Genomic DNA, 72,089 nt, shown 5'->3' with positions numbered 1-72,089 from the left:
TGCAGGGCTCCCAGTTCAGGGAAGTGAATAGGGTACAAGCTGGTGGAGTAGATGCCCTTGTCGGGGCAACAATGGGAACCAGGCACAGTTGTATACCCTGTACATGAGTGAGATGAGAGGCTGGCAGTTTTAGAGGGATTACAAGATTCAAACCACAGGTGAAGTCTAACCAGGGACACTAAAAAAAAAAAAAAACAAAAAACACCACTACCATGACTGAGTGGATAAGATGGAAAGGGAAGGCAGACCAAGATGTTCTGGGAAGACAAAGAGCTATCAAAAACAGGAGGCCACTACTAGGATACATGTCCTGATTCGGTGAAAAGGAGGAAAAGACATTTCAGAACTTAGCTTGGTCAACCTAAAAGGAAGAAACTGAAGCAAAGTTGATGTAAGTAGTGAGTTTATTTGGGCCAAGTTTGAGAATTATAATGTCAGAGTATCAATTTAAGTTGTCCTAAATATATATTCCAATTGACAGTTACAAGTATTTTTTAAAAGAGAGATCCCGAATTATTTATTTAAAAAATTACATTAAAAGAGCATAAACTATCAATTAGCTATACATTATTTGTATTATAAATTTTAAAAACATAAAAATAATGAGTAAGACAACTTGTCAAAAACAAAATGACTTTAAATAATTGCCCACAGACATGGATAAAGAGGATATGATTAAAGTCCCATACTTATGTGTCTCTGGAACTATACACCTCACATGGTTCAGACTGCTAGATATTTTTGCTTTCTCAGCATCCTGGAATGGAATGCTCTGATGAATGATGAGACAATGTGTGTGAACATGTGTGAGAAAAGCGAATCCTAGTGAAGATGTTGGATCTCAGATGTTTCTGAGGGCTTTCGGAGGATACCAAAAGCCATATGAAGAGATTTTCTATTATAGTGTGGGGGAAGGAAGGCTGCTGTTTGCTCAGTTCCTTCTCTTAGGCCTTTCAGTAGCCATACTGTCCTTAAGCCTCCTGCATAGTTCTTGCCTCACTCACTCTCACAGGAAAGATTTTCTCTTCTCAACTTTAAAACTAAATTATTCTCCTGTGGTTTGAATACCAGCCTCTCCCATCTCCTCAGGGAGTTCAATCCATTCATAGCTCTCCATTCTCTTCTCTGTTTCAGCCTCTTCTCCTTCATTGGCTCCTTCCCCATCACAGTATGATCATGTTCAAATTTGTTTCCCCACCCCCCGCCCCCACCCAATAATGCAACTTTCTTCTAACTTTACCTTTCTGTAACTTTTGACTCTTTTAACTGATACCTTTTTGAAATTCAGTCCCCTCTTCTTCTGTGACACCAAACTCTGCTGATTTTCTTCCTTTCTATCTGCTCCTTCTTAGTTTCTGTATGCTGCTTGCTGTGCTTTCATTCACACTTTAAATATTGGTGTCTTCCTGAGTTTTGTCCTAAGACCCCTCAGACCTTAGACTACCTCTCTTATTCCAGAGATTCTGTCTGTGGGATCTCATCTATTCTCTTGTTATAAACTATCATCATTAATTGCTAAAAGTTTCCAAAACTTTATGTCTAGTTGTGCTTTTCCCCTCAAACTTGACTTACCTAACCAACATCCTACAAACTTTCACATGGATCTTGCATAAGAACCTTATTCTCCACAAATCCTAAACTCATCAATGCTACTTTGGACAAATGGCTTGTCAAGTTTCTTAACATTTCTGAGGATCTACTTCCTTAAAGAGTTGTTGCAAAGATGAAATAAGAACATATATGTAAATACCATTTTTGTGATTTCCCATATATTAAATAAAGTGAGACTTAAGCTGGAATTTGAACAACGGGTAGGATTTAGGTGAGGACGGAGAGAAGGAAAATGAACCAGAAATTGATAAAAGATGTTTTCTATTATTTACCTATAGGCTGCCTGGCCAAGATTTGTACCAGGTCACCCTGTTCTGCCATATCCAGCTGAATTGTATTGCTCAATTCATAGGAAAGCTGCCTCTTGTGGTTTCATTCCATTATTATTTTAGAAGCTGTTATCTGGTCCCCCACCTACCTGCCTTCTACTTTTCAGCTATTTCCATGGATGCTCTTTGCTAGAGGAACACATCTGCTACCATCAAGGAGACACCATGTGTGTGCTGGCGCTTGTGATATTTCCAGGTTCTATGTTGCCTTCTGGGTGCTAAAGGCTTCATCTGTCTCTGATTAGAAATGAAACATAATTTCTATTTTGGAATATACAGAAATATGAAAACATATTAGGAAGATATAATTAGGATAAATGATTTTGTATATAATATTTTCTTAGTTTCGTAATGGAAAAATCTAATGTGACTCAGAAATATGTTTAAAAACTAATGTATTTATCATTCTATATAGATAAACAGATAACAGCTTTCCCTGAAAATAATATTTTCATACTTGGATGGTTCAACTTGCCAAGTGTTGAATAAATAGAAGGAGCAGCACTGTTTTGCTGGACATATAAAAAGGTGCTCAGGTGTAAGAGTAGCAGTTATCAATATTGCCAGCTCTAATTTCCAAATTGACACTAATCATTTTTGCATATTAAGTGAAGGTAGAAATGATTTCCTATAAACTAATGCTAAAGTTGCTCACTGATTATCTTTTCTATAGTCTTTTGCATATTCATCTTATAAACAATAATAATGGTGCTAATAAAAAGTTTTTCTTCTGAGCTTTTTATACAGTAATAAATAATGAATAACTTCTTAGCATTTACAATGTGCTAGGCCCTGTGGATATTTTGTGTGCATTATCTAATGCAATCATCACTGCAACAATGTGAAGTAACAGTATTACTTCCATTTTTTAAATAAGTAAATTGGGGCTTAAGAGAGTGAAATAATATTTGTAAGGAGCCACAGTTAGTGTGTGGGGAAGCCAGAATTAATACCTTGATTGGCCTAAGTACAAAATCCATGATCTTAACATTAAATTCTACAGCCAGAATGACACTTTTCCCCATAACTCTGAGATTCAAGCTAACAGAATCAACATACTGTAGATGTGATAATACATGTGCAAAACTTATACTGAACAAAAATGTCTTTTAATCTAAACCCAAGAAGAACAAAACTTGCCTATAACCTATTAGGTAGCCTAAGTGTATCTAAAAAAATGAGTCAAATGATGAGGCGTGATCAATTTGAAACACAGAAAACAGGAATCAGAGAGTACAAATTGAAACTGGTATTACAAGCCTGTCCAACATAAAAGATGTTCTAGCCAATGGATATGAACATTCCAGTCCCCTAGCCAGATCTATCTCTGTAGTGATAGACGCATTAAGCCACAAAAGTGCCATGACAAAAATCTATGAAAATCACTCAAACAAAATCCCAGTTTTTCTCATTACGTGTTGACACGTCTCCTCATAATTATATGATCCAGTATAACTCATAATTATGGAGGAAACTCAGTAATCATTATCCTATGTGCTGCAGTCTTTTTGATGGTTATGATTATTGAAAAAAAAAAGCTAACACTCGGATTTATACATTGATTCCTTTTGCATTAAACTGCTATAAGCTACTCTCTGAGAGATTGGTATCATTTAAGTATCTGACCAAATTGAGTATCTTACATATGGAACTGAGGAGCATACCCTGGTATCCACACTAAGGTACATCTACCCTAGGAGACAACTCTGTGTCATGATTCACAAAGTCACAGGTTTACTTTCTTGATCTAGACTGGTCAAGATAATCATTATAATTTCATAGAGGATCAGCTATGTGATGTTATTTGTAACAGTTCTCATTTGTTGAAGGCCTTTCAAAATAGGTGAAATTACAAATAGAGGTATACCTCAGAGATATTGTGGGTATGGTTCCAGACCACCAAAATAAAGTGAATATCACAATAACGCAAATTACACAATTTTTTGTTGCCTTATGCATATAAAAGTTATGTTTATCATATGCTATAGTCTATTAAGTGTGCAATAGCATTGTATAAAGCAATGTATATGGCTTAATAAAAATGCTTATTGCTAAAAGAAACGCCAACAATCATCTGAGCCTTCAGTGAGTAATACCCTTTTTGCCAGTGGATGATATTGCCTCAGCATTGATGATGGCTAACTGATCAGGGTGATGGTTGCTGAAGGATGGGGTGCCTGGGGAAATTTCTTAAAATAAGACAATAATAAAGTTTGCCACATGAATTGACTTTGCCCTTCATCAAACATTTCTCTGTAACATACAATACTTTTTGATGGCATTTTATCCACAGTAGAACTTCTTTCAAAATCGGAGTCAATCCTCTAAACTTGCTGCTGCTTTATCAACTAAGTTTGTATAATATTCTAAATCCCTTGTTGTCATTTCAACAATGTTCACAGCATCTTCACAAGGAGTAGTTTCTATGTCAAGAAACCACTTCTTTGCTCGTGCATAAGAAACAACTATTCATCCTCCATTAACGTTTTATGAAATTGCAGCAATTCAGTCACATCTTTAGGCTCTACCTCTAATTCTAGTTCTCTTCTATTTTTACATCTACAGTTACTTCCTCTACTGAGTTCTTGAACCCCATAAATTTATCTGTAAGTGTTGCAACAATTCCTTCCAAACTCCTGATAATGTTGGTATTTTTACCTCCTCCCATAAATAACAAATGTAATTCTAGAATTGTGAATACTTTCCAAAAGGTTTTCAATTGACTTAGATCTGATTCATCAGAGGAATCACTATCTATGGCAGCTATAGCTTTACAATATGTATTTCTTAAATAAGATGTACGAGTCAGAATTACTCCTTGATCAATGGACTGCAGAATGAATGTTGTGTTAGTGGGCATGAAAACAACATTCATTTCCTTGTGCACCTCCGTCAGGATCCTTGGGTAATCTGGTGCATTGTCAAGGAGCAGTAATATTTTGAAACGAATCTATTTTTTTCTGAGAAGTAGGTCTCAACAGTGGGCTTAAAATATTTGTTAAAGCATGCTGTAAACAGATGTGCTGCCATTCAAGCTTTGTTGTTTTATTTATAGAGCATAGGCAAAGTAGATTTGGCATAATTCTTAAGGAACCTAGGATTTTCAGAATGGTAAATGAGCATTGGATTCAATTCGAAGTCACCAGCTGCATGAGACCCTAACAGGAAAGTTGGCCTGTCCTTTGAAACTTCAAGCCAGGCAGTAACTGCTCCTCTCCAGCTATGGAAGTACTAGATGGCATCTTTTTCCAATATAAGACTTTGTCTACATTGAAAATCTGTTTATTGTAGCCATGTTCATCAATGATCTTACCTAGATCTTCCGGCTAACTTGCTATAGCTTCTACATCAGCACTTACTGCTTCACCTTGTACTTTTATGTTGTGGAGATGACTTCTTTCCATAAACTCATGAACCAACCTCTGCTAGCTTCAAATATTTCTTCTGCAGCTCTTTTGCCTTTCTCAGACTTCATGGAATTGAATAAAGTTAGGGCCTTGCTCTGGATTAGGCTGTGGCTGAGGGGAGTGCTGTGGCTTGTTTAATCTTCTATCCAGGCCACTAAAACTTTCTCCAGATCAATAATGAGGCTGTTTTGCTTTCTTATCATTCATGTGCTCACTGGAGTAACACTTTTAATTTCCTTCAAGAACTTTTCCTTTCTATTCTCAACTTGACTATCTATCTGTTTGTTGCATAAGGCCTGGATTTCAGCCTATCTCAGTTTTCAGCACACCTTCCTCACTAAGCTTAATCATTTCTGGCTTTTGATTTAAAGTGAGAGACGTGCAAATATTCCTTTCACTAAAACACCTAGAGACCATTATTATTTATTAACTGGTGTCTCTATTAGGGAATAGAGATACCTCCAGAGAGAAAGAAGGAGGAATGGCCAGTGGGTGGCACAGTCAGAATCCACATGTCCTTTATCAATTATGTTTGCCTTCTCATATGGGTACAGTTTATGATGTCTTAAAGCAATCATGATAGTAACAACAAAGATCACTGATCACCGTAACACATATAATAATGAGAACTTTTGAAATATTGTGAAAATTACCAAAACGTGACAGAGACACAAAATGAACTTATGCTGTTTGAAAAATAACACTGATAGACTTGCTTGATGCAGAGTTGCCACAAATCCTGAATTTTTTTTAAAAAAAAAAAAAAAAAAAAAACAAACCACAGTGTCTGTGAAGTATGATAAAGCAAAGTGCAATAAAACAAGGTATACCTGTGGTAGCAAGTGTACAAAAAATAAAAGTTTGGTTACTTGCTATAGTACTACCAACATTCTACTAAAGAAATACGCCTCCATGATGTTCTGCCACAAGAACTGACCTTGTATATTTAATGAGCATTAATTTAATTAATTTTAAGTTAATTAATTTTAAACCACCACAATATAATACTATTGCTTTTGAACCACCTATTTCAGTTATCATTGTTAATATTTGTAGTGGCAAGCTTGTTGTATTGTATTTTCCAGAAGAGCTATTTTTTTTATTCCACCCCTTCTGTTGTTCTGTTGTTTTTCTCTCATTATTCATTGTCAGAGAGCTAGAAATATTGGATTACTCTTCTCAGATTGTGTTTTAATTTGGAAAAATATTAAGATGCATATAGAGTCATATGTTCCCATCCCTGCCCCTGTAGTTGTATGTCAGTAGGGCAAATTATGAGTGATATTAATCCATTTGGCATCAACACAGACCACATTACAAATGGTCCTATCGGTATACATTATGATAAAAACATAAAAAATTCCTTTTCTGTCTATCCATTTCACAAGTTAATAATGTTCCCACAAGTAACTTTTTTTCATTAACAAATATTGTAGATCTGCAACTCACAAAATTATCTAAAAATGAGTATTTTCAATTTGTATCATGTTTTAGAAGTTACAAATTCTTGTGCTCCTCTGTCTGATGTTTCTAAAAGAAAGGGAGAGAATATTCTTCTATTTATCCTCAATATTATTCTCTTAGTATCCCACTCAATACTCAATTTCCTGGATTCTGGATCCTATACACATTGCTGTACCGTGTTGGATCTCACTAAGGTTGTAAACTGCTTCCTAATTTAAGATGCAAGGAAGATTATTTTCAATCTGGACCTCCTGATTGAATATGGTACTGATAATCACTGTCTTTTAAACTTCTTCACTTTTGAACTCTAAGAAATCAAACTCCTCTAGTTAATATAGCATATCTCCAACCATTCTTTTTCTGTTTCTTTTGTGAGCTCCTGTTCTTGTATTTGCTCAATAAATATTGATGTTCCCAGAGTCAGTGTTGTTCCTCTGATCTTCTTACTTTACATCTTTTTATAGGTAATTGAATTTATGCTCAGATTCTTGAATGTTACCTATATGCTGATAATTCCTGCACCTATATCTCTAACTTATGTGTCTCATTCAGGCCTAAGGCTTGTACAAAACTATATGCTGAATTCCTCAGATGTCTCACAAGAACCTTAATGCCACAACAGAATTCATCTTTACATCCTATATCACATCCTATCCTGTTCCTGTAATTATGGGTTGTCTGTTGCCATCATCTATTCAATTGCCAAAACTAGAAATTTTAAAGTCATATAGACTCCTCTCTCTCTTTCCCTGTCCCTATATCCAATTAGTGGCAATGTCCTCCTTTATATTTCTTATTTTTTTTCATTACTTTAATATCCATACTACCACCATCCAAAGAAACTATCATCATTTCCCTAGACTAGTACAACACCCTTAATGTGTTATTTAATCTCCTTACAATTTTCCCTGTTGGCCTTGCCAATCTAATTTTTATCCACTCCCTTATCATATGCTACATTCAAACAATGCTGAATTGCTTATAATCCCTCATACGTGTCTTTTTGTTTCTCATACATTTGGCCTTGTTTCTGCTGTCTTCTCTGCCTGGTTTCAAACACTCTTCACCTGGTTAATTTCTAATAATTAATATTCAGTGTAGGTGTCACTTATCTAGAAAGCATTCCTGACATCCACACATAAGGCTGTTTCCTACTATTCTATAAACTATTCTATCTTGTTCATTTTTGTATCTCTAGGATTTAGCATAGTACCTGTTACACAATGCATGTTTTTTGAATGCAGGAACATGAAAGGCAACCCCTAGTTATTACAATCAGATTTGATGAAAAACCCTAAACTCACCTTATCCTTTTTCTAACGTCTAGCCTTCCATTTCCATCTTCTCAAATGTAATAATCCTCCTTTTTTTTTTTTTTGATGGAGTCTCACTCACGGCCCAGAGTGGGGTGCAGTGGCACCATCTCGGCTCACTGCAACCTCCACCTCCCTGCTTCAAGCAGTTCTCCTGCCTCAGCCTCCTGAGTAACTGGGACTACAGGTGCATGCCACCATGCCCGGCTATTTTTTTGTATTTTTAGTAGAGATGGGGTTTCACCATGTTACCCAGGATGGTCTCGAGCTCCTGACATTGTAATCTGCCTGCCTTGGCCTCCCAAAATGCTAGGATTACAGGCATGAGCCACTGTGCCTAGCCAATCCTAATCTTTATATTCTACTCTTAAAAATCTTCTGCCTTAATTATCCTCATTACTTGTTACTTAAGTTTAGATCTTCTCCAGTTCAAACACATCTTCTAGATATGCAGGCAAATCCCTTAATTTTGTATACAAAGTAGAATACTGTATTTTCTAATTAATATACACCACAATTATGCTCATTATTTTCATGACCTTTTGACCACAGTAGCATGCTAAGTTGATATCTTTAGAACAATTAGAAACTCACTAAATATTTAATAAATATTAAATAATATAATACATCAAACGAAGGTAATCAAAAACATGGCCCCTCCTCTCATGGAGTTTGCCTCTTATTTTAAAGGTAGAAGAGGTGGACACAGATAACAAAAAGCATACAGCATGAATGGCAAATGCTATAAAGAAAATAAAACAAGTGGCTGTAATACATAGTATTTGGGTGCCCAGAGAGGCTAATTTAGACAGACTCATGGCTCCTCTCTATATATGTAAGCTAGATAAACTGATAAACTAGAAACCTATTAGCCTATGAATATAATTTAGATTATTTTCCTCAAATGCATGCTGTATCCTACTCTAAATCTTACGAATTTCCTGCCCAATCACCTTTAAAAACCTACATTCTTGTATCAGTACGATGCATCTTCCAATTCATTTGAGGCAGGGAAATGTTAAAAGTAGTCCCACAGAGTCCCACAAAGGGATGATTGAATTTATCCCTTTGTATTACAGAAAGTTAGAAATCTCACAGAGAATGACTTTTCCTCTGTTTTACCACTTTCAAGTTAACATTTCACTCCTTTAAAGACTATGGTGTTAACTCCCAACTTGGCAGATGTAGACTCATTTTTCCATCTAGTTTCAGTCAGCATAAATTTAGCAAACACTATGTTATAGATTTATGAAAAATAAGATGAGTCTCAGCATTTATACCTGTGAGATGCCCATTTTTGAACTTGTCTACTCAGAGAAGTACATGCCTAGCATCAGTGGGTCTTCATAGTTCCCGTTTCCTCCTGTGCTTAGGACCTCCCTCAGAAGTCATAAAATTTCTGGGTTTTTGTGTGTGTGTGTGTGTGTGTGTGTGTGTGGAAAAAAAATTACCCCAACGATCCAACTACCAGTTCTTGTGAATGCAATGAAAAGAAAGTGGAAAAATGCCAGAAGGTGATGGTTTTTAGCCAGCAAAATAGAACTTGTACACGGGAAACTATAGTGATTGTAGTAGTATTTGTAATATTGAGAATATCCAAGTCTCTAGATATGTGTTTTGTGACTTTTAAGAGTCTATAGTAGTATTTCCCAAAATTGCCTAATCATGAAAATCTCCTAAGACACATTAAAAAAATATAGATTATCAGTCTCTTCCCTTTGGAAACTATCATTCAGGAAAGAGGTTGAGGGCAGAGAATCTGCATTTTTAACAATTGTCCCAGGTGATATAAAGACCCAACAGGTTTGGAAAACACTGGCTTATATAACTTTACTCATAGAATGTAGTACATGTGAAAATGGATTATAAACATTTTCACAGATAATAAGTATTCAATAAACATTTTTTATCCCTTTCCTCCTTGTTTTTATGGCTCTTTTATGAAATTGTAGTATCTAAAGAGGTTTATGTATCTCATTGATAAAGCTCTGTTTCCTATATGAAAGAGGAATCAAAATTTTACCTATTCTTATGGTCTTCTCCCTCAAATTTGCCATATAATAACAAAACTTGTGCTCTTCCAAGTGCCATATTATGTCAAACATTCCTGGCAGCTGAATTTTATTTAGGCATTTGTCTTTAGGCCAATCATCAGTGTTATTTTACATTTATCATTTTTGTCCATTTAATTGCCTTGTATATCTCAATATTTTTCTTGGGCTTAGAGTAATGGTGATTTTGTGCAATTTGTTATGCCTTGGGAAAAAATAGATTGGTATTACTAGAACAGCATTTTAATCAGGAGAATCATAGAACTAATTAGGGGCAGGAGTAAAATTAAAAGAAAAGATTAATTATTAGTCCGATATGCTTTCAACCACTCTACACTGCCTCTTAGCTTGCATAAATGTAAACAATTATAAATGCTTATTTTAGAAGAGTGAACAAATTGTTAGGTATTACATATTCTAGAACATATTTGTTCTGCTGAATCTATAAATCTTTTGTGCTCAAACTGAGTAATGTTTGGAATAAATGTTAATTCTTCAATTTTCAAATAAAATTTGTGGCACCGTTATTCATTTCTAACCCTTTTACCCTTTAACATAGCAGAACTAGATATGTCAGGTTTAACTATCCATTCTAAAATGCATTCATTTCTGTTGACTTGACTTTCTCAGAAATGACATCATCAGGGAAACTTCCAGTAACACGCTGATTTTTTAATAAAGTTCATAACTTAATATAACGCAATAGAAAGTTTATAGACTAATCGCAAGTTGTGTTTGAACTTACATTATCTCTTATATTATTAGTTTCCCATCCGTATGTTCTCTATTCCCAAAGTAAATGGTCAGCTCCTAGAGAGCATAAACTATACATTAAATCTCTTTGTATTTTACCGAGCACCTAGTAAATTGTCATTAAATGCATGTTATTTGGTTGATCACCTTCTCAGAGAACCACAAGGCACAACAGGATTTCATAGGAGCACCTAACTTGTTCAGACTCCTTCCTAAAACCAAGTGAATGAATAAACCACAGGTTGAGGAAACTGGCAGCCCTCAATGTGAATCTAGCCTTTATATAATAGTAGTTAAGCCACCAAATTTTTAAAAGAAATTATCTCTTATTACAATCTGGTCATGTTAAAAAGAAAATAAATAAACAAACAAATAAATAAACAAATAAATAAATAAATCTCAATAGCCCTAGAGCCATACCTCTCTGACATTTGTTAAGTTGTTATCTATCTGTGGTAATGCAACCACTATCATTCTCCTTGTGAAAATCTCTGGAGATAAAGATTTTAAATATATGACTTATCCTGATGATCAAGAGAGTTTGCTTGGTAACCAGCTTAAAATTCTCCATTTTTGTCATTCTCTTTCCTCTTTTTTTTTTTCTTTTTTGGTGATCAGAGACTAGAAAAAAATCTTTCATATTGTAAACTTTATGTTGGAAAACTGTGACTAAGTCACCCCTTAGCCATTCATTCTCCAGAAGAAATGAACCTAGTTATTTCACTTACCTTCACAAATTTTCTTTATCTTTATTTCTACCTCCCTGCCTTTGGTTTTACCCACTCCAAACCATAACACCAGCGATTTGAGCCAAATGAAAGGAAGCATGTTAATTCTACTACCTTAACCCTATCCCTGCCTCCACATTGACTTTAGGATACAGTTGAATCTCATTTGTAAGTCATGCAAGGCCCTGACAACATAATGTCTACCAAATTTTTTCTTTTTTTTTTTTTTTGAGATGGAGTTTCGCCCTTGTTACCCAGGCTGGAGTGCAATGGCGCAATCTCAGCTCACCGCAACCTCCGCCTCCTGGGTTCAGGCAATTCTCCTGCCTCAGCCTCCTGAGTAGCTGGGACTACAGACAAGCGCCACTATGCCCAGCTAATTTTTTGTAGTTTTAGTAGAGACGGGGTTTCACCATGTTGGCCAGGATGGTCTCGATCTCTTGACCTTGTGATCCACCCGCCTCGGCCTCCCAAAGTGCTGGGATTACAGGCTTGAGCCACCGCAAATTTTTTCATCTAAATTCGTGCTACTTCCTGTCTTGCAACTTATGCTCTGGCAACTTTACTTGTGTTTTCCCACCATTAATACAAATACCTTTGCTCAAGAGGCCCTCCTTGCTTGGAATACCCCATGCCAAGCTGTCTCCACCATTTGGCTACTTGACCTTTAAGATTCCAAGGTCTCATTTTTATTCCTAATCTCCACTGATTTTCATAGAAAGGTGTTCACTTCCCCATTAAAGTTATAGACTCCAGGTGTGTGAACCTACATATATAGTAAAATAGTATAAAACTTACTCATACAGGCACACACACAAAGACACATGCATATAAGTATAAAACTGGAGAAACCTGAATAGGAATAGTAAATTACACAAATGTTAATGTCAAGGCTATGATATTGTACTATAGTTTTGCAAGATATTACTATTAGGATAAACTGAGTAAAGGGTACACAGGACTTCAGTGTATCTTACAACTCCATGTGAATCTACAATTATCTTGGCAAAATTTAAATTTTTTTTCAGTTACAAAAATTTATATTCCATGTTAAGAATCCCTGCACTACCAAAATCTTAATGTAATGTTTTCCAAAGCGTTCTTCAAGATGTGTTTCAAAGCCTATTAAAAGGTTTGGGATGTCAAGAAACAAACAAATAAAAAAACCTTCTAAATTCAGACTTTTCCAAGAGTTTTTGCCCCCCAAAAAACCTCACTTATTTTTTTTGTGGAATGCTTATTAATATTTAAGGAGTTACATTCCACAGAATCTACTTTAAAAGTCCTGACTTGCTCATCACACGATCAGGTTTGCCGTTATCACAACAGCCATAAAAAACATTCGAGATAGATTTGAGTTAGAATAATTCAGCAGACTGTTACCATTCTTCTTTCATCATTGTTTTTGGGCACCATGGTTTACTTTGGGGTGATGCCTGTTTGGAAGGATAAGGCAACCAGGTGGGAGGGCTACGTGGGCATACTGGAACACTTTCACGCTAGGTATTTTCCTCTGCAATTCAGTGAGCTGTACTAAATTGAAAATAAATCTGTCAATAGCCAAAGCAAAAAAAAAAAATGAAAATATTCTTAAGAGGAGTCAACTTAAGGAAACATAGCAAAAAATAAATAAATTAATTAAAATATATTCACCATGAAATATGTGCAGAAACTCTCTTCACAAACTTTTGCACATAAACACATTTGGAAAAACTGAGGTATGCTCTTTTAGGTATTCTCAGTGAAAGTACTTCTAGCTTGAGTTTTGTTCGTAATATCAGGTCTTTTCAATCTTTCTTTCCCAGCATTCTGAGGGGGTATTACCTTTGAAAATATAAATTGTATTCATCTTGATGCAGTACAATGTGGTGAAAAGAGCAATGGGCTTGGAAACATAAAATAAGGATTCCAATCTCAATTACGCCACACACTGTGTGACCTTAAGCAAGTCATTTTACCTCCCTTGGTCTTCAGCTTCTTTATAAGCTATCTGCAGTTGGTTGCCTGCATTCCTAATTGAAAGAAAAAAAAAGTGTAAACATTATTACTAATATAAAAAGTAAAAGACAGAAATGTATAAAAAGAAGAAAGTAAAGAAAGTTTAGACTAGCTGGTGTCAAATGAAACTTTTAGTTGTATCGAGGGGTGGTTGTCCTTAAAATACCAAAATATTCATTATGCTCAAATTGAATGTATAATTGCTAACAGATATTGAGTATCCACATTGCAAAAACTTTTTTTGTGTGTTTTATATATATATTATTTATTGAATTCTTACTAAAACCCTATGAAGTAAATATTACTATTATCCCTATTTTATAGATGAAAAACATGAGACATAGAAAAGCCAAATAATTTGACCAGTTATGCAACTAATGAATAGAAGACCAGGAATTCGAACCTAGACAGTCTGGCTACAGAGGATCTGGGATTAACCATTAAGGTATGAATTAAACTAAAGAAATAAATACCCTTGCAAGAAGAAAAGATGGTACAATAAAAGGGAAAAAGCAAAACACTAAAACTATCCAATTTCAGCAGTTGCATATTCCATAGGTATGGCAAGACCTTGAGTGGTATTACAAACATGGAACGATGTGAAGCACACAGGGAGCTATTTTGCTGTTCTAAAAGTTATCCAATAAAACAAGGACACTAATACAGAATAATGCTTTAGTGGCCTAAATTGTTATTTCTTGACCTGAAATCAAGAAAGTAGATCAAAATATTCTTGCAATCATATATGAATAAAATGTCCTCTTGGTGTACTCTGTTTAAAATATATAAAATAAAGTGTGTGCTCCAGAGATAAAGAATATTAGCCTTGTACACACATAAGAAATCTTAATACTTTCCAATTTGTCAATGATAGTTGTAGTATAATGAAGAATTTGGCTGACCTTTGTGCTCAGTTCTTGGAAGGTAGCTTCTAAATTCTTGCAATTTCTGAAGGATAAGTATGTCTTTATTTTTCATGATGAGCCTTAGTAGTTATGTTAATGAGGTGAACTCACTGTGGGCTCCTAGATAGTTTAAGCAAGAAGATAATGCTGGACAGGAGTTGACCTTGCCAGAAAGACCATCAATGTGATTAGACAATTAGAGCTTTGGTCCATGTGACCTCTAGGGAGGGAACAGAGTTGGAGAATGTATTATGTCACCATGTGGCCAATAATTCAATCAACCATGCCTGTATAATGAAACTCCAAGAAAAAGTCTGGACACTGAAGCTCAGGTGCACTTCCCTGGTTAACCATGCTTTGTACATTTTGTTACACATCAATATGTCCTGACATACTGGGAGAGGACACTGGGAGCTTCACAGTTGGGACCTTCTCAGACCTCAATATATGCTGCTCTTCTTTTAGATGGTCTTAGTTGATCTTGATTTGTATTCTTTTTGCTATTATAAAACTGTAATTATGAGTACAGTGTTTTTCTGAGTTCTTTGAGTCATTCTAGTGAATTATTTAACTGAGGGAATAGTAGAAAACCATGAATTTGTAGCCCATTGGTTAGAAGTGTGAGGGGGCTTGGGAATCTCTGAGCTGGTGACTGATACGTGACATAAGAGCAGTCTTGTTGACAATTATCTCCTTAACTGATGAGGTTTTGCTTAACTCCAGATAGTTAGCATCAAAATTCATTGCATTAATCTAGTGAGAAGTGACTTAAGGTATAACAATGAGAATATTTAAGAGAAATTGGTCACTGTAAATTTGCATAATGAATCAGAATTGTACAAATAGCTCCTTACCTAATATATTTCTAAATTTTTGAAAAGCGTAACTCATAACAATGTTGAAGTCTGCAATACCAATTTTATGGTCAGTCATTAAACCAAACTAATAATCTATGTAATTACACATTTCAGTGCACAAAGCTGAATTTCTTGGTGTTAACTAAGACCTTCACTATTTTCTTTCCTTCATGAAAATCAAAGCCTTTCAACCAGGATAAACTGATTCCGTCCATCAGCCTTATGTCAGCGTTAAATAGGTAATTTTCAAACAAAACTTTACTTTTATTGAGTCTAAATCCAAACTTTAATCTCCTATCTTGATTTTTAAACCTAACTCACAGTGACATCAACATGGTTTTTTAAAAGTCTTAAGTGTGTTATATGCACATTATAGTGTTGAGTTTTCAGTAGCAATTCAGTTCTACAACTATGTCCAGGGATACTGAAATCTGTTATCAAAATGAAAGAAAGCAGTATTTTTTTTGTCTGTAATGATTTTTCTGTTTCAATTTCAAAGAAAATATATATCCTGTTTAGTAAAATGAGGCCGGGGTGACATAAACAAGCTAGTAACTAAGGAACAAGTTGAACTCACTCCTATCATTTACAGAGTAAGTCAATTTGTTGAGTGTTTCTGAAGAAGTTGATTTTCCAAGAAAGTGATGGATAATTGGCCACTGATGCTTAGTTCACCTTTGCCATCTTCGTCACAAAAAGCACTTTTAAATCCAGTGCTTCAGTTATCTTTCCAACAAATGTTACTGATTACTCATTAGATACCCAGCACTATGTTTGGCACTAAGGAAACAGACGAGAAAATGCACTTCCTGCCTCAAGGAGCTCTTATCTAATAAGACATACAATAAAATAACTGGACAATTAAAACACAATTTGATAAATTCAGTAAAATGATACCCAGAATGTTGTAATGGAGCAGAGAAGAAAAAGCACTTGCCCCTACTTGGAAGTGTCAGAAACATTTTCATGGAGGAGAATGACTTGTTAAGCCACACCTTCATGGCAGAGTTTGAAAAGAAGTTAAAACAAAGAAGGGGATTTTCAAGCTTAGAATGAAGATGTGGAGGTAGGGTGACCACTCCTCCTGCTTTTCCTGGAACTAATGGAGTTCCTGGGGCTCAGGACTTAATGGTACTAAAATCAAGAAAATCCGAGGCAAACCAGAATCGGTTGGCCATCTTTTAAAAAAGAAATTATATTCCTTTAGTGGGTAAGGACCAGCATTTTTTAAAAACAAAAGTGCATGTCACACAGTAAGTTTCAGTATTCTTTCACATTTTTTTTTTCAGGTAGGCAGAGAGAGAGAGAGAGAGAGACAGAGAGAGAGTGAGTGAGTATGTGTGTGTATACCTGTGGCTATACATGCTTGTATAAGTCAAAATCAAATCAAGGATTTTTCATGTCTGATTTCAACATTTATTAAGCACTTTGGAGAAACTACCAGTTCTTCAGAAAATAAACAGGAACCAGTTTTTCCATGTGAGCATGTCTCACATGCAAGATAGGCTTTATGGGTGTTAAACTAAATTTAAATGGAGATGAGGCCTGAAGAATCATTGAGTAGACAAAGCAAGCTGGGCTTCATAAGTGACTTTAACCTTGCTAGATTTGAAAACATGAGAAAAACGTAACTTGAGATCTGTATTGAAAATACTTATATTAAACAAAAACTTAAGCTCAACCAATCAGAAGCAACGAATAAATTTGTAATTATATAACTTGGGACTTCCCAATATGATAAACCAAATACAACAACTGTATAACTGTGAACCTATCAAATGTTTTCTTTGCTTTACAACTATTCCCATCCTATGACAGCTTCCCCATTGTGTTCTCTCAGTGGAGCTCCTGAACCGCTTCTAGTTTGAAGCTGCCCAATTCGTAAATTGTTTGCTCAGATAAACTCTTTAAAATTTTATTGTGATGTAGTTTCCCTTTTTAAAATGGGCATGAGACCTGTATAGAAAACAGGGCCTGATCTTGGAAGGGGCCCCACATTTAATTTCATATTCTGCTTTCACCATCATGAAATTCTTAATAATTTGGCCTTTCATCTTGTGTTTTGTAAGTGAAATCCAATAGAACAGTAAAATATGCACATAAGCAGAGAAGATAGGTCTTGTGGCAGCATACACACCACAAGTTCCGGCACAGGAGCATAGCGAGTGCTGAGCAGTTAGCTTGGCTGCCTCAGACACACACACACTGGCTGGGGCAGGTTAGGGCTCTGCAGGGACCAACGGTAGTAATCCAGGCTATGACCTGAGCCGAGGTGGGAGCTATGATGGTTGAAACAGCAGGAAAAATACCAGTGGTGGTAGGAATAGCCGCATCCTAGGAAAAAGGAGGAGTTCCATGTAAGGAAAATGCTGAGACTCAAGATGGGAGATAAGCTTGCCTGTTTTGGCATCCCATCCCTTCAGCATGTGTATAAATACTAACTCTGGGAAGGAATTATCGGAGCTTAGTCAGTAAACTTTGTCAGTGAATTATTATAAAACAAAAATAAATACATGAACATTGCAATAAAACATATCAACATATTATTAGAATTCTTTAAAGTGTGTAGAATTTCTAAATTTGAAAACTGCTGCAACATTACAGAGCAAATATCCACGGACTTAGTAATAGCAATTAAATTTAAGAAACATAATTTTTATTAGTGGTTTTACATTACTTATTAATGAGGAAGAAAAATTTTAAATGGTTTTTCCTTGTAATTGAATACATAGCAATAGAATGCATAAACAGGTGTTTTGAATTGGATATAAATCATGAAGCCACTTTCAGTTTCTTCTACCACCTTCCCAAATTACAGAAAATGTCAGAGAAAACATTAAAATTCTGTCATATAAATTTACATTTATAATTAAATTTAGACTTAAATGAAACTGATTTGAACAAAGAGATAAATCTTTTTAGAAAAATTGTTCTGCAAGAAATATAAATTCTAGAAGTACTAAAACTTATATTTAGACCTAATTTATCAGAAATCATCTCAATATTATCATACCCTGTGTAATACTCTTAACAGTCATATCAGCAGAAAGATCCTTCTCAAAACTTAAAAATTATCAAGAAGTATTTGCAATCTTGTATTTGCCAAGAGCAACTGATACCACTTTCAATTATAGCAATTGAAAACTAAGTAGCTAAAAGTGTATATTTTGATGACTTAATAAATAAATTTACAGAAAAGTGAGCCAGAAAAATCTTAAGATGGATCAAGGTGTCAAAGAAAAATCTTATGATGGATCAAGATCGCATTAATAAAGTACAATCAGCCTGGCGTAATGGCTCACATCTTTAATCCCACTACTTTGGGAGGCCAAGGCTGGCTGATTGCTTGAGTCCAGGAGTTTGAGATCAGCCTGTACAACACGATGAACTCCTATCTCTAGAAAAAATTTAAAAAGTAGCTCAGCATGCTAGCACACACCTATAGTCTAGCTACTTGAGGGGCTGAGGTATGAGGATCACTTAAGCCTGGGAGGCAGAGGTTGTAGGAAGCTCATATCAGACCACTGCACCCCAGCCTGGGTGACACAGCAAAACTCTGTCTCAATAAATAAATAAATAAGATCGTTTATTATATTATATAAAATTATTACACCAAAATATTATTTTCTTTGCATTAAATTCATCTTGTTATTCATGTATCTACCCCGTTGTTTATAAGTAATGAAATACTTTTAAACCAAAGATTATATTTTAATACCCTAAACTATACTTTTTTTTTCTTCTTTTTGAACAAGAAGTCCCATATTTTCATGTTTCACTAGGCCTTGAAAATTTTGTAGCCCACCCAACTTGTAAGTATTACCATGAAATAAGAGAAGCAGAAAGGATCTTTGTTATCCTATCAATAAACTTGTATTTTAATAGATGTAGCATTAAGCAAATGAAGCTATGGTATTGTGGTTGTTACTGTTTTTGTCATGCTCAGGGTATTCTCCCAGCCCCATATCTTATAAAAAGAAGTGAGACTGTGACCTAGGCTGAGACCATCATAGCCACCCAACTGTATGATACCAGTGATTGGCCCAGTTATAAACAAGCCAGACTGATCAGAGATCTTCCTCAGGATTAATCAGCTGAATGTGGTAGGGAAGTGTCTCTCTTCCCTAGTGATGAAACTGTAGGAATGTCAAGGAACTATAAGGATATGACTTTATGGGTGCCAGAGGCCATTTTCTCCACAACGTGGAGAAGCCCGAAAGGAAGAAACTGACACTCAAAGCAGCCAATAGTGGGTAGAAGAGGGAGAAAGAGAAGGAGAAAAAGACAAACAGACCCATGGGATTTAAATCATACTTTGCATATTTGAGATTCCTATAGCTGCCCTGTCCTTATTGCTTTTATTTCTTCCTTTCTTGATTAAGAGAGCTACTCTACATGCATTTAATATATTTCCTTCTCCCTTTAAGCTAGTGAAAGTTGGATTTCTCTTGCAAACAATATAACCCAGACTAATAGATAGATGACAACGACTTTATATTTATGAGCATTTCATAACATATCATAGAAACGCTGAATATCCAACAGCAATAATTCAAGAATAATTGAGATAGAATTATCATACATGATCAAAATTAAAATGCTAATTTTTGTAGCGAATTTTATAATGTACAATATACGTACAGTATGTCATTTGACCTTCACATCAATTCTGTGAGCAAGACAGGGTAAGTATTATTATGTTTCTGTCTTCCACACATTAGATGGCAAGCTTCATAACAGAAAAAAAAAATATATATATATATATATATACATAAATACATATATATATATTTTCAGATTTTACAATTACCTAGCAGAAAATCATATTTTAGAACTAATAAAACAGGATATGTTAGCCTAAGGCTACACAAATGGTAATTGACTGATCAGAGACTGGTTCCCCTGGACATCTGGCATTTTCTGCTTTGTGTTAGGCCTTGTATTTGACATTACAGATACAAAGGTGAGGAACATCCTAGTTCTCCTTCTCTTAAAGAATTCACAGTCTAGTTCGCAAAGGACTTCTCAGGTATTTCTGATATATCCCATTCTGTCCTGTTGAAATCACTCACCTGGTGATAAGTTTGAGGTAAAACACTTTATATTACTGACTTATGTTTACAAAAGGGTCTTGAAATATTCTGTGTTTATATATTTCATCATATTTTAACTTTTACTGAATGGTAAAATAATTTTCTCAAAAAAAAAAAATGATACAGGCTGGATGCAGTGGCTCACACCTGTAATCCCAGCACTTTGGGAGGCTGAGGCAGGAGGATCACTTGAGGCCAGGAGTTCAAGATCAGCCTGAGCAGCATAGCAAGACCCCATTTCTATTAAAAAGAAAAAAAATTAATACAAGTAACAATAATAAAATTCAAAAAGTAGCCACCGCAGTGGGCTATGTTCATGCCACTGTACTCCAGTCTGGGTGGCACAAGGAGACTCTGTCAAAAAAAAAATTATTTCATGGAAAAACTGCTATATCCAATGTGGGACTAAAACCTGGCATGTACTAGACACTTACAACTTAATAAGTTGTATTGTTGCACTTCCAGCCCTACCTCTAATAGTTTTCTTCAGAAATGATATATTAGGGTAGTTAAGTGATTGGGCTCTCAAATTATATAGAATTGGGTCAAGTCCTAGTTCTGACATTTATGAACTCCGTTACTGTTACAAAGTTTAATGGGTGCTTTCCCTTTCTTCCCTGTAGCATGAGAATAATAATAATACTCATAAGATTTGTTGTGAAAACAAAATATAATATTGCAATATAAAGCAATTGGCCTCTATGTTGCAATGTAGTACATTTTAACTTTTGTTTCATCTTAATTCTAAGTCAAAATAATGTTCGGGGTGATGGATATGCTAATTACCCAGATTTGATCATTACACAGTGTATACATATATTGAAATCTAACATTGTACCCTACGAATATGTATAATTATGTATCAATTAAAAATAAAATTTAAAGAAAAGGGAAAGTGATTAAATAATCAAAACAGTGTAACCTATGGTAAATAAAAGGCTCATCATGTTCATGATTAAACATGATTAAGTAAACATAAAAATGCTATATAGACACCTCACCTCATCTTTTATAGACTTCTTAATCTTAAAAATTGTTTCATTATTTAGTTTATAATGCACGTAGTACTTTCTTGTAACTTTACTAAATATCACTATTTGGTTCCACTTTGACTATTGATTTCCAAAACACATTATTTGCAAGCATCTAGTTTATGAAATGTGCATGATTCATAGATAATTAAAGTTAAAATGCATTACAAAGTAAGTTGTTAAAACATCTATAGTTGAGCTTCACAAGCCACACCCATTGCAATATCCTTTTTCCCTGATTTACTTCTCTATTGAGAATAACACTATCCAGACTTCTTTTAGAGGGCTAATATTATTTAAGTCTAAACATGAATGTGGAAGTATTCAATGAATTTATTTAAGTATCTTGTTAATTTGTAGCAATTATCTTAATTTTTTCTATTCTAGTTTTCAGGAGATTTGAATTAAAAAGTAGCAGGCATTGATTAAAATTTGAAGTTGACAAAGGCTATTAAATTAGGAAGCATAAATTTTATACACCTAAAAAGACTTATTTATTTCAGTGTAGGATAATCTGGTATGGTGATCAAGAAGCATACAGATCATATACCAGCCTCAGCTCTATAATATTTTTCTTTAGGGCAAAATGAAGAGCTGTCTTCAGAAGCTGCAATTTCAGGCATTCTGTATAAACACTATGAATAGTTGCTCAAGTCCAGTTAATGTATTTAATATTGACAACTATCGTGACTATTTGGATTGCAAAAGACTTTTGTTTTATAACAGTTTCTTAGTCTAAATCAGTGGTCCTTAGACTGCAGTCCATGGGTCAAATCCAGTCTGTGAACTGATTTTTAAATAAAGTTCTATTGGAACACATTCTCCCATGCTCTTTCACTTATGTCTTGGCTACTTTCTTGGCTTTATGATGGCAGAGTTGAGTAGTTGTGACAGAGACAGAAGGGGACTTGACAGAAAAAAAATTTGCTGAACTCTGGTTTAAATCATTTGGACCATTACATCATTTCTCTACTACCTTGAATATCTCCAGTCCAATGGAAGCTTCAGTAAGCCAAATTTGATTTAGGGGATTCTTTCAACTATGATAATATATTTTCATTTTCTTTTCTCAGTTAAACTCTTTTAGATTTAATATAGACCCATTGGCCACATTTAATAACCAAAGAGCCACTCCATGCCTGTTTCTTTGAAGTTTCCTAAACTTCCTTTAAACAAATTTAGCAGTCTCCTTTTAATCATTATTCTAAACCTTTCATGCATGACAATTATGATCACCCTACCAATAAAGAAGTTCTCTCTCATTTCTTGGCTCTAAATTATAATAATGTCCTGTTTTTCTCTTATTTTTCTATAGTCTCCTCTAGCTCATCTTCTTCCTTTCACTTTCTGTGTATATTCTCCTAGGCCATTTTATATTCTCATGCTATGTGTACTCATAAAAAAAAGTAATTTAATTTCAGAGCTTTAACTATCACATCTAGGACTGCTGACCCCTAAAAAGACCACCAAAATATCTTATTGATCTGACAAAGTCGAATGTATTACATGTTGTATTAACAGAAAACACCACCTTGCCAGTCTTGTAGTAGTGTCTTGGAAGGGGAAGGCAGAGGGCAGGTCTTTATACAGTTTAGGGTTTGTCTTAAGGAAGGTATTTCGAAGAAGGGCTCTGCCTGGAATTAGACAAAAGTTGTAACACAGGGTTTTAGATTGGTGAATGCAACAAAGCAAGAGTTTTGAAGTGTCTTGATGAGTAATCACTTGATAAGCAAGCAGTTTGCCCATTGAGTGATCTATCATCCTGTGAATGGAGATATTTACCCTGATGGGTAACTTCTTGTCTTGAGAAGGACAGCTAAGTGAGCAGCTTATTGTTTAGATGAAAACCTTTTTACAACTTTATTTTCCTAGTCAATAATTTTCTGAAATAGTAATGTTAATATTGACAGCCTCAGCTCTTGATCCCATTAAGCAGTATGTTTGCAGGAAGTTTGTTCTCACTTCTAGTCCAAAAACTTGCGAATAATATCTATAAGATACAGCCTCACTTACTCTAGATGCCTGATATGCCAGCTCCTATTTCCAGTTTCCTTTTTATTAATGGTGCTAATATGCTCCAGGAATCCTAAGCTTGGAACCTAGGCACTATATTTAACTGCTCTTTCAAAATGACTCCCAATATTCAACTAGTCATCAAGTGTTGTCTATTTATAATCTCTTTGATAATATCCTCCTAAAAGTGATGAGACTAGCCTAAGGAGGAAGTAATGAGCAGCCAGGGTTATTCCTCAGATAGACTGAAGAAAAAGGTAAATTCCTGAATGAAATAATTGTTAAGTATGTTAAAGCAGTGTCACAATTACTCATTAGCCTGAATCTAGGGTTATACAACTTCCAGAACTGTTATATAAAAAGAAAAGGTTACATTGCAAAAGAAATGATAGGAGAGAGAAATTTGAAAACCACTAGTAAAACTGAATGCAATGCAATGAAATGTCTCAATTAAGATCCACAACCAATTAAAAGTTAGAGGCCTGGTATGGTTTAAATGTTTTCACCAAACTTCATATGTTGGAACTTAATCCCCAAAGTAACAGTGGTGGGAGTGGGAACTAATAAGAGGTGATTAGATCATAAGGGCTCCACCCTCATAAATGTATGATTGTTATTATCACAGAAATGAGTTTCTTATCTCTAGAATGGGCTTGTGAGCTTAGCTCCCTATTACTGTTTTGCTCTCATGCTCTCTTGCCCTTCCACCTTCTACCATGGGATGATGCAGCAGGAAGGCCCTCACCAGATGTTGCTGCCGTGCTCTTGAACTCCCCAGCCGTCAGAACCACGAATCAAATAAACTTTTATCATTTACAAATTACATGCCTTGGTGCAGTTAGCTCATGCCTATAATTCAATACTTTGGGAGTCTGAGGCAGGAAGATAGCTTAAGGCCAGGAGTCCAAGACCAGCCTGGGCAACATTGTGAGGCCCTGTCTCCATCAAAATTTTTTAAAAATATTTTGATTGATTAAAGAATACCGAATTTGAGGTATTCTGTTATAGCAACACAAAATGGACTAAGACAGGGGTCCCTATAAAGTCAATTTCAGTATATCATCAAGGTTGAATAATGTTTAGGTTACTGACCAAATAGCCCAGGTCAGAGAAAAGAATAAGTATTGGCTGATTGAAATAGTGAACCCTTATATCTTTTTGAAGCATTCAGAAATAAAGGCAAAGTATTGTTGCTGTGTTCTACTTCCTCTAGAGGATAGAAACCATATGCCCATTAGCTGACTAATCTTCCTTAAGAACATAAATTCCTTCCTTCCCACTGACTACCAACATTCTGATCATGGATAGTTTGACATTTGGGGAATTGTGGGCTCTGGTTCCCTGTTGGCAATTAATTCTTCACCACACAAGCAGACTTGAGCTATTTTTTGTGATCCTGTGGATATCATATCTTTCTGATAAAAATTAATATTCAGCAGTACCTAAAAAACAAATAGCAGCTACCTGTCCTTAGCCCTGAAAACCTGGCTACTAGAAGAAAACAATCCTCAGACCAACTTTCAACAATTGTACTGACATTTCTTCACCACCTCTTTATAGATAAAAGAAGCCCCTCTTTCTATCCTTAAGTCTACCTTGCATAAAAAGCTTACTCTAAAACAAATGCAGTTACATTCTTCCACCTAAATGGCAGAATGTGGAAGCTTGTAGCCCTATCAAGGGGTAAGATTTTCAATGAAGAGGAGATGCAAGACAAATACGTTTCAATCCTAGAATATTCTACCTATGTATGACGTAAGACTTCTGTCTGGGCTTGCAGATTTCCAACACCTTATTCATACTAATGAGGCTGGTCCTCTTGTACTATTCACAGACAATCACATAACTAAAATACTGTTTTTTTTTTTCAATCAAAAAATATTTTTAACATTCCTGTGCAAATAGGCCATCAACCCTAAGTTGATGCCTTCATTTAAGATACCTCACCTGCTAGTTAGCTAGCCCCAAGTGTTGCTTCGGATAAGGACATTTCATATGTTAATTAGTTACCCATAGGATTTTAATTAGAATTAACTTTTTTTTTTTTTGCATTAATTATTTTTATTTACAGAAACAGTTATTTACATTTAACCCAGTTTCGTGGCAAGTTCTTTAGCCTTTGCCTTTTCTAGCTTGGCAATGCGAGCCACAGACTTGGGACCCAGGACATTGCCTCCCCAGTGACGCCGGATCTCATCGTATCTGTCATTGTAGTTGGTGCGAATAGCTTCCACCAGCTTAGCCAAAGCACCTTTGTCTTCCGGATTAACGTGTGTGAAGGCGACAGTGGTGCAGGTCTTCCTATGAACTAGACGTCCCAGTCTTGCCTTACCCTTGATGATGCAGTAAGGGACTCCCATTTTACGACAGAGGGCAGGCAAGAAGACAACCAGCTCAATGGGATCCACATCGTGTGCAATCACCACCAGCTGAGCTTTCTTGTTCTCCACCAAGGTGGTGACGCTGTTAACTCCTGCTCGGAGGACAGGTGGTCTCTTACTGGGGACGTCCCCTTTGCCAGCCGCTTTCTTCTCGGCCCGGGCCAACAGCCTCTGCTTCTTTTCTTGCTTCGTCTCTGGTCTGTACTTGTGGGCCAGCTTAAGCAGCTGGGTAGCTGTTTGGCGGTCCAGGGCTTGGGTGAATTGGTTAATTGCAGGAGGCACTTTCAGCCGCTTATAGAGGATGGCTCTCTGCCGCCGCAACCTGATATAGCGGGGCCATTTCACAAAGCGGGTGAGGTCTCTTTTGGGCTGGATATCTTGTCCAATGCCAAAATTTTTAGGCCTTTTCTCAAATAGTGGATTTACCACTTTCTTGGCCTCCTGCTTCTTAACGACAGCAGGGGCCGGAGCCACCTTCTTCCCCTTGGCCTTCTTTCCTTTTGGCATCTTGGGCGGCGGGAAGAGCAGAATTAACTTTTTTATGTTATTAATCACACTGTTTATACACCATGATGTATTTTAAATTCCACTCAGACAATATAACTCAATAAATGCTGCAGGCCCATATATGTACAAACATCATGAAAGCCTGCCCCACACTCCATAGCCTGGCTGACAGAACATAGAAGAGCTACCTTTCAGACAAGTGGGACAAGCCCAGCCTGTCAGCTCTGCCTCTTAATGTATAATTGCACTTTCTAAAATTTCAAATAAGTAGCATTATCTTCTTCTCTGAATTCTCAGAGCACTTTCGGATCTCTTATAAGATCCATAAGGGAAGGATCCAATTTGTTTTGATCACAGCTCTGTTTGTGGCTTGCAGGATGGTTTCTGATAAAAGAATGTATCAATGAATAAATACATGGATGAGTAAGCTCAGTGATCCCAGGCTGTGATTGAGTCTCTCTGAGCCTCTGAAGTTTCCTTATATATAAAATAGGAATAGTAATAATACTTACTTTATATTACTAATGTGATATTCTTAATTCAAGTGCACTTTATATGGTGCTACTACATTAATTTTCTTGAAACACTATTTTATACAACCCTGTCACTGCACTTACCGTATTGTGTAATTATCTGTTTCTGTGTCTGATTTTCCCACTGGACTGTGAATTTGTTGAGGGCTGACACATGATATTTTATGTTGTTTCCCCAGATCTAGCACTGTGAAAAGCACATATTAGGTCTCAATTAATGCTTGTCGAATGCATAAATCTGCCTAAGTCATTGCCGTGGTTAAAATGAATATAACCATAATTTCTATCAAGTATTTGAGTACCAAATTTAATTTTATCCTTATTTTCAAAGCTTGCCCACTGTGAAGATTTCTACTTTATTATTAAATTGCACCATGCTAAAAAGTTAGTTTTTCAAAGGAAATTAATTCCTCAGAATACGTTAACTGAGCCAGTTGATTTGTGGCTATGTGTACAAAGGCAAATGAAATAGAAAGTTGAGTAATTGCTCTGTCAATTTAGTCAATATTGACAGCCACTCTGTAGCACACAGTTTACTTTTTACTTAAATAGTACAGATAATTGTCTCAAATCTAAAAAGAAATAATGACCCTGCATTTGTTCTCCATATGACATGAAACTGGTTACTGTGAAATGGAAAATTGGAGCTTATAAAAACATTCTAGTATGAGGGTTCTAGTTCCTTAGGCATCAGAAATACTTATAAAGTTCTTTTCCCTGTAAGATAGCTACATGGTATGACCCTTAGGGAAACACCTCTGAGGACTCCATAGTTTTCTAGGAAATGCACCAAAAAATTGAAATACATTTCCACCCTAAACACATTATTGAAAATTCCATATCAACAAACAAGCTTAACCCTTCTTTAGACACATTTGTCCGCTAGTAAAAAAAAATAAAATTACTAGAATCATGGCATTCCTAGTTATTTTGGAATAACTCTAAAATAAGCAGAGACCTTTTAATTCCAAATGCTGAATTTTTAAATATGAGCAAAAGCACTTGAAAATAAACATTTGTATTTTCATGTATAATTCTTCCAAATTCTAATTATATTTTCCCCATTATTATCTGCATATTATTTTCACTTAAAACCTAGATGATTGGTTGATAGCTGTAGCAAATCACCATGGCACATGCATACCTGTATAACAAACCTACATGTTCTGCACATGTATCCCAGAACTTAAAGTAAACACAAAATCTGAAATTATTAAAAGATAATATATTCTTACTTTAAATTAATTTGTATTAATTGATAGTATTACCACTCATTAAAATTATATAAACTGACTTAAAACATATGTAAAAATCAAATGCCATTTTTTAGCAAAAATTGGATTTTCCTAAGAGTTTAGAGTTGATTTAGTTGCAATTGAGTCCTAAATTAAGTGCTAATCTTCTTGGACTCAAAGGTAAATTGAAAACATTATGGGATTTTATATTTCCTATTGTCTAACAATGGGAACCAAAAATACTTGTCTACAGAGATAAATTTTACCAGAATTTAATTATTGTATGAATGCTTGAGGAGCATGGCATAGACTTTGAGAAATATGACAGGAATGACCCTCTTTTTGGTTTTGTCTTGCTCTGTTTTGTACTGCTATAACAGAATTCCACAGCCTGGGTAATTTATAAACATTAGAAGTTTATACCAGGCATGGTCATTCATGCCTGTAAATCCCAGCATTTTAGAAGGCCAAGGCAAGGGGATCACTTCAAGCCAGGAGTTTAAGAGACTAGCCTGAGAAGCAAAGCAAGACCCCATCTGTACAAAAAAAATTAAAAATATATAAATTAGCCAGGCATGGTGGTATGTGCCCATAGTCTCAGTTACTCAGGCGGTTTTGACCTAGAAGGATTGTTTGAGCCCAGGAGTTCAAGGCTACAGTGAGCTATGATCATGTCACTGCACTCCAGCCTGTGCAACAGCGAGGTTGTCTTTAAAAAAAAGATAATAAAAAGAAGTTTATTTGGCTCATGGTTCTGGAGACTGGGAAGTCCAAGGGCATGGTACTGACATCTGGTGAAGGCCTTCATGCTGTATCATCTCATGGCAAAAGGTGGGAGAGCAAGAATAAAAATTTAAGATAGGGCAAAACTCACTTTTATAACTGCCCACTCACAATAACAAATTCATTCCCTCATGACCTAATTACCTCTTGAATGTCCTACTTCCTAAAACTATTGCATTGGTGATTAAGTTTCCAACACATCAACATTGGGAGATCCAGTCAGACCATAACATTCTATCTCTGGCCCCTAAAGTGCATACCTTTCTCATATGCAAAATGCATTAACTTCACCCCAATATCCCTAGAGCCTTAACTCATTCCAGCATCAACTCAAAAGTCCAAAGTCCAGTGTCTCATCTAAATCAGATATGCATGAACACAAGGTGTGATTCATAATGAGGCAAACTTCTCTCTAGCTGTGACCTTATGAAATCAAAACAAATTATCTGCCTCTAATACACAATGGTGGGACAGTCATAGGCTAGACATTCCCATTCCAAAAGAGAGAAATAAGCAAGAAGAAAACAGTAACTGGTCCCGAGTAAGTCCAAAACCCAACAGAGAAAACAACATTAGGTCTTAAAGCAGGAGAATAATTTTATCTTATTCCATGTTCAACATCTTCGTCACACTGGGGTGGAGATTGGGCCCCCAAAGGCCTCTGGCAGCCCTGCCCCAACAGCTTTACTGGACTCAGTCCATGCTTCAGATCCCTTGGGTTGGAGTTGCATGCCTACAGCTCTCTCAAGCTATCATTGCAATCTGGTAACTCTATAGTTCTGGGGTCTTGATGGTGGTCTTACTTCAACAGCTGTACTAGGCATTACTCTAGTAGGGCTTTCTGTAGTGGCCTCAATTTCAGACCTCTACTAGGCACTGGCTTAGTGGGGGTTCTCTGTAGTGGCACTGCCCTGTGACAAGTTTCTTCCTGGTTCCCCATGCTGCCCAATATATCTTTTGAAATCTAGGTGAAGGTCACCATGGCCTCACAGCCATAGGTATTCTGTGTCTCCAGAGTCAGCACCACATAAACACTGCCAAGGCTGACACTATCATGGGATCCTTGGGGTATTGCTTTTCTAGCTGGAAACCTCTGTGGCCAGTAGTGCCATTGCCTGAGTTTAACTCTGGCATGCTGGGCACATTCCTCCCACTCAGCCTGCCAGGCCACTCTCAACTCATGATACTGGCCTGGATCCCACACTTATCAAGGGTGAGCAAACATCAAAGAGTGTGTGAGTGAGTGAGCGTAGGGTTCAGCCACTTCTCACAGCAAAACATACCAGTTGCAGTGGAGTGGGAAATTTCAGGTGCTGGCACAGGCACCAGCTCATGCAGAGAAGTGGAGGGTAAGCAAGGTGAAGAGGTGCTTTATTAAGTGACAAAACAGCTTAGTGGAGACCTGCAATGGGTAGCTCCTCTCTCCAGGCAGGTCATCCTGAAGAATGTTCTGCTCTCAGCAGATAGGAGACCCATGGAGAGTCGGTAGCTCCTCTCCATAAGCAGCTCATCCAGATATTTGTTCAGCTCAGCAGAGAGAAAACCCACAGTGGATAGCTCATCTCTGCAGGCAGGTTGTTCCATCATCTGTTCAGCTCTCAGCAGAGAGGAGACCCACAGTGGGCAGTGGGTAGCTCTTCTCCATAGGCAGGTCATCCTGTCATCTGCCTTAGTCTGTCTGAGTCCAGGGTTTCTATGGACTTCAAAGAGGAAGAAGTATGTGCTGATTGGTCCGTGAATGGCCATGGGCTGGCCAGAAAAAGCACCATAAGTTCTCGCTCCAGTGCTCAGAACTGGCAGCCTGCCCCTGCAGGCATTAAGATTTCCAAGACCTGAAGATGGGGTTTCACCAGGGACCCACCCCTTTCTGCCCAGAAGCTTGCCTCCTGCCACCATTAACCTGCTGTCCATGGTGCACACAGTGCCCAGGTTGTTCATGCCAAGGGTTGCCTGCAGGCTTGCCCAGAGATACCTTTATCAACCCCACTATCCTCCCACCTGTGCTCATTGGCACCCAAAGTCCAGAAAGGACCAAGGCAGCAGGATGCTAACATGTCAGCACTGCCCCAAGTGGGCACACACCTGGCTGGGTGGTGACAGCACCCAGTCTTGGCCACAACTTTGCTCTGAAATCAAAGCAGGTGCCAGGAGTGTGGAGAGGCCATGCAGCGGGAGCAGGCACTTTTGAGCCTGCACAGGCAGGGGGTCTTTGTGGGCCCCCAACAGTGCAGAGATGCCTGAGTACCCAGCTGCTGCTGTGTGGCTGCAGCTGCACCAGGGATGGTAGAGCTCCTTCCTCTCCAACTTGAAAGGGGGCTGGGCTTGTGCCTGTCCCTGGCTCCCGCCAGCTCCATGGAGTTTGCAGTCCCTGTTGTGCTTCCCCCACTGCAGCCAGCATCATGGCAGTGGCCACTCCAGATGGGCTGCTGCTGCCATCAACACCACTTGCACCCTCTAGAGCAGCCACATGAGGTGGACTTGGGCCTGCTTGAGTCACAAGTGAGGTGACCAAGAAGCAGTGTGCCAGAATGTGGGAAGCAGTATCATGAGGTGGCCTTCCAAGCGCATGCTAAAGTCCCATGGGCCCCTTTCTGGATATCTTGTCCTGACTCAAGGCCCTGTTCTGAAACTATAATGGGAGGAGCAGCCTACTCAAAGATCTCTAAAATGCCTTCAGGGTCTTTCTACTATTGTTTTGATGAATAGCACCTCGCTCTCTTCTACCTTTAGTAGTCTCTTTAGCAAAGGGTTGCTTGGCCACACCCTGGGTTTGTTCTTCTAAATGTGCCTTCTCACTTCTTACACCAGGCTGAGAACTTTCTAAATCTTTTCATTTTGGTTCTCTTTCCATTATAAATTTTGACTTTAAGTAATTTCTCTCTATTCATAGCTTCCTATATGTGGTTAAAATGGCCACACATCTTTTTAAATATTTTGCTTCAAAATTTCTTCTGCTAGATATCCTAGTTGTTTACTCTTAAATTCCACTTTTTATAAAGCCCTTGGGCAAGGACACAGTTTAGCCAAGTTATTCATGACCTTATAACAAGAATGGCCTTTCCTCCAGTTTCCAATACCTTGTTCCTCATTTCTACTTGCCCATATTTCTACCAGTATTCTGATAATTATGACTTAGTAATCTCCAAGAGATTTAACCCTTTCCTACAATGCTCTCTCTTCTGAGCTCTTACCAGAATTGCCCTTAGCACTCCATTCACAGCAACCAGTGCTCTTTCTAGCTTGTTCCTCCAAATTCATCCTCTGTTCATGACCCATTTCCAAAGCCGCTTCCACATTTACAAGTATTTATTATAACAGAAGCTCGAATTCTCAATACCGACTTTTGTCTTGGTTCATTTTATGCTGCTATAGCAAAATACCATAGACTGATATAAGCAGTAAAAGCTCATTCATGATTCTGGAGGCTGGGAGGTACGAGAACTTGGTGCCAGAATTAAGTGAAGACCTTCTTGCTGAATCATCCTATTACAGAAGGTGGAAGGGCAAGAAAAATTGAAAGCAAGAGTAGGCTAAATATACTTTTAAAATAACCCGCTTAGTAACTATCAACCCCTGAAAACTAACCCACACTTGCAATAATGGCAGTAAAATTTGTAACAAGAAGTACCTATTTTGTCTCTGATAAATTTGATGGAGATATTCTGCTTTGTTGCTTAGAAGCAAATGTCAGATATAAAAATGGTATGTATCCAGGACTTCTAGTTTCCTGTCTGACATGTAAGAAACTTGGAAGTCTTCACTCCATTTTACCAAGTAAAAAGTTAAACAGTGTCTTAGGCCTGTAATCCCAGCAGTTTGGGAGGCCAAGGCAGGTGGATCACTTGAGGTCAGGTGTTCAAGATTAGCCTGTTCAACATGGTGAAATCCCATCTCTACCAAAAATATAAAAATTAGCTGGGCATGGTGGCGGGCACCTGTAGTCCCAGCTACTCAGGAGGCTGAGGCAGGAGAATTGCTTGAACCAAAGAGGCAGAGGTTGCAGTGAGCCAAGATCACGCCACTGCACTCCAGCCTGGTGACAGTGAGACTCAATCTCAAAAAAAAAAAACTGAAAAATTAATATGTCTTCTTAAATCTGTCAAAGAACTTACAAAAATTGGAGACACTGACAAGTACCAAGAATCACAACTTACTGAGAAGAAACCCAGCAGCAGAATCTTCTACGGGCTAGAAAACTCTAAACCATTATGGATAACATTGCTGGAGGCTTGGGTAAACAAGCCTAAAAGATAAAAACTTCATCAGCATCCAGTCATGGGGGGTCCTCACACTTTGGTTAGTTTCACCTCCAGGGGCTCTACGAGGTCTTCATGGTGTATCTCAAATAAAAGTCTTTTCCTACATCCAGCAGGTAGAGGGAAATACATTAGGTTCTTCTTAATAAAGCCTGCCCTCAGGAGAAATTATTTAAACAGGGGCTAGCCTGCTGGACGCTAACAAACCCGGGAGAAGGGAAACACCAAACTCTAGCCCCCTCTAGCTTTCCACCTAGGGAAAGGAAATATACAACTCTAGCCCCCTCCCGCCATCCTATCCCACCTAAGAAAGGAAAAACTGAGACACACTGGTGAAGTTCACAGCCCAGGGCCACAGGAACATTGGAACAGTAAGACCTAAAAAAAGGACTATAAAACCCTTTTCCTCCCCTCACATCTTACTAATACATTACAAAAGGCCTATTTATAGAATTCCCTATTACCCATTACATCATGTCCACCTTTTAACAAAAAATTAAAAGGCATATTGATATGGTTTGGCTATGTCTCATCTTGAATTGCAGCTCTCATAATTCCGTCATGTTGTGGGAGGGACCCAGTAGGAGAGAATTGAATCATGGGGGCAGTTTCCATTATACTGTTCTCATGGTAGTAGGTAAGTCTCAGGCGATCTGATAAGTTTTATAAGGGAAAACCCTTTTCACTTGGCTGTCATTCTTCTCTTGATTGCCACAATGTGAGACATGCCTTTCACTTTCTGCCATGACTGTGAGGTCTCCCTAGCCATGTGGAGCTGTGAATTCATTAATCCTCTTTCTTTTGTAAATTGCCCAGTCTCAGGTTTGTCTTTATTAGCTGCATGAAAACAAAAACAGTTTGAAGAGACAGAGTCAGTAACAGAATCTGATTGGTAGAGAAGTTGCAATTATCAGACCAGAATTTTTTAAAAATTATAATTAATATATGCTGATGACTTTAGGGCAAAAAGTAGACAACATGCAAAAACAGACAAATAATATCAGCAGAGAAGTGGAAACTATATGAAATAATCAAAAAGATATGATACAGAGTAAAGACATTGCAACAGGAATAAAGAATATTTTTCATGGGCTCATTAATAAACTGAACATGGCTGAGGAAAGAATCTCTGAGCTTGAATATATGGTAATAGAAACTTTTAAAGCTGAAAAGCAAAAAAGAAAACATACTGAAAAACAAAACGCTACCAGCTATCCAAGAACTATGGGAAACTACAAAAGAGATAATGTATACATAATGGGAATACCAGAAAAAGAGAAAGAAACAGAAGAAATATTTGAAGCAATGACTGAGAAATTCTCCTAAATTAATGTCAGACATCAAATGACAGATCCAGGAAGCTCAGAGAACAGAAAGCAGGATAAAGCGCCAAAAAAATCCCTATACCAGGGCAGATTATATCCAAATTTCAAAAGTACAGAAGATAAAGAAAAAAAAATCTTGAAAGGAGTCAGAGGGAAAAACACTTTACCTACAGAGAAGCAAATATAAGAATTATATCTGACTTTTCAGAAAATATGTGATATGGTTTGGTTCTGTGTCCCAACCCAAATCTCACCTTGGATTGTAATCTCCATCATCCCCATGTGTCAAGGGCAGGACTGAGTGGAGGTAATTGGATCGTGGGTGTGGTTTTCGCCATGCTTTTCTCATGATAGTGAGTTCTCAAGAGATCTTGCACTTACTCTGTCTTGCTGTCCTGTGAAGAAGGTGCCTGCTCCTCCTTTGCCTTTTGCATAGTTTCCTGAGGCCTCCCCACCAATTCAGAACTGTGAGTCAATTAAACCTCTCTTCTTTATAAATTATTGTTTCTCATGTATTTCTTCATAGCAGTGTGACAACAAACTAATACAGTAAATTGGTACTGGAAGTGGTACCAATTTTGGGTGCTGTAAAGATACCTGAAAATGTAGAAGCAAATTTGGAACTGGGTAACAGGCAGAGGTTGGAACAGTTTGGAAGTCTCCGAAAAAGACAGGAAGATGTGGAAAAGTTTGGAACTTCCTAGAGACTTGTTGAATGGCTTTGGCCAAAATGCTGATAGTGATATTGACAATGAAGTTCAGACTGAGGTGGTCTCTGATGGAGATAAGGAACTTGTTGGGAACTGCAATAAAGGTGACTCTTGCTATGCTTTAGCAAAGACACTGATGGCATTTTGCCCCTGCCCTAGAGATCTGTGGAACTTTGAACTTGAGAGAGGTGGTTTAGGGTATCTGGCAAAAGAAACTTCTAAGCAGCAAAGCATTCAAATATTACTTGGGTGCTCTTGAAAGCATTCAGTGTAATGCATTCATGAAGATATGGTTTGGAATTGGAACTTATGTTTAAAAGGGAAGCAGAGCATAAAAATTTTGAAAATTTGCAGCCTCATGATGCAATGTAAAAGAAAAAACTGTTTACTGAGGAGAAGTTCAAGAGGACTGCAGAAATCTGCAAAAGTAATGAGGATCCAAATGTTAATCTCCAAGATGATGGGGAAAATGTCTCCAGTGCATGTCAGGGGTCTTCATGGCAGCCTCTCTCATTGCAGGCCCTGAGGCCTAGGACGAAAAAATGGTTTCATGGGCCAGGCCCAGAGCCTTCCTACTTTGTTCAGTCTCTGGACTTGGTGCCCTGCATCCCAGCTGTGGTTAAAAGGGGTCAAAATACGGCTGTAACCACTGCTTCAGAGTGTGAAAGTTCTAAGACTTAGTGGCTTACACATGGTGATGGGCCTCCAGCTGCATAGAAGTCAAGAATTGAGGTTTGGGAACCTCTGCCTAGATTTCAGAAGACTTTACTTGTCTCAGATGAGACTTTGGACTGTGGACTTTTGAGTTAATGCTGAAATAATTAAGACTTTGGGGGACTGTTGGGAAGGCGTAATTGGTTTTGAAATGTGAAAAACATGAAATTTGGGAGGAGCCAGGTGTGGAATATATGGTTTGGCTCTTTGTCCCCATCCAAATCTCACCTTGAATTGTAAACCTCATAATCCCCACATGTCAAGAGCAGGACCAGGTAGACGCATTTGAGTCACGGGGGTGGTTTCCCCCATGCAGTTCTCATGATAGTGAGTGAGTTCTTATGAAATCTAAAGGTTTTCTAAGCATCTAGTATTTCTCCTGCTTGCACTCACTCACTCTTTCCTGCTGCCCTATGAGTTAGGTGCCTGCTTCTCCTTTGCCTTCTACCTTGATGATAAGTTTCCTGAGGCCTCTACAATACAAAACTGTGAGTTAATTAAACCTATTTCCTTTATAACTTACCGAGTCTAAGGTATTTCTTAATAGCAGTGTGAGAAAGGGCTAATACAATATGCAAGCAAGAACAGAGCGGAGTGAAATATTCAAAATGTTGAAAAACAAAAACATCAACCTAGAATCTTGTATGTTGTGCAATTATCCTTCAAAACTGACAGAGAAATAAAGACTTCTCTGACAAATAAAACCTGAGAGACTTTTTGCCAGAAAACCTATCTTGCAAAAAATGTTAAAAGTTCTCCAGAGAAAAGATAAATGATACATGTCAGAAACTCAAATCTATGTAAAGGAATAACAGCATCAAAGAATAAATAAATGAAAATGAAATAATCTTATTTAAATTGATCTAACAGATAGTTTGTTCAAAATAATAATAGCAACAATGTACTCAATATATATATTGAATATATGTATTAGCATATGCTTAATGTAAGTAAAATAAATTATAAATATAACACAAGAAACAGTAGAGAGGAATTAGAATTTTTTTATGATACTATTGCTACCTGTGAATTTGGATATTGATATTTGAAGGTTGACTTGGATTAGTTGTAAATGTATATTGCAAACTCTAGGGCAACCACCAAAACAAATATAAAATAATTGATATGCTAAAAAGGAGAGAAACTATAATGATATAAAATGTTCAATAAAAAACACAAAAGCAGAAACATTATGGAAGACAAAAACAGGCAACAAAGTCCACAAATAAAAAACAGTAACAAATATGGCAGCTATCAATTCAACTGTATCAACAATCACCTTATGGTCAATGGCCTAAATATACCAATTGAAAGAGATTGTCAGAGTGAATCACAAACAAAATTCAACTGTTCATTATCTCTAAGAAAACCACCTTAAATATTAGAGACACACTTACATTGAAAGTAAATAGAAGGATCAAATGTCCTACAAAGTCCCAACTAGAAAAACAAAAATAAATAAAATTCAAGGGAGAAAGACATACGTTGTTAACGCTAATCAAAAGAAAGTGATGGTAGTTGTTTTTTTCTTCTCATTTTTCAAGTTTTACAAAGGTAGCTATTTTAATTTCATACATAGCTGATTTCAGAGCAAGGAGAGTTTTCAGGGATAAAGAGGGACATTGCTTAATGATACACAACACCATAAATGAACTGGATATAATTGATATCTATAGATCACTTCATTTAACATCAGCATAATACAAATTCTTCTCAAGATCACATGACACATTTACCAAGAGAGACCATATTCTGGGCCATAAAACGTAACAAATTTAAAAGAATAGAAATTATATAATGTCTGTTTTCAGATCACACTGGAATTAAATTACAAATCGGTAACAAAAGTTGGAAAATTACAAAATATTGGAGATTAAACAATGCACTTCTAAATAAGACATGAGTCAAAGAAGAACTCTCAAGGCAAATTTCAAAATATTTTGAACTAATTGAAAATGAAAACACAACTTATCAAAATTTGTAGGATATTGTAAAAGCAGTATTTATAGAGAAATGTATAGCACTGAACGCATATGTTAGAAAAAAAGAAAGATCTAAAACCAACCATCTATGTTTTCACCATAGGAAACTAGAAAAAGAAGAGCTAATTGAATCCAACATAAGCAGAAGTAAAGAAAAACAAAAATTAGACCAGAAATTAATGAAATAGAAAATAGAAAATGAACAGAGAAAATCAACAAAATCAAAAGCTGGTTCATTGAAAACATCAATAAGATCAAAAAGTGCATAGCCAGCCTAAGAAAAGAGATACAAATTACTAATATTAGAAATGAAAGATATATTACAGAAGATCTCCTGAACATCAAAAGATAATAAGGGAATATTATGAATATTGTGAACAACTCTAAACCCACAAATTTGATTACATAGATAAAATAGAACCATTCCTCGAAAGACAAAATCTGCCAAATCTCACACACACAGAAAATACAATCTGAATAGGCTTATATCTGTTAAAAAAAAATTAATCAATAATTAAAAACCATTCAAAATAGCACCAGGCTTATAAGAGTTCACTGGTGAATTCTACCAAGAAATTATCTACAATCTACCTCAAAAGATGAAAACAAAGGGAATATTCCTAACTTATTCTATGATGTCAAAATTAATACTAAAATCAGACAAGAAAACTACAAACAAATATCTCTCATAAACTCAGATACAAAAAGCCTCAATAAAATACTAAGAAGCAATTCCAACAACATGTAAAAAGACATACACCACAACCAAATGGGATTTGTCCCAGGCATAAAAGGTTGACTTGACATTTAAAAATCAATTAATTTAATATATAACATTAACAGATTGAAAAATAAAAATCAAATGATCATATATATAGATGCAGCAGAAACATTTGACAAAATTCAATGCCCATTAATGATAAAAGCTTTCAACAAACTACATATGGAGATGAGGACTTACTCAACTTTATAAAGAACCTCTACAAAGAAACCTACAGCTAACATCATACTTATTGGTGAAAACTTGAAGCTTTCCAAGTAAGATCATGAATAAGACAAGGATTTCCTCTCTTACCACTGCTTTTAATTATCACACAGAAAGTCTTAGCTAATGCAATAAAACAAGCAAAGAAAATATATACAGATTGTGACAGGAGAAATAAAATTGTTTTTGTTCACAGATGACATAATTATCTGTGTAGAAAATCTGAATCAGAAAAAAAAGAAACCCTAGAACTAATAATCAATTTTAGCAATGCTGCAGCATATGAAGTTAACATAGAAAAGTCGATCACTTTTCTGCATACCAACAATGAACAAGAGAAATTTGAAATTGAAAACACATTGCCATTTACATTAGTATCCCTAAAAAAGAAACACTTCATATAAACCTAACAAAATGTACAAGATCTATATGAGGAAAACTACAAAAATATCATGAGAGATATCAAAAAAGAACCTTACAAATGGAGAGATATTTTATTTTCATAAGTAGGAAGTCTCAATATTGTCAAGATGCCAGTTCTTTCCAACTCAATCTATAAATTCAATGCTATACCAGTCAAAATGTCATCAAGATATTTTGAGGATATTGATAAATTTATTCTAAAGTTTACATGGGGAGGACATATACTCTGATAGTCTTTCCATATAAACTTTAGAATAGCCAATCCAATATTGAAGAAGGAAAACAGTCAGGGGACTGACACTACCCAACTTCAAGACTTACTATAAAGCTACAGTAATAAAAAAGAGTGTGGTCTTGGTGAAAGAATGGACAGATGAATCAAATGAACAGAATAAAGAACCCAGAAATTGACCCACGTAAATATAATCACCTGATTCTTGACAAAGGAGCAAAGGCAATAAATTGAGAAAAGATAGTCTTTTCAACAAATGGTCCTGAAACAATTAGACATCTATATGCAAAAAAAAGTGAATTTAGAGACAGATTTTATGCCCTTCACAAAACTTAACTCAAATGGATCATAGATCTAAATGTAAACTGTAAATCTATAGAACTCCTAGAAATCACTTAGGAAGAAAACTAGATGATTTTGGATATGACAACTTTTTAGATACAACATCAAAGGTATAATTCATGAAACAAATTAATAAGCTAGACTTCATTAATATTGAAAACATATGCTCTGCAAAAGACAAAGCCAAGAGAATGAAAAGACAAGCTACAGATGGGAAGAAAATATTTTCAAAAGACATATCTGATAAAATATTCAAAACATATAAAGAACTCTTAAAATTGAAAAAATTGAAAATCTGATTGAAAATGGGTAAAAGACCTGAACATATACCTCAACAAAAAAGATACACAGATAGCAAGTAAGCATGTGAAAATATTTCAATATAATATGTCATCCAAAAAATGCAAATTATAACAATAATGAGATATCACTATATTACCTATTAGAATGGCCAAAACCCCAAACACTGACAACATAAAATACTGTCAGTGGATCTACCATTTTAGGATATGGAGGACAGTGGCCCACTTTTCACAGCTTCACTAAGCAGTGCACCAGTGGGAACTCTGGGTCTCTTCCACTACACATGGGATTATGAGAACTACAATTCAAGATTATATTTGTGTGGGGACAAAGCTAACCATATTATTTCAACTCTGACTGCTCCCAAATCTCATGTCCTCAAATTTCAAAACAATCATGCCTTCCCAACAGTCCCCCAAAGTCTTAACTCATTCCATTGTCAACCCAAAAGTCCAAGTCCAAAGAGGGTCATTTTATAATAATAATAAAAGGGTCAATTCAGCAAGAGGATATAACAATTATAAATATATATGAAGCCAACACTGGAGAATACAGATATATAAGGCAAATATTATTAGAGTTAAAGACAGAGATAGACCACAATATTAGCTGGAGAATTCAGCACTCCATTTTCAGCATTGAATAGATCTTCCAGACAGAAAATCAACGAAGAAATATCTGACTTAATCTGCACTAGAGACCAAATGGATCTAACAGATATTTACAGAACATTGCATCCAATGGCTGCTGAGTACACAATTTTGTCCTCAGCACATGGATCATTCTCAAGGATAAACCGTATGTTAGGTCACAAAACAAGTCTTAAATCATTCAAAAGATTACATCAAGCTTCTCCTCTGAACACAATGGAATAAAACAAGTCAATAACAGGAGGAATTTTGGAAAGTATACAAACACAGAAATTAAATAATATGCTCCTGAATGACAAGTAAGTCAATGAGGAACTTGAGAAGAAAATGGAAAAATTTCTTGAAACAAATGATAATGGAAACACAATATACCGAAACCTATGGGACACAGTGAAAGCAGTACTAAGAGGGAAGTTTATACCTGTAAGTGCCTACATCAAAAAAAGAAGAAAAACTTCAAAAACAACCCTAATGGTGCATCTTAACTAGAAAAGCCAGAGTAAACCAAATCCAAAATTAGTGAAGACATGAGATAATAAACATCAAAGCTCAAATAATTTTGAAATGGAAAAAAAAATACAAAATATCGATAAAATGTAAAGATTATCTTTTGAAAAGATAAACAAAATTGATGATTAGCCAGACTAAGAAAAAAGTAGAGATGACCCAAATCAATAAAATCACAGATGAATAAGGAGACATTACAATTGATACACAGAAATTCAAAGGAAAATTACTGTCTACTATGAGCAACTGCATGCCATTAAATTGGAAAATATAGAAGAAATAGACAAATTCCTAGATACATACAGTCTACCAAGATTGAACCATGAGGAAATTCAAAATCCTAACAGACCAATAAGAAATAACAAGATCACAGTTGTAATAAAAATTGTCCAAATAAAGAAAAGCCTGAAACTCAGTAGCTTCACTGCTGAAATCTATCAAAAAAAAAAAAAGAACTAATACCAATTCTATTCAAACTATTCCAAAAAATAGAAGAGGAAGAAATACTTACAAACTTATTCTGTGAGGCCATTGTTATCCTCATACCAAAACCAAAGATATATCAGAGAAAGAAAACTGAAGGCTAATATCTCTGATGAATATTGAGGCAAAAATCCTCAACAAAGTACAGCTAGTGCTCGACTTACGACCACGATTGGGACCGGCAGACTGGTCGTAACACGATTTGGTCGTAAGTTGAGTAGGCTATATGTACAGTTGAAATGGTGCACACGGAGATGGTAGTGCTGCCAGAAGCTGGTCCGCACTGTTGTACGCCCAGCTGGGCAACGTTTGTGCTACCAGACGCAGAGCAGTCGTGGCTAGCAATTGTGGTTGTAAAGTCTAACGGTCGTAAGTTGCATAGGTCGTAAGTCGATGAATACCTGTACTAGTAAACTGAATTCAACAATATATGAAAAGGATCATTCATCTTGACCAAGTGGGATTTATCCCTGGGATGCAAAGATAATTCAACATATGCAAATCAAGCAATGTTATACATCATATCAACAGAATGAAGGATAATATGGTCAAATCAATACTTGCTAAAATTCATAAAAAGACCTTTGATAGTTCATCAAAATTGGTGCTTTTTCTATTATTAATAAGAATAAAACATGACTTTATAATAAACATATTTTCATTTGTCATGCTGCTATAGATCTCTGCCCTACAATCACATAAATTTGCATAAATTACATTTCATATTTTTCTATCACAAAAATGTTTAAATGGTCCTTTTATAATCACATTATTAAGTGTAATTCTTACTGCAGAGAATGTTTGACTAGACTCAGGAGAACTTAATCCTCTTTTTATAATTTTATACATTTAATGATGGGAAGACTTTTGCATAGATGGGTGTTTGGCTTTGTACATTTCAGATCTTGCTTTTCCTCTACTATCTTCATATTTCCAGTGCTGGAAGCTGTAGCTATGGTTCATATCACAATGTGACTCCAGGTTTGCAGCTTCATGTTGTACATACAGAATGTGGTAGGAGTATTTGTGGAAGCCACTTCTACTGTGGGGCAGGTAGTAATAACTATACATGAAAGTGACTGTGAATCACGTAAATGTATCCTACTGAAGTCAGACTAAATAATCTCCAACTCAACTTCACCTGAGCCAGATCCCTAATGTGCCTGTCATCACTTGAGTCGCATTCTATGCAAGGCAGAGGGGGTGGGGAGAAAATAAAAAGAGATATTCATTAAAAATTTAATTGTATTAGTCTGTTTTCATGCTGCTGATAAAGAAATACCCAAGACTTGGAAGAAAAAGAGGTTAAATGGACTCACAGTTCCATGTGGCTGGGGAGTCTTCACAATAATGGTGGAAAGCAAGGAGGAGCAAGTCACATCTTACATGGATGACAGCAGGCAAAAAGAGAGCTTGTGCAGGTGAACTCCCCGTTATAAAACCTTCAGATCTCATGGGACTTATTCACTGTCACAAGAACAGCATGGGAAAGACCTGCCCCCATGATTCAATTACCTCCCATCAGGTCCCTCCCACAACATTTGGGAATTTAAGATGATATTTGAGTGGGGACACAGCCAAACCATACTATTCTGCCCCTGGCTCCTCCTAAGGCTCATGTCCTCACATTTCAAAACCAATCATGCCTTCTCAACAGTCCCCCAATGTCTTAACTCACTTCAGCATTAACCCAAAAGTCCACAGTTCAAAGCCTCATCTGAGACAAGACACGTCCCTTCTGTATAATCAAAAGCAAGTTAATTACTTCCTTGATATAGTAGGGGTACAGGCATTCGGTAAATACAGCCATTCCAAATGGGGGAAATTGGCCAATACAAAGGGGTCATAGGCCCCGTGAAACTTAGAAATCCAGCAGGGCAGTCAAATCTTAAAACTCCAAAATGATCTCTTTTGACTCCCATGTCTCACATCCAGGACATGCCGATGCAAGAGGTGGGTTTCCATGGTCTTGGGCAGCTCCACCCCTGTGGCTTTGCAGGGTATAGCCTGCCTCCCAGCTGCTTTCCCCAGCTGGTGTTGAGTGTCTGTGGCTTATTCAAGTACACAGTGCAAGTTGTCAGTGGATCTACCATTCTGGGGTCTGGAGAACAGTGGCCCTTCTCTCAAAGCTCCTCTAATTGGTACCCCAGTAGAAACTTTGTGTAGGGGCTCTGACCTCACATTTCCCTTCTGCACTGACCTAGCAGAGATCCTCCATGAGGGCCCTACTCCTCCAGCAAAATTCTGCCTGGGCATCCAGGCATTTCCATACATGATCTGCAATCTAAGTGGAGGTGCCCAAACCCCAATTATTGACTTCTGTGCACTTTCAGTCTCAACACCACATGGAAGCTGACAAGGCCTGGGGCTTGCACCCTCTGAAGCCATGACCTGAGCTCTACATTAGACTTTTTCAGCCATGGCTGGAGTATCCGGGATGCAGGGCACTAAGTCCCTAGGCTACGCATTTTTTGCTCCTAGGTCTCTGGGCCTGCGATGGGAGGAGCTGCCATGAAGACCTCTGACATGCCCTGGATATATTTTCCTCATTGTCTTGGGAATTAATATTCTTCACCTCATTACTTATGCAGATTTATGCAGCTGGCTTGAATTTCTCCACAGAAAATTAGTTTTTCTTTTCTACTGCATTGTCAGGCTGCAAGTTTCTGACTTTTATGCTCTTATAAAACTGAATGCCTTTAACATCGCCCAACTCACCTCTTGAATGCTTTGCTGCTTAGAAATTTTTTCCACCAGATACCCTAAGTCATCTTTCTCAAGTTTGAAGTTCCACAAATCTCTAGGGCAGGAGCAAAATGCCACCAGTCTCTGCTAAAACATAACAAGAGTCACCTTTGTTCCAGTTCCTACCAAGTTCCTCATCTCCATCGGAGACCACCTCAGCCTGTATTTCACTGTCCATATCATTATCAGAATTTTGGTCAAAGCCATTCAACAATTCTCTAGGGAGTTCCAAACTTTCCCATATTTTCCTATCTTCTTCTGAGTCCTCTAGATTGTTATCCAGCTCTGTCTGTTATCCAGCTCCAAAGTCACTTCCACATTTTCAGGTATCTTTTTAGCAGTGCCCCACTCTATTGGTACCAATTTACTGTATTAGTTCATTTTCATTCTGCTGATAAAGACATACTTGAGACAGGGAAGAAAAGAGTTTTAATGGACTCACAGTTTCACAAGGCTGGGGAGACCTCGCAATCATGGTGGAAGACAAGGAGGAGTAAGTCAGGTCTTACATGAATGGCAGCAGGCAAAAAAGAGCTTGTACTGGGGAACTGCCTCTTAGAAAACCATCAGATCTTGTGTGAATTATTCACTATCATGAGACTAGGACGGGAAAGACCGGCCCCCATGATTCAATTACCTCCCACTGGGTCCCTCCTACAACACCTGGGAATTCAAGATGACATTTGGGTGAGTCACAACCAAACCACAGCAATCTTAGTTTTACAAATTTTGCAAAACCATTTGACCATGGAAATATATCGCTAGCACTCTGTTGTACATTAGGGTGTACCCTAATCCAATCTGACTAGTGTTCTTGTAAGAATAAGATATTAAGACACAGCCACACACAGGGAAAATCATGTAAAGACACATAGAAAGATGGCTATCTACAAGTCAAGGAGAGAGACCTTGGACAAAAACCAACCCTGCTGACCTCTTGATCTTCGACTTCCAGCCTCCAAAATTGTGGGAAAATACAACCAGTCTGTGATGCTTTGTCATGGAAGCCATAGCAATTAATACAGTTCATTAGGATCTTTTGAGGGACCCATTCTATTAAGAGTCCCTTGAATCTTAAGCTTCATTAGCTTCATCGTATATCCATCTCTATCTGTACCATACAGTTTGTCACTTAATTGTGTCCTATCTTGTATAATTAATTTATCATTCTATCCAATTTTATTTTAATTGCCTTAGGATATTGACAGTTTTCCAAGTCTTCAACATTCACTCACACCCATGTTTTATCACTATAATATCCCAAGATAGGATTAGATACAATCTGTATCTATTAAATAACATTTATTGAATTATCCATCACATCTATATGTCATCTCACCTGGAGTTATTAAAGGATTACTAAAGAGAACCTTTGTCATCTCCATAAGATTAAATGCTCTTCTGTGAGTCATGGCTATTTTTACAGTACAGGTTTTCACATAAATACTTCTGTTGAAAGCCAGAGTAAGTTTGGGATACTAGTAAGTGCTATCATAGGCTAAAATTAATATGCATGTATATAATACTAATTATCAGGTATCAAATAAATATTAATAACTAGAAACCAGGAAAATAATTTATATCTAGGAAGCACATAAATATCGTGAAAAGAGAACTACAGTAAGTGATCAAATGAGTAGAGAGAGTCATTAACTTCATTATTGTTGAGGTCATGGACTACTCAAATTAATAAGTTGTTAACACAATTTCCTCACCCCATCTAATTTACAGAATCTGAATATGAAAAGCAATTTTATATATGCAGAATCCTACTTTCAGTTTTTTACATTTCATGATCCTGGAGGGTGCATGTAAACAAAGATTGAATTTAGAAAGTAACTAATGCCTGTGTAGATCTAAAAGTAACTAGAAACATCCTAAATCCTATCCATTTGTAATGTGTTGTTATAAAATCTGTTCTTTTTACTGATGAACTTTCAAAATTATCTTTATTTCTATATGCTGTTGTTAAAAATTACTGTCGATTTAATTATTTTCCAGATTAATAAATTAATAGGCTTTACTATCATAATTCATTAAATAAAACATACAGAGATGTGAAATAATATTAGTATTATTTTTATAGTGATTTACTTGATTCCACTGACTGTTTCCTAGGTATTATCTAGGAAATATAGTTTAGAATATCTGGATACACATGCAAACTCTAGACTTCTCATGGTAAGCCCCAGATAGACATTCTTATGGCTAAATAAATATAATGCCACAATTGAGTAAGCCAGTCTGTTTTTTCTGAAACTGAACCTTTGTTTTAACTGTCAAACATATGGAGAAAATGCTAGACATGGCCATAATGAAGGTGTTATTATATTATAATTAATGCATTATTATATATCATATTATTGTATATTATATTATTGATAGGGACAGGGAGCAGAGAAATTCTAGGCAGAAAAGGATGGGGCCCTTGGAGAAGCCCCACCCTCAAGCCTGGAACCATGGCCCAAAGTGAGAACATGCGTTCTTGTTTTCCTACTTGAATGTTGCATTTTCCAAAACCTCCCATGGCCCACCCCACCCCCAATCCTGTACCCATAAAAACCCCAGGCTCCACTAGCATAGAGCAGAGAAGGGGAGAAGAGGAGAAGCAGCTGGGCATCAGAGACTGTGGCTTGACCTCAGAGAGAAGCAGCTTGACCTCAAAGGGACAGCTTGACAGCAAGACTTTGGAGAAGAGTATGGCCAGAGATAGCTGGACTTCAGGGGGAGAATACCTTCCCATTCCATTCCCTTTACAGCTCCCCATTGCACTGAGAGCCACTTCCATCAGCAATAAAATACCCAGCCTTTATTATCCTTCATGTGACCTGATTTCTCCTGGACACCAGACAAGAGCTTGGGATACAGAAAGCTGTGACACTGACCCCTCTGCCCTTGCAAAAAGGCAGAGGGTCCACTGAGCTGTTGAACACTTAAGCCATCTATGAACAGCAAAGCTAAAAGAGCACTATAACATATGCCCTCTTGGGTTTCAGGGGTCATGGGCACCTCCCTAGATACTGCTGACCTGAGGGGCTGCACGGAGTTTTGCTCCTGCCAGCACCCAAAAGTGCTCGCTCCAGCTCCTGCACCCACTCACCTGCACTCTCCCCTTCCCGTGAGAGGTTGAGAGCTGCAGGCTGAGTCATCGAGGCATCCCTTTGTGAGTCAGATGAAAGAGGTCAAGAAAAATTTCCTGTTTCATCATGACATATAATATTATTATACCAGTAAATTTCATCCAGCAAAAGGAATAAAGAAACTAAAGAAGTACTATATCTTTTAGATATTATCATATAAGGAAAATTATAAATATTATAAATGTAAGAAAACAGGTGACCAACTAGATTTTTTAAAACCATAAGATAAAATGAAATGTACAATAAAGGTATTTCAGTCAATGGGAGGCAGAATATTTAAGGTGTATCTATGCAAATCCTCTCATCTTTTAGTTGTGGATCAATGTTTTATATATGATAAAATATTAAACATCATGAGCATCTTGACAAAATGATTATAGCTCTAATTTTTGCTTGGTTATTTAGCCAATAACATATTGTTGTTGATGGTTTCAACTAATGACTGTACCAAGCAAAAAATCTTGCTTCTTTTTAACCTGCAGCAGTAAAAGCTAAAATGTGTTTCATAAGTGGCTTCTGCCTTGATTATGATCATCAACATATAAAAGGGTAAATAATGAAAGTATTTTCTGAGTTGGGTTCTATGATGTGAAATGCTTAAATAATAAATTATACTTTCACAGAGCCATAAGTAAAACAAAATACATGGGTGTTCTAATTGTTCTACTATCACTGTGGTTATTGAATAGGGTTCCTTTAAATAAATAGGTTTTCTGCCCAGGATGGTGGCTCACACCTGTAATCCCAGCAGTTTGGAGGCCAAGGTGGAAGGATCCCTAGAGTTTAGGAGTTTGAGACCAGCCAGGGCAACACAGTGAGACCTCTGTCTCTATAAAAAATAAAATATTAGCTGTACTGCTACACTCAGCCTGAGTGACAGAGTGAAACCCTATCTCAAACAAACAAACAGAAAATAAATAAATGAATGTTTCCTGATTATGAAAATAATATGTGCTTATTGTAGAAAATTGGGAAATTTGAGAAGTGTAATGCTAATTTTCTACATACAGTTGTATTCTACCTCCTTTTTTTCTCCCACATTCCATCTCTTACATATTTTCCCACGTATAATTCATTGTAAATATTTTCAGAGTTCCATTCTAATGGTAACTTACAATAATGGGGCTAAATAAAGGTTGCACATAAAAATATATTAGATATATTTAAAAATAAAAATACTATGTTAAAAAAGAATGCTTATAATCAGAGACTGATAGCTGTTGTTTGTTAGTCAATACCACATTTTTAAATAATTACTATTATCCTTTTTAGTGTTGTTCATTTACTTGAATTCTTATTTATGGAAATGAATAACTGTGAATAAATGTGTCCAACGTATAACAAAAGTATTCCATTAATACTTCCTCAGAAATATTTTAGCTGTGGTAGAACTGGGAGTACACTTTTAATTTGGACTTCTAATTGATAATTGAAGTTTCTAGCTAAATGGATGTAGACATACAGTAATTCAAATACTCAATCACATGACTTCTTAACACCTTAAATTAGGTCTTCCCTAATTAAGAAACTCTTTATGCCAAAGTCTCAGGTAATATATATTTCAAGCGTTTCACTGAACTTAGGCCAGTTGCTTGGTTTTATTTTTGGCAGTCTATTCTGATATTTTCCAGACCATTTTAAAAAATGTTATGAGAAAGACTATAACAAATTGGTGAACCATCTCTTCATGAACCTGTTCTGACTCTTTACCAATAATTAAGAAAAATATCCAACTTTGTTCTTGATATAGTTCCCTTGGAATGGAAAATAGTTGGAATCTTGGGATTATTTTTAACAAAAACAAATCTAAGAAGAGGGAGAACAGGTGGCCTAAAGAGGAAAAATGTGTACCTATGAAAGAGACTAAATCTTTTTAAATCCATAAATAGTATCCAGTCATCTAGTTGTTCAATTCTTCAAATTTAAATGCTTCTGACTATAAAAAAATTACATCTAATAATTTTGAAGTATGCTTTCCATAATGTGTTTTTTTAATTTTAAAATGTCTTAACACTGAGAAGAATGTCATTGTGAATTATAAAACAGTTCTATATTTAATTTTATTTGGTCCCATGGGCTATGAGAAAAATATTTTACTGAAATAAAGGTTAATAATAACTTCACTTTAGCTGTAATTATTTTTCTTTCTTTTCTTTGATTTTTTAAAGTGGTTAATCATACTTGAATGCCCTTTAAATCAGGAGACCAATGACACTTTGTTTCCAATTAACAGTAAAAACCTCTTTGATCCTTTGACTTTTTTATGAGATGAATTTGTATTTTCCAGACTAACATGCATGACAACATAATTCTCTATATTCATTAATAGTCAACTTTGCTGCTTTAATGGGAAAAACCAGGAGAAATGTAATGGCATCTGCTTATCTAAGACATTAGTAACTTTTGCTAACATAAAAAGACCAAAAATACATTTTTGAGGAATTTACTCAAAGTTTATTTGTAAAGAATATAAAAGAAAGAATATCAGTATTTCACAGATATTCAAATAAATGATTTTAATGATTTTGAAATATTCAGATGATTAGTGTCATTTATTCAATATACCTATATATTTTAACAGCTTTATTGAGATATAATTCACATAACATACAACTCACCATTTAAATTGTACCATCCCAGTGGTTTTAAGTATGCTCATAGAACTGTGCAATCATCACCACAATCTGTTTTAGAACATTTTCCTCGTCTAGTGAAGAAACTCTGTAACCATTAGTAGTCATTGCCCATTTATCTTCCCTCCCTCACCTTCCCATCCTCTCCCTCCACTGCTTGGCCCCAAGCAATGACTTTGAATTATAATAAACATTAATTGAGCACTTGCTATATCAGACTGTCCTAAGTGCCAAATATGTACTGATTCATTTAAGTCTTTTGAGGTAGAAACTTTGAATATTAAAGAAACGTAAATAAATGTGTCTAATCTACTTCTGGGCTTAATCTTTTATTTATTCCATGGTTGTATATTACCAATAAAATGGAACTCTGAAAATGATGCTGTAAAAAACATTTAATGACATGAGAAATTATATATGATTTAATGCTTAAACTCTGTATGTAAGATTATATTAGCTCTGGTATACATATATATATATAACATATATGCATGTTTTTATATATATGTTCTATATACATGAACATATAAGTATAGCATACACACACACACACACACACACACACACAGAGAGAGAGAGAGAGAGAGAGAGAGAGAGAGAGAAAAGTGGGAAGAGAGAGGAAGTTCACTAAATATTCATGTCCTCTCTAGGTAATGGACTTTCAGGTGATTTTTATTTTCTTCTTTAAACATTGCATTATAATTTATACCTGACAACACACACAACTTAGCCTGACAATAGACAATTGACAAAAATCATAGGAAAGATAACGCAGAACTGACAGAGAAATATGTTATATTTTAGTTATTAATACTCCAAAGCAGAAGAAAAACTAGGCTATAAGAATTGTTGATCCAGTTTTAGTTAATATCCTGGTGATCTAGGAGGTATAATGAGTTCATAATGAAATGTTCAGGAGACAATCCAAGTATTTTATTTTGTTCTAATGAGCCACATAACCATATACATAATCTTTACTGATCCATTTCTACTCTTCTAAGATTAGGTTTATCTATCCAAAGTTAAAGATACAAAATATATAATTCATTGGCATTTTTCAGCTTTGTCCTATGTGAATCTGAAGAGGCCCATTTAATTCAGATCCAAAAGGACTTGAATGAAGTATAAAACATTTGGAAGAGGTTATTATCTCTTTGTGAAAATGTGTATATTCATCTGAATTATTAATTTGAAAATATGATTACATATAGTAAAGGCAACATATTTAGATTACTAAAATCCTACTGCATAAGCCAGTGTTTTTCAAAGTGTGAATCGCTAGATCATCCATATCAGAATCATCTGTGCTACTTGTTAAAAATGCAGAGTGCTAGGTCCCCCTTCCAAACTAAGTGAATCCAAATCTCTGGGAGTGAGGACCATATTCATTTTTTTAACAAGCTCCCTAAGTGATTCAAAAGCACATTAAATTTTGAGAATTACTGTCCTAAAGGTAAGATTTAGTTTCTAACAATGAGATACCATTTATATTCACAATATAGATCCACAATGGAGTATGCATTTGCACTGTAAAAACTTGAATTAAGTACTCAAGTGTCTCTAAAGAATACAATAATGAGGACAAATCCCCGTTATTATGTATCTCAGGATATCTTAGACTAGTGTATTTCAAATTTGGTTGATTCTCAAAATTTCCTGGGCAGTTTTTAAAAGTACGAATTTTCACACTCCATACCACATCTACTGATCCAGAATCCCTGGGGATAGAGCCTGGGAATCTTTCTGATTTTTTTAACTTTCCAGGTCATTTTAACGACCAGCTATGTTTGGAAACCACTGGCCTAGACTACGTGGTAGACTAAGGGTTTCATTTTGAACTAGTTATCCTAGAAGCTAATATTTCTAGACTCTGAATCTGCCCTAAAATGAAATTGTGGCATTTGTTTTGTTTTATTTTTTAGGAAATTGACCAAAATGCTGGTTGTTATGACATCTTGTAGAAACTTGTTAAGGGGTGTGGCAATGTATTACTGGCTCCACTGACATTAATTCCAGATACCTGCATTGTGCAAATAGACTGTGGCACATTCGTTGTATTAAGTCTTATCAGCCAATATGAATGAGCTACCGTGAGTAGCTTTTATGTGCAGAAGGCCAAAGGGTTAAACATTTAAAGCTAATTTGACTAAGTTTATTTCCCACTGAATTGAGAGGTAAGATTGAGGTTCATGAGCATTAATTATAAATGAAATTATATGAAAACTGGAAATTCTCCCAGATTAGGGAAATATAAGAACAATTGCATAAGAAGCCTCTTAATAACTATACCTAACCTTTCTCTGGTGCTTTAAGATTTTCAAAAAATTTTCACATACATTATCTTATATCATTTGACACTCAGAGAAATCATGTGAGATAGGAAAATCGAATATTAGCTTCCCTATTTTATAGATGTGCAAGTTGAGGTCTAGATATTAAGCAATTATTGTGTAAGATGACCTAGGGCTATTGCAATCATAGTACTTAGACCAGAAACCAAGTCTTTTGTGTTTTAGTGTTTTTCCCCCACTCTATGATGCTACCTCCTTCATTAAAACCCATTCAAGGTGAAAAAAAATGGACAGATTATCATTATCTTTTCACCTTTAGGAGAAATGAAAGGAGGGAAATGTATTTAATTGGAGTTTTTCTTTTTCTGAATTCCAGCCTCAGTGAATGCTGCCTTTTGTAAGAGCAACTCATTTCTAGAAGAGTTTGTTTAGTCTAACCCCTTGTAGATTAGTCAGTCACTTATGCTACAAATCAAAGTGCACAGCAGTTTCACACTGAAACATTTATAGCATTAAAAAAGACAATAATCTTCACTGATAGTTTCTAACCACTAATATGTTACTTCATAAGAAAACATTTGTCAGTAACATTACAAATAAAACAAAGACCACTGCACAAAACTACCCCAGATATTCCCATTCATAGGCAACTAATAAAAAGAAACCAAAGTGCCATGACCTTGTTAAGCCCATGGTTACAAGAAGAAAATATATCATCAATCAGTATAGAAATGTAAAGGATGAAAGAGGATTATAAAGATGCTATTAAATAAGGAATTGAAAACTTAGGAATCACTGCCCTCACAAAGATATTATTAGGTTACTGTCCAAAAAAAAAGGGGGGAGGGAAGGACAGTTTGAAAAAGAACCTAAATCAGAACAGTGATGTGGGATGAAAGTAATCATTTTCATTTTGGAAAATAACCCTTTAGACTCTGCTTACTTTGTGACATTTTTTCTGGCACCAAATACTCTAATACAGATCCATCTTTCCAGCCCAGCAAGGAACCTCTTGATATGCAAAGCAGCACATTGGTGGGATTTGGAGAAGTTCATTCCATTAAAATCAAGGACTTACCCTGGACTTCAAAAATCATTTCACTTGCTGAAAGACAAGCCCTTTCTAGCTCATAATTGTGTAGTAGAGGCTTCCAAATAGGAGCTTGATATTAACAAAAAAAGTAGAAGCGGGTTTTGAAATTTATCAACAAACCCTTTCTTGATCAAAGCTGACTTCATACAAACCAGATTTTTGTACAGTGTTTATGTGTGCCTAGAGGGTAGTAGGCATTATGAACACAATGAATAAAATAAAATATATTTGGCCATGTATGATCCTGTGCCTAAGTCTCTCCCTGGGAAGTAAATGCAATGGTTACAGAGGAACATTAATGTTTTTAGGCTACTTAAGGTATAACTGTTTGAAGGGGTTAGTACCTTAGTGGGCTCTCTAAACCTGTAACTTACTCCTAAGGAGCGACTATCTGGGAATATTAACCTCCAAATTACATAAAAAGCTTCATCTAGTGCTAAAGGTACAAGGGAAGTATTATTCTAGATACTCTAGGAATACAGTCAACACGAAGTAACTTTTAGCCTGCCTGGAAAATGCTGCAGAAACTGCAGTGGGCCATGTTTCCCAAAGGAAGAAATGGGAGGTAAGGTAACTGGAATAAGTAAATGTTCTTATTTTCTCACACAGGAAGGATTACTTAATAGCTCAGCTAAGAGTGGGACTCCCTTGCTCTGTCAAATGTTATATGAATAAATTTATCTTCCTAGATCAGTATTTGATATCATTGTTATATCTGAGTTTTTCTTCTGTTCTGAAAATATTTACACTGTTGTCATCCAGTTGTGTTTTAAAATGCAGGTGTTGTAGTTTCAGTGAATATTGTTGTGGTGTTACTCTTGAGCTTTTGCTTATTCTTATAGCAACAAGTCTTCTATTTAGAAAAACAGGCAAGAGAAAAGAAGAAAAAATAATTTCCAAATCCTGCCACTTACAAGTAAACACTATTAATATTTAGTGTCCTTTCATTCACTTTTCAGTGCAGATAGAAAGGTTTTGTTTTAAAAATGCAAGTTCAGATACCAAGTAATTGATATGATTGAATTACTTCCTGATTTTACATGTTCTCTTACCCTCACATACAAAAAAATGTGTCTACTGACATATATGGAGACCTGTTCATATAAATGTTTAAGTGAGCATTAAAGTTTAGATACTCCCTATTATTTTAAATCAGGAATGTATATTTAATCTAGTATTCAAAGAGATATCAATTAATAGATGAATGATCTCTAAGACAGACTCATCTTATTCAAAATGCAATAGTGTCTATAATAGTTTCTTTCATAAGAGTCAAGATTCAGTGTTTACTGTGTATTGAGCCTTAAATTAGAATTTTATCACATATGTTTATATAACTTGAGTATTTTGGTCAGGAAGGAAGGAAAGAAGGAAGAAAGGAAGGAAGGAAGGAGAGAGAAAGAAAGAAAGAAAAGAAAGAAAAAGAAAGAAAGAAAGAAAGAAAGAAAGAAAGAAAGAAAGAAAGAGAAAGAAAGAAAGAAAAAGAAAGGAAGGAAAAAGAAAGGAAAGGAGGAATGAAAGGAAGGAAGGAAAGAAGGAAGGGATCAGAAAAAATGGTTTTTTTTTACGTCTAGCATGAGGAAATCCTTATTATATAGAATTTACAATAATATACCTGTGGCAAAATATAACCTGGCTGACTTACGATGCAAAATGATTGTGAGAACTAGGCATGACACGTAGAAGCAGCAGGGCATCTGACTCAAATCTGAAAAAGATACACTTGGGTGGAAATGGCTTTTAATCTTTTAAATTAAAAGTAGAAAAATAACTGTTGCATTGGTGCCCAATGGAAAAAAATACACTTATAGCTTTGTGTTCTACCAAAAGACTGTTGTCTATGCTCCGATATGCATGCATTAATATTTTTATTTACTGGCTAAAAAATAAATTATATGGAACCTATTCTTCCATTGATGCATGAAGAAATTATATAAGAAAGTAACTCAAATGAATCAGTGAAAGAGCACACCATTTAGCATTTTACAATTTTCTTCATTCATTCATTCCATTCCCCAAATGAATATGCCCCAAACCTCAGAACCAGAATCTATAAAATTACAACCTACAATAACATCCATTTTCCAGGAAAGCGCTATGTGCTAGCACTTTGTGTATCTAGATATGCTTATCTTTGAGATTTTGGAATATTTAAAATGCATTATGCTTTGAAGTGTCTTTTTTGAGTTGCCCACATTGAAAACATTGTTTTGAGACAATACTTGCGCGCCACTCTACCGTCTTCAGTTATAGGCCACGCTCTTCCCCATAGTATTTTGCAGGGCTTTTACTGGCAAAGAATTTCTCACTGCTTTCATATTTCAGATATTGGTTTACAGGAAATTCATACACCCTTGGAAAGTTCTGGGAAAAGGCAGTACACATTTGTGCAAACCTTTTTTAAAAATTAAAAATGTGTGCATGATATAGTGAAGTTAATTATGTTGCATAGAAAGCACTACTGCAAGTTGAAAGTTATTTGAAGGCTATGGGAATGTGGCTAATAAACACATTTATAAAGTCAAAAATTTCAATTGAACTCTCAGGATTTTATTATATATCTTTTGCATAGCAATGCAAATAAAAACATTTAAATAAATCAATAATCAAAAATTCTAAGACTATTTCACTGTGTGTCAGTAATACAAATAGATCTTTAGAGATTTATGATGGAGATAAAAATTGGTGATACAGTATCAGGGAGTGGGAAGAGGTCTAAAGAGATTAGAGGACTTAGCCACAAGATCCTTAAAGAAATTAGACTCCATTTGCCTGAGATAGTACTTTCACACCACCACTTTTATCAGACGCATTAATACCTCCTTTATCTAGAAATGGCTAATTCAGAATCTGATAATCAAGAGGGATGGCGGACTGAGAGTTGCCCTTGTAATAACTATAAAAGAAAGATTTTCTATGTGATTAAGTGTTTAAATCAGATAGCAGAAGAATTGTTCAATCCTATAAGCACACATAGTTTTCAGGCCCTCTTTAAAAGTCATTTTAGTTGTTTACATTTCCCTCTTTGTAAAAGCACTATGGAAAACTTGGAAAAAGTACAAAAGTACAAAGAGGAAAATCAACGTCTCCCATAATCTAATAATCCAGAGATAGGTATAACTGCTCTTTTAGACAACAGGGGCTGGCAAACTTTTTAAATAAAGAACCAGATAATAAATAATTCAGCCTTTCTGGGCCACATATGTTCTCTGTCGCTTAACACTTTTTCGTGTTGTTGTTATTGTTTTCTTTTTAACAACCTTTTTAAAATGTAAAAAACATTTTTAGCTAAAGGTCATACAAAAACATATTCTGAACTTGGACTTGACCAATTAGCTTTAGTTTGCCAACCCTTGTTTAGTGTATATCCCTAACAGTAATTTTTCTCTTAAAGATTATCATTTTAGATATAAAATATCTTAACAATCCCAAAATAATATTTACAGTACTAAGATTTTTGGTCCTATATGAAAATTGTTTTCTTGCAAATCTTCTCTACCAACCTTTCAGAAATGTCCAAATATTGTAGTTCCTCAGATAGTCCATATCTCAAACTGAGATTTCCTGAAACACCACATTTTAAAATACTAAATATTTTTTAAATTAATTTCTGGTTTGCCTACATCCTTTCTAATTTATGGCATTAAAGATTTATGAGAACACATTTTCTTCATCTAATACAAGCACTATATTCTTTTTTTTTTTCTTTTGAGACGAGGTTTTGCTCTTGTTACCCAGGCTGGAGTGCAATGGCGTGATCTCGGCTCACTGCAGCCTCTGCCTCCTGGGTTCAAGCAATTCTCCTGCCTCAGCCTCCTGAGTAGCTGGAACTACAGGCGTGCGCCACCATGCCAAGCTAATTTTTGTATTTTTAGTAGAGACAGGGTTTTACCATGTTGACCAGGATGGTCTCAATCTCTTGACCTCGTGATCCACCTGCCTCGGCCTCCCAAAGTGCTGGGATTATAGGCGTGAGCCACCACACCCGGCCTATATTCTTAATCTTAGCAAATACCTTCTGAGATTTTAGTATTTAACCATTATTATGAATGAAACTTTATCTCTTGTCAGAAATATTTTTCTTCTCTTAATAACTAGTTGGGGTTAATATGATAGGCATAATAATGGCTTCCAAAGGATGTATACATCCTAACCCCTGGTACCTGTGAAAATGATACCCTACATGGAATGAGGGACTTTGCAGAGTGATAAAGGGTAAGAGATAAGAGATTACCCTGAGTTATCTGGTTATGTAATCACAAGCGTTCTTAAAAGTATACAACCTTTCCAGGATGTAGTGAGAAAGAGAGATGACTACAGAAACACAATTAGCTAGATGTGATAGTGCTCATTTTGAAGATGGAAGGAAAGACCATAAGCCAAGTAATACAGGCAGCCTCTAGAAGCTGGAAAAGGAAATGAAACAGATTCTTCCCTAGAGCCTCCAGAAAGGTACATAGTTTTGCTAACTATCTTGAATTTAACCCAGTGAGAACTTTTTTCGACTTCTGACCCACAGAGCTGTAAGACAATAATTTTTTATTGTTTAAACTGTTACACAAACTTGTTATGACATCTGTTATAGCCAGTTAACAACCCATTTGCAGACCATGCTTATTTCTTTATGTATAACCTGCTTGGTTCCAAAAAGGTGAAAATAGTGTAGAAGGATGAAAACCATAAAACAAGATAGTATAAATTAAATATAGGTACAAAAGGGGAAAACACAAAATGAGGATAGGAACCTAAAATGAAATCTAAGAATGAGGCTAATACAAAACTATACCTTATAAATGCATATTATTACAGAGCTCTAGGCTTTCTAGTAGCCGATGCAAAGAGGGAAATCTTATGAGTTCCATACTTCATGATATCATAGCATTATACAAGAATGGACTATTTTCTCAGAAGAATTTCAATTTCACTTGAAACTCAGACCAGATGAGAATTTTTTTCTGAGAGAGTTTATAATATACAGTCATGTATCACTTAACAGTGGGGATATGTTCTGAAAAATGTATCATCAGGCAATTTCTCATTGTGTGAAGATCATGGAGTGTACTTACACAAACCTACATGCTGTTTGTAGTCTACTGCATTATATAGCACTATTATAATTTTGTGGGCCACTGTCATATATGTGTTTCATCATTGACACATCATCATACAAAACATGACTATATTATGTAATGATGATGTGCTCAAAAATTTTAATATGTCCACAAGTCTATGCTAAATTTTACCATTAATGTTATAGTTCAATAAAAAAAAACTTGTTTTACAATTTACCAAATCAATATAGCAGTGTTCTAAGTAAAAGAACCTCACAGCATTCTTGATCCATAGGCAATTCACAGATCTTACCTTTGACTCTTTCAAAATTGGCAGAGTTAACTGGGAAATAAAATCTGTTATTTTAGTAGATTCATGGTCTTTTCATAGTGATATGATTTGGTTCTGTGTCCCCACCCAAATCTCATGTTGAATTATATCCCCATTTTTGAAGAAGTGACCTGGTGGGAGGTGATTGGATCACAGAGGTGAATTTCTCCCTTGCTGTTTTCATGATAGTGAGTGAGTTCATATAAGCTCTGGTTGTTCGAATGTGTGTAACACTTCCCACTTCGCCTCTGGTTGTTTGAATGTGTGTTGCACTTCCCACTTCTCTCTCTCTCTCTCTCCCTTTCTCTCTCTCTCCTGCCACCATATGAAGATGTGCTTGCTTCCTCTTTGCCCTTCTGCCATGCTTGTACATCTCCTAAGGCCTCCCAAGCCATGTCTTCTGTGCAGCCTGTGGAACTGTAAGCCAATTAAACCTCCTTTCTTTATAAATTACCCAATAGCAATGGGGAATGGAAAAATGCAAAGCCAGATTTCTTTCTTCTCCATGAAACAAAATTTCTTTCTCCCTGCATATTTTTAAAAGTTGAAAATTTAGCATAGTACAGGTAAAAGAGATTCTTGGTAGGGGGCAAAATAAATATGGAGTCAACATTAAACTAATGTTAGATATGTACAATTCATTGCAAAATGCCTTTTATGTCAGAAGAATCACAGTGTGGCTTCATTTAGTTACACAATGCTGTCTCAGATTCTTTTCGTAAAGTAGTAACAAAAACAGATTGGCTTTGACCAGAATTTGAGAAGATCTTTCATCTTATCTCCTATATTATCTACCTCCCAAATGCACAAATCCCTTTTAGTACATCGTAGAAAAGAAATGATTGACAGAACTACTGAAAAAAAAATTTTAAGTTTGCAATTAATTTATCTAACTGGATGGCATTTCTTTTTTTTCTCTTATGGGGTTTGATGGATGAAAAATCATACTTTTTATTGAATACTTAAATTCTGATGATACATTTTCTATTTCAAGACTGTAAACCATTGAGATACTTACATTCTAGAAATTGATAAATACGAGTTAGGAGTATCTTATTATCTTTTAAAATATGCAGCTACATTTTCATACTTAGGGAGTTTCTAGTCTTTCTGACCAAAATAATATGTTCCATTGTTTAACATTCCAGAATCAGAAATATTCCATCAACCATGCAGATAGAGAAAACGCTAGAGTTACAATACGATTTAAAGAGAAAAAGTAGTTACCAAGGAGCCGTAGGGATGAATGCACACAGAGGTGGCAGAACATGCCAGATTAGAATTGACAGATTTCTAAGAACAAAACTGAGCAATGGCAATAAAGTAATATTCTTTCAATCATTTTTTCAAGTCATATGCTCACTTGTAGACTCTGACATATTTTATATATGTACTTAGTCAATTTCTGAGCATGTGTCAGGTGCCAAAGAACATAAAAACTAGAGTCCTACTTAGGGTGAGATTACTCCACAAAGAAAGCCAAATAGAACCTTGAAAGAGAAGGGCACTTGGAAAAGTTTACAGGTAGTCAAGGCACAGTGGCTTTTTCTGGGAAAAAAAAGGAAAAACAAACCATACAGATTCTCTTCAGCTACCTGGCCTGCACCCATTCAATTAGCCTTCTGGGGATATCCTGCCTTGTTTCCTAGAAGATAATAAAACACTCTTCTACTGTTCTTAGTTTTTTGGACAGTAGCCCTCAATCCTACCCTGGAATTCTACCCTTCTTTTTGTTGCCTTGGTTTTTTAAGAAGCTCTAATAAACTTCTGTGGACCCAACAGGTGTACATGGATGGCTTCAGAGGTGTGCTTCCTAAACTTCCTGAAACTGTCTGCAAAAAGGTATGAGAATGTGCATTTCTTTGGGGGAAAATATTATAGCTTTTATCAGATTCCTGAAGAAATATGTTACTACAAAACCTTAAGGAGTATTGACTGAGTGTCCATATATATGCAGTGACTTGTACTTCACTATGGGGAAACAGATGCATATAATAATGATGGCTATAGCATTTGCAACATCTTACATACTATCACACATTACATGGATTATAAACTACTTTTGTACGAGTGTCTATCTTTGAAGAGTTTATATCTCATTTGGGACAAAAATATATCCACTTCAATTATTTATTAAATATTCATTAAGTTTCTACTCTAAACACACGAAATACACCAGTAAATAAAACAAAGACGTCTGCCCCCAATATCATCTTACATTCTGCATTTAACAAATATAAAACATGGAAACAGTTTGAAAACAATATATACGCTTATATAAAGTGAATAACAAAATGCTTATGGCTGTAATGGACTTTGATTTAGAGCTCTGCTCTTAAAATGAGTACTGTCTTGTATCAGAAATACCCTCCCTTTAATACTGCTTTCTACTTTCAAATAATGTTACAGAATCAAGTTTGAAACTTGTCTGACCTTGAATCCTCAACTAGCCTTGATAAATGTTATATTTTGCTATAGGTCATCTCCAACATCTCCAATATTTGGCCTATTTCAACACAAAAACCCAAAGATGAAATTGATGATAATTTCTTTTTCTTACCGTTTCCCAGAATAATACATTATTTTAAAACAATACAAAGACCATGTACATTATGGTCTATCTTTTTCTGTTTGGGTTTTATGTCCTACTGGCATTGTGCGTAGTACAAGTGGTAAACAGCACAGTATAATTTTTTCTTTCCAATTAATAAGAAGGTAGCAATTCATTTTTAGGAGCACAGAAAATGGAATGTACATAATTATTTAAGTTGTGAATATATCAAGAAAAAAAAGTATTAGGTGGCAAAGCCTAAGAAATTTGGATGATGATGTATATCAAACTGTACAAATGAAAGAAATTTGAGTCATAGTAGTTATTTAATACACAGTTTCTGTATTATTTAAAAAGTTATACTAGAGAAGGGAAAGCTGGTATGTTAAAATATTATGGTAATGTTTAATTATAAATATGTTGTTGCATATTATTATTTTTCTTTTTAATTCCCCTGTAACAATACGAGGTAAATATTTTATTTTGTATACATTTAAAGAGTACAAGTGCAGTTTTGTTATATGGATATACTGCATAGTTTTAAAGTCAGCACTTTTAGTGTAACCATCACCCAAATAATACACATTGTACTCATTGAGTAATTTCTCATTCCTCACCTCCTTCCTACCCCCACCACCCTTTCAAGTCTCCAATATCTATTATTGTACACTGTATTTCCGTGTTTACATATTATTTACCTCCCACTATGAGTGAGAATATGATTTTTAATTGTTTCTGAATTATTTCACTTGAGATAATGGCCTCCAGTTCCATCTGGATTGCTGCAAAAGACATGATTTCATTCTTTTCAATGGCTGATTGAAAAGAATGGCTGAATCTATTCCGTGGTGTGTGTGTGTGTGTGTGTGTTTGTGTGTGTGTGTGTGTGTGTATGTATATATATATAATATTTTTAATCCAATCATCCATTATTGGACATGTTTTTTGACTTCATATATTTGTGAATAGTGTCACAATAAACATATAAGTGCAGGTATCTTTGTGATATAATAATTTATTTCCCTGAGGGTAGACACCCAGTAATGGGATTGCTGGATCAAATGATGGTTCTATTTTTAGTTCTTTGAGATGTCCCCATATCGTTTTCCACAGAGGTTGTATTAATTTGCATTCCCACTAACAGTGTATGAGCTTTCCTTTTCTACACATTTTCACCAACATCCGTTTTTTGGTTGTTTTGTTTCTTTGTTTGTTTTTGACTTTTTATTAATAGCCATCTGGACCACTGTGAGATGCTATCTCATTGTGGTTTTAATTTGTGTTTCTCTAATGATTAATGATGTTCATCATTTTTTCATACTGCTGTTGGCCGTTTATGTGTCTTCTTTTGAAAAATGTCTATTCACATCCTTTGCCCACTTTTACAAGGGGTTGTTTGAGGTTTTTTGTTGAGTTATTTGGTTTGCTTGTAAATTTTGGATATTAGTACCCTGTTGAATAAATAGTTTGCAAATATTTTCTCCCATTCTGTAGGTTGTCTTTTCACTATGTTGATTATTTCTTTTGCCGTACAGAAGCTTTTAGTTTAATTAAGTCCTATTTGTCTGTTTTCATTGCTTGTGCTTTTGAAGTCTTCGTTGTGAATTTTTTGCCTAGACTAATCAATGTCCAGACAAGTTTTCCCTTGGTTTCACTCTAGTATTTTTGTAGTCTCAGGTCTTACATTTAAGACTTTAATCCATCTTGAGCTGATTTTTGTATATGGTGAAAGATGGGGGTCCAGTTTCATTCTTCTGAATATGGCAATCCAATTTCCCCAACACTATTTATTAAATAGGTTGTCCTTTCCCCAGGCCGTGTTTTTGTCAGCTTTGGCAAACATCAGTTAGCTGTAGATACATGGCTTTATTAATGAGTTCTCTATTCTGTTCTCTTGATCTATGTGTCTATTTTTATGCTAGTATCATGCTGTTTGGATTACTATAGCCTCGTAGTATATTTTGAGGTCAGATAAAATGATGCCTCCAGCTTTGTTGTTTTTGCTTAGTATTACCTTGGCTAGTCTGGCCCTACTACATATTTTTACTAGTAGACTTTCTCTCTCTTAGTCTAGACTAGTTATTCTCCCTAAAGTAAGCTTGAAGATGGAATTGCCAATGTGTTTTTTGTAGGCTGTTTGGTAATCAGGGAGATAAATCTGATTTTTCCTTGTCACAAGCTATACCCCCCATCCAACAATGTGCAAATGTATGTTTCTAGGGGAATGTGGAGGGGTCAGAATAGAATACGTTAGGGGGAAAACAACATTTTTCCTAATAAATAACCAAAAGATGTCACCTTCATATACAAAAGAGAGTACATATTGTCTTTGAATCATGCTTATGACCTTGAGATTGCAAGAACCTTACCATTTTTATTCTTCCTGCCAACCCATCTTCTACGTTAAATTTGTATTAATTTATCCCTGAATTCTCAATTCCTGACATCACAGAAGGTGTTGGTCTTTTCTCTAAGGGTCAGAATGGGTTCTGGTAAATCATAAAACTGATGTTCTGGGAAGAATTTCTGTAATCGCTCTTCTGACTGAGTTTTTTCTTCCTTTGTATCTATGGAGGAAAGAAAAAAATTTCCCTTTACTAATTGTCTTTCCTTCTCATTAGAGTGCCAATTTCATTTAGTGGGACTATTTAAAAACCATTCTTTAGAAAATGATTTCTGTCATTCTATACAATATCTAATTCTTTTGGGGTTCATTATACAGGTTCTCCACTGTCGCTTTCTATCCATGTGACACACAAACAACACTTTCTTTTCTCAACTCTTATAATACATCTTTAATATATCTGTACTCTCTACTACAAAAATATATCTGCTTTTCCTTTAAACCCTATCCCTTTACCTGTTGTCATTTTTAGATCTATCATGATATCACTTTAAATCCAATAAATGAAAACTTATTTTAAAAGTGTTCAGTGCTCTGTGTTGGAAGAATGCTATTACTGAGGAAGTGGCTATTAGAACCGCCCTAACATGACCCTGAGGCACCTTACCCCTTATAAACCAGAAGAGCTAGAGGTAAGAGCCCCCAACTCAGCACTTCAGATGAGCTCAGCATCAGAATCAATTATCTATTTGGCTCTTCTCCAGCTGCTCAGGGTCATGGATTATGTACTTGTATTAGTCTTCTGGGGTGGTCATAACAATATACCACAGACTAGATGGCTTAAGCAACCAAAATGTATTTTCTCACAACTCTGGAGTGTGGAGGTCCTAGATCAAGGTGCCAGAACTGATTTCTGGTGAGAGCTCTCTTCCTGGCTTGCAAATGGCTGTCTTTCCCTTGTGTCCTCACATGGCCCCTCCTCTGTACATATGTGTACATACACAAAGAGAAAGAGGGAGGGAGACAGAGAGAAGGGGACAGAAAGGTAGAGAGAGAGAGAGAGAGAGAGAGAGAGAGAGAGAGAGAGATCATTGGTGTTTCTTCCTCTTGTTATATGGATATCAGTCCTTTTGGATTAGAGCCCCAGGCTTATTGCCTCACTAAACCCTAATTACTTCCTTAAACCCCCTTTTCCAAATACACTCACCATGAAGATTAGAGCTTCAACATGCAAATTATTGGGGGGGATACAATTCAGTCCACAATAGTATTATTCAATTCCATTCTTGCATCTCTATTATGGGGATTCAGCTCCCATCCCTGCCTCTCTTTATAGTCTAACCTACTTCAGCATGTTTCTGAGTGACCTTACTAGTACATGACTTTTCACCCTGTTGTCTCTATATTCCTAGGTCTTGGTTCCTTTGCTGCCATATTTTAAGCACTAGCTGTAGATCAGACTCTAAGACTATCTAATGAGTAGCCTCCATAGCTCTTTCCTAAGAAAGGAGACTTTTTTTTTTTTTGATGGAGACTTTTTTTTTTTTTTTTTTTTGACAGAGTCTTACTCTGTTGCCCATGCTGGAGTGCAGTGGAGCAATTTCGGCTCACTGCAACCTCTGCCTCCGAGGCTCAAGCAATTCTCCTGCCTCAGCCTCCTGAGTAGCTGGGACTACAGGCACATGCCACCACGCTCAGCTAATTTTTGTATTTTTAGTAGAGATGAGGTTTCACCATGTTGGCCAGGCTGGTCTCAAACTTCTGACCTCAAGTGATCCACCTGCCTCAGCCTCCCAAAGTGCTGGGATTACAAATGTGAGCTACCACGCCCAGCCAGAAGGGAGACTTTTTTGTGTGTGTGTGAAATGATAGAATGACTTTTCACTTGATACCAAATTTCTAGTTCAAGTCCCTTAGAGAATGGTAAAACTCACCTTCTACCTATCCCCTTCATACCACCTACTTCCACACGTAAAGAAATACACATGGCCTGTTTTTCCCTGTGGTGGCTACAGTCAGCTACCGTAGTCAGCAGGCCGTACCCTAACCTGCCTGAATTTTTTTTTTTTTTTTTCCGGAGACAGGCTCTCACTCTGTTGCCATGGCTGGAGTGCAGTGGTGTGATCTCAGCTCACTGCAACCTCCGCCTCCCAAATCAAGCAATTCTTCTGCTTCGGCCTCCTAAGTAGCTGGGATTATAGGTGTGTACCACTGCCACCACATCCAGCTAATTTTTGTATTTTTGGTAGAGACAGGGTTTTGCCATGTTGGCCAGGCTGGTCTCAAACTCCTGACCTCTAGTGATCCGCCCACCTCAGCCTCCCAAAGTGCTGGGATTACAGGCGTGAGCCATAGCGCCCAGCCCCTGCCTGAATTTTCTTTAAATCCCACATAAATGTTAAACAACGCTGTAGTTCAGTTTGTTTGATTTTAATAATAACCAAAGTACCACTGCCATTTAGTGGTGACCCATACAATTTTCAAGTTCAGGTTTTTGGAAGAATAAAATGAAGTCCTCTGTTACATTGAACATGAACTTGAAGAGCTGAAGTCAACCAATGACAACACTATAATGAAATTCAAAAAAATTTATTGAGGTAAAATATATATTTATAATTTACCATCTTTACCATTTTTAAGTGTACAGTTTAGTTGTAACAAATACATTTATATTATTTTTCTCATGTCTTTCAGTAAATTTTAACATATCATTGTGTCCACCCTGCATCAATTATATTTTATTTAAAGTGAACCATATATATCAGACAGTACATCTCCATACTCTAAAATTTTATATAGCAAAGTAAGTGTCTCCATGGTTTTACAATATATTTCTTCCATGTCAGTTTTTGGACTCTTTTTACTCTCAAGTTTTATAAAAATTTTAGGTAAATGGCTTATATTTTTGAGGGATAAAGGTTAAGTTGGGTAAAGAAGAGAAAATATTTCTAGTGAGAAAAAGAATCCTCCAAAGAACTTTGTATACCAGTGAATCCCAAAGAGGGAATTGAAATGTATTCTCTGGGGCAATATAGCTCATATAGCCATAGGCAGAATTCTACCAACCTATCTGAACCCATCTAGCTGATGAGAGACTATGTTGCTTGAGATTCTTCTGTGCTCTCGAATGTGCTTAACTTAGATTTCTATATCCTTTGTGCTTTCAGTGGAAATGCTCCAGGAAGAATTGCAGTGATTTAAAAATAGATACTTGCCACACTTTTCTTTTTATATTTCCTGACAACTGACTGCAGATTATTTGAAGAATTCAAATTCCAAAATATTTTAAACCTGCATTGAAAACAAACAAATAAAAAACCCGTGAGTTTTGTGTGTTCACTGCTAATGTATAGCTCTGGAAACCCAGACTTTTATGCGTCTGTCACAAAATCTAGAGAAAACATTAGTGCTCCATTATTTAACTGCCTAATGTTGAAGGATGAATAAAATTTATTTCAGACATTTCTTCTTTATAAATTATTTCTTTAATTGAAGGAATTTTTGAAACAACATATATATTACAAAGATTATTGAGGCAAATGCTTTCTGTGTGTATTCTTTTCTTTTTAATATGTTCCACATTGATTATAAAAATAAAGCATATACATTTTTTTGAGACAGGATCTCACTGTCTCAGGCAGGAGTGCAGTGTCATGATCACAGCTCATTGCAGCCTTGATCTCCTGGGTTCAAGTGATCCTCCCATCTCAGCTTCCCAAGTAGCTGAGACTATGGTCAAGTGCCACCATATCTGGCTAATTTTTGTATCTTTTTTTGGTAGAGACAGGGTTTTGCCATGTTGCCCAGGCTAGTCTTAAACTCCTGGGCTCAAGCAGTCTTCCAGCTTCAGCCTACCAAAATGCTAGGATTACCTGAGCCAGTACACCCAGGCCACTTTGGAAATTTTATAAAAAATGTATTACAAAAGAATGGTCTTTTTAATCCTACCATTTTGAGATAATCACTGCAAAAAATTTAACAAACATCTTTCCAAATGTTTTTATAAATTTTTATGTAGCTGAAATAATATTTATATGATTTTAATATCATTTTAACTTAGGATTATACCATAAGTACCCTCTTAGGTTATTGAAAAGGTTTTAAAATATAATAAGAAATGGCTATGTGATATTCTATCTGGATATTTATTATTCCCCTAATGTCGAGAAATTAGGTTGCTTTTAATTTTTCATTATTATAAATAACACTATGATGAACATCTTTATACTTAAATTTTTCATTACTTCCTCAGGGTAAATACCTAGAAGGAGTACTACTGAATTAATAAATAATTTAATAGTTTAATTAATAAATAATTATTTTTAAAACAAAATAACTGTTTTTAACTTTTATTTTAAGTTCAGCAGTACATGTACAAGTTTGTTATATAGGTAAACTTGTGTCACAGGGATTAGTTGTACAGATTATTTCATCACCTAGGTATTAAGCCTAATACCCATTAGTTATTTTTCCTGACCCTTTCCCTTTCCACCCTCTACGCTCAGATAGGCCCCAGTGTCTGTTGTTCCCTTCTATGTGTCCATGTGTTCTCATCATTTAGCTCCAACTTATAAGTGAGAACATACAGCATTTGGTTTTCTGTTCCCGCATTAGTTTGCTAAGAATAATAGCCTCCTGCTTTACCCATCTTCCTGCAAAGAACATCATCTAATTCTTTTTTTATTGCTGCATAGATTCCATGGTGTATATGTACCACATTTCCTTTAACAGTCTACCACTGATGGGCACATAGGTTGATTTCATTTCTTTGCTGTTGTGAATAGTGCTGCAATGAACATGTGCATGTGTCTTTATCATAGAATGATTTATATTCCTTTGGGTATATACCCAGTAATGAGATTGCTGAGTCGAATGGTAGCTCTATAGCAAGATAATTTAATGCCAAGATTCCTAACCTCTTTGGATTTGCAAACCACTCAGAATTTGATTTAAATTATACCCTTCTTTCAGATAATGCTAATAATTATACTGTTTATTTCACATAAATGTAACATGTAAAAAAATGTCTCTCTCACTCATGAAAACATACTCAAATTGTCAAAATAAAACAAAAAGTAAATTTTAATTTTGCTAAAAGACGAATTTTAAATAATAATGTCTTTGTTTTGAAAAAAGAGCTTAAAATTTACATAGCCACACATACAATTTGAGATCAACAAATGACTTGACTTTTGATGGCCACAATGCTAACAATGATAACTCACAAAATTATATAAGTTGACAAACTAAATCAGAGCTTATGCAGCTTTGCCAGATGAGAATAAACTTATGTCAAACTGCCTCAGGATTCTCCACGATTCTTCCAAAGAAAAGTATGTTCCAGCACGTCCTTGGTTCTCAAATGAATAAAGCCATCATTTTGTTAGAATTTCCATTGTTAATGCTGTCTGTTTTATTAAGGTAGTTTTTATAAATCAATGGTACATTTTCAAAATCATCTGACTAGGAAGAAAGTTTGTTTGTTTGTTTGTTTGTTTACTTATTAGAGACAGGGTCTCACTCTGTTGCACAGGCTGGAGTGCAATGGCATGAACAAGGCTCACTGTAGCCCAGACCTCCTAGGCTTAAGCAATCCACCTCAGCTTCCCAAACAGCTGGGATTACCGATGCGTACCACCATGCCTGGCTAATTTTTTGTCTCACTATGTTGCCCAGGCTGGTCTCAAACTTGTAGCCTCAAGCAATTCTCCCGCCTCAACTTCCCAAAGTTCTGGGATTACAGGTTTGTCACTACACCCAGGAAGGAAGAAACTTTAAAATAATTCTGTAATAACTTTATGTATGTACACATTTCTACCTGCCGAAAAATTGAACAAGCTTTGGCAATCTTGGCTCCAGCCAGCAGATGGATCTCCTTCAAGTTTACAAAGCATGTAGAGTTTCTTGTTTTTACTCTACTCTTCCAGAAAAGCAAGCTTAGCCGAAATGAAATGAAACAAACCAAAAAATCTTGTAGATTTTTCCCATGGCAAGCATAATTGTGACTACAAGACCTTGAATCGAAAGAATTATTTTCAAAAATATCACCAAAAATCAAGCTATTCTTCTAAAAGTGAGCTCACTCTAAACAAACAAATAAATAAATAAATTTGTTTTTGTACTTCAATCAAACACTTCAGGACTTGTTTTTAGAAAGCCAGAAAACACTCGTGTAGTCAGAAAATTCAAATTCTGTTCCCATTTCTTTATAAGACTTCTTTTAAGAAAAAGATGATTGAAGAGCCAGGCTTTCAGGAAGCTGATAAATTCTACCAGACCATAGGTTCAGTAAAAGGAGAACAGAAGGAGACATAAGACTTCTGGTGTCAACTCACAGGGGCACTGCAAAGAAGCTAGCCTTTGCTGAAGGACCTGATTAAAGATATACAAATGGCCAACAGGTATATGAAAAAACACTCAAACTCCTTAATCACCAGGGAAATAAAAATCAAGACAAAAATAAGATATCACCTCACGCCTGTTAGAATAGTTATTCCCAAAAGGGCAAAATAAAACAGGCATTGGGGAAAATGTACAGAAAAGAAAACCCTTGCACACTGTTGGTAGGAATATAAATTCATACAGCCATCATGGAAAACAGTATGGAGCTTCCTCAAACAACTAAAAATAGAATTACCGTGTAACCCAGCAATCCTACCACTGGGTATCTATTCAAATGATTGAGATCAGTACTGTATCTTGACGAGATATCTACACTCCCATATTCATTGTAGCACTATTCACAGTAACCAAGATATGGAAGCAACCTGTGTTTATCAACATATGAATGAAGAAAGAAAATATGGTATAGTTACATAATGGAGTGCTATTCAGACTTAAAAAAGAAGAAAATCTTTTCATTTGCAATAACATGGGTGAACCTGGAGGACATTATGCTAAGTGAAATAAGCTATCCTTTGCCAATTTAGCTCTGTTTTGTAACCACATATATAGAGACCAGGCTAAAAACACCTTCTGGTCCCCAGGCACAACTCCCCCACTTCCTGCCCCAGCTACTCATGTTCATGCCAATGGACAAAACTTCAGAAACTATTGTCTGTCTTTGATGCTGATGTAGAAAGCTTAGTTCCTCACCAAAATGGAACACCAGATATGTGGCCAAGCACTTCAAGTATTCCAATCATCTAAAAGAGTACCAGGATTTTTTTTCCATTATAGATAGAGTCTACTGAATATAACTCTGATTTAGGTGATGAATCTAGGTCCTCATTATGAACACGGTATTATAGACATCACAGAATATGAGTGTTCATAATGAGGACCTAGACTCATTACCTAAATGACAGTTGTATTCAATAGACTCTTTTCTATAAAGTCAGGGATGAGTAATCTCTTCTGTAAATAGTTCCTTCAAAAAGAAAGTAATTTTCAAAATGTAAAGACATGTTCCTTCATCTTCCTTTTGCTAGAACTGTGTCACATTAGAAGTGTCACAGGTTTTGTTTTCTACAATGTCCAGTAATGAAGTGAAATCAATGGATACGTAGATATTATCATTTTTTTCTTTTTAAGTTTTTAAACTGAAGGTAGATTCATTGTAATCAAAAGCAATCATCTATGATTATAATAGCTGGATGTAATTTATTTTATTCTTAGGAAGGAAAATAATTACAGATGTTAAAATGCAGCAATAATGAGAATCATACACTGATGATGCTCATCTAGCAATGCCTTGTCACCTATATTAGCAGACTGGGCTACACTGACATTGCAGTAACAAACAGCTATATCTTAGTAGCTCAATAAGGCAGAAGTTTCTCACTCCCAGAAAAATCAATGTGTGTTAGGGCAACTCTCCAGGGGAGCTTCCCTTCATGCTGTGGTGATTTCTGTAATAATTAGGCTACACTCCTGCAATAATTGACTCAACTATCTTAATACAAGGTTCCACAATTGCTAAGAAAGAGAAGTTAGAGCTAAAGAATTGAGCACTGCATCGTAAGTGTTTCAGACCAGAAGTAATAGATACCATGTTTGCTTAGCCC

At 35.9% G+C, this 72,089-nt stretch overlaps 1 pseudogene across 1 annotated transcript; it reads right to left on the bottom strand.

The window, feature by feature from the left end:
* Window positions 1-25,611: 25,611 nt before the first annotated feature.
* On the bottom strand, window positions 25,612-26,453 carry LOC116542966 (annotated as a pseudogene). Its single transcript, XR_004265424.1, has one exon. The product of XR_004265424.1 is annotated as a 60S ribosomal protein L7a pseudogene (transcript).
* Window positions 26,454-72,089: the final 45,636 nt, after the last annotated feature.

This window comes from Sapajus apella, unplaced genomic scaffold, assembly GCF_009761245.1.
Source record: "Sapajus apella isolate SASKATOON/1434 unplaced genomic scaffold, GSC_monkey_1.0 scaffold176, whole genome shotgun sequence".
Classification (NCBI taxonomy): domain Eukaryota; kingdom Metazoa; phylum Chordata; class Mammalia; order Primates; family Cebidae; genus Sapajus; species Sapajus apella.
Note: the sequence above shows the minus strand (reverse complement) of the source record. Positions and strands in the feature narration are given on the sequence as shown.